This window comes from Somniosus microcephalus, chromosome 12 (genome assembly GCF_052327205.1).
Source record: "Somniosus microcephalus isolate GS21.2 chromosome 12, FLI_Smic_1.0, whole genome shotgun sequence".
NCBI classification, from domain to species: domain Eukaryota; kingdom Metazoa; phylum Chordata; class Chondrichthyes; order Squaliformes; family Somniosidae; genus Somniosus; species Somniosus microcephalus.
The window spans coordinates 81,667,997-81,740,085 of NC_140998.1; the positions used below are offsets into that span (position 1 = coordinate 81,667,997).

General features: G+C 46.0%; 1 protein-coding gene across 1 annotated transcript; it reads left to right on the forward strand.

Annotated features, from left to right (window-relative positions):
• Positions 1 to 7,015: 7,015 nt before the first annotated feature.
• Positions 7,016 to 45,014, forward strand: LOC147109356 (uncharacterized). The gene is made up of 7 exons (XM_086002308.1): positions 7,016 to 7,156; positions 14,162 to 14,194; positions 16,173 to 16,184; positions 18,473 to 18,880; positions 27,303 to 27,391; positions 34,008 to 34,176; positions 43,640 to 45,014. Exons 1-7 carry the CDS (start codon positions 7,016 to 7,018, stop codon positions 43,787 to 43,789), a joined length of 1,002 nt encoding a protein of 333 aa, XP_085858434.1. The 3' UTR covers positions 43,790 to 45,014.
• Positions 45,015 to 72,089: the final 27,075 nt, after the last annotated feature.

Consider the following 72,089-nt stretch of genomic DNA (forward strand, 5'->3'; position numbering starts at 1 on the left):
ACATGGGGTGAGAGGGGAGTAGAATCACATGGGGTGAGAGGGAGAGCAGAAACACATGGGGTGAGAGGGGGAGCAGAATCACATGGGGTGAGAGGGGGAGCAGAAACACATGGGGTGAGAGTGGGAGCAGAAAAACATGGGGTGAGAGGGGGAGCAGAATCACATGGGGTGAGAGGGGGAGCAGAATCACATGGGGTGAGAGTGGGAGCAGAAGCACATGGGGTGAGAGGGGGAGCAGAAACACGGGGTGAGAGGGGGAGCAGAATCATATGGGGTGAGAGGGGGAGCAGAATCACATGGGGTGAGAGGGAGAGCAGAAACACATGGGGTGAGAGGGGGAGCAGGATCACATGGGGTGAGAGGGAGAGCAGAAACACATGGGGTGAGAGTGGGAGCAGAATCACATGGGGTGAGAGTGGGAGCAGAAACACATGGGGTGAGAGGGGGAGCAGAAACACATGCGGTAAGAGGGGGAGCAGAATCACATGGGGTGAGAGTGGGAGCAGAACACATGGGGTGAGAGTGGGAGCAGAATCACATGGGGTGAGAGGGGGAGCAGAAACACGGGGTGAGAGTGGGAGCAGAAACACATGGGGTGAGAGGGGGAGCAGAATCACATGGGGTGAGAGGGGGAGCAGAATCACATGGGGTGAGAGTGGGAGCAGAAGCACATGGGGTGAGAGGGGGAGCAGAAACACGGGGTGAGAGGGGGAGCAGAATCATATGGGGTGAGAGGGGGAGCAGAATCACATGGGGTGAGAGGGAGAGCAGAAACACATGGGGTGAGAGGGGGAGCAGGATCACATGGGGTGAGAGGGAGAGCAGAAACACATGGGGTGAGAGTGGGAGCAGAACACATGGGGTGAGAGTGGGAGCAGAATCACATGGGGTGAGAGGGGGAGCAGAAACACGGGGTGAGAGTGGGAGCAGAAACACATGGGGTGAGAGGGGGAGCAGAATCACATGGGGTGAGAGGGGGAGCAGAAACACATGGGGTGAGAGTGGGAGCAGAGTCACATGGGGTGAGAGGGGGAGCAGAATCACATGGGGTGAGAGTGGGAGCAGAATCACATGGGGTGAGAGGGGGAACAGAAACACATGGGGTGAGAGGGGGAGCAGAAACACATGGGGTGAGAGGGGGAGCAGAAACACATGGGGTGAGAGGGGGAGCAGAAACACATGGGTTGAGAGGGGGAGCAGAAGCACATGGGGTGAGAGGGGGAGCAGAAACACATGGGGTGAGAGGGGGAGCAGAAACACATGGGGTGAGAGGGGGAGCAGAAACACATGGGGTGAGAGGGGGAGCAGCAACACGTGGTGAGAGTGGGAGCAGAAACACATGGGGTGAGAGGGGGAGCAGAATCACATGGGGTGAGAGGGGGAGCAGAAACACATGGGGTGAGAGGGGGAGGAGAAACACATGGGGTGAGGGGGGAGCAGAATCACATGAGGTGAGAGGGGGAGCAGAATCACATGGGGTGAGAGGGGGAGCAGAAACACATGGGGTGAGAGTGGGAGCAGAGTCACATGGGGTGAGAGGGGGAGCAGAATCACATGGGGTGAGAGTGGGAGCAGAATCACATGGGGTGAGAGGGGGAACAGAAACACATGGGGTGAGAGGGGGAGCAGAAACACATGGGGTGAGAGGGGGAGCAGAAACACATGGGGTGAGAGGGGGAGCAGAAACACATGGGGTGAGAGGGGGAGCAGAAACACATGGGGTGAGAGGGGGAGCAGAATCACATGGGGTGAGAGGGGGAGCAGAATCACATGGGGTGAGAGGGGGAGCAAAAACACATGGGGTGAGAGGGGGAGCAGAATCACATGGGGTGAGAGGGAGAGCAGAAACACATGGGGTGAGAGGGGGAGCAGAATCACATGGGGTGAGAGGGGGAGCAGAAACACATGGGGTGAGAGGGGAGTAGAATCACATGGGGTGAGAGGGAGAGCAGAAACACATGGGGTGAGAGGGGGAGCAGAATCACATGGGGTGAGAGGGGGAGCAGAAACACATGGGGTGAGAGTGGGAGCAGAAAAACATGGGGTGAGAGGGGGAGCAGAATCACATGGGGTGAGAGGGGGAGCAGAATCACATGGGGTGAGAGTGGGAGCAGAAGCACATGGGGTGAGAGGGGGAGCAGAAACACGGGGTGAGAGGGGGAGCAGAATCATATGGGGTGAGAGGGGGAGCAGAATCACATGGGGTGAGAGGGAGAGCAGAAACACATGGGGTGAGAGGGGGAGCAGGATCACATGGGGTGAGAGGGAGAGCAGAAACACATGGGGTGAGAGTGGGAGCAGAATCACATGGGGTGAGAGGGGGAGCAGAAACACATGGGGTGAGAGGGGGAGCAGAAACACATGCGGTGAGAGGGGGAGCAGAATCACATGGGGTGAGAGTGGGAGCAGCACACATGGGGTGAGAGTGGGAGCAGAATCACATGGGGTGAGAGGGGGAGCAGAAACACGGGGTGAGAGTGGGAGCAGAAACACATGGGGTGAGAGGGGGAGCAGAATCACATGGGGTGAGAGGGGGAGCAGAATCACATGGGGTGAGAGTGGGAGCAGAAGCACATGGGGTGAGAGGGGGAGCAGAAACACGGGGTTAGAGGGGGAGCAGAATCACATGGGGTGAGAGGGGGAGCAGAATCACATGGGGTGAGAGGGAGAGCAGAAACACATGGGGTGAGAGGGGGAGCAGGATCACATGGGGTGAGAGGGAGAGCAGAAACACATGGGGTGAGAGTGGGAGCAGAACACATGGGGTGAGAGTGGGAGCAGAATCACATGGGGTGAGAGGGGGAGCAGAAACACGGGGTGAGAGTGGGAGCAGAAACACATGGGGTGAGAGGGGGAGCAGAATCACATGGGGTGAGAGGGGGAGCAGAAACACATGGGGTGAGAGTGGGAGCAGAATCACATGGGGTGAGAGGGGTAGCAGAATCACATGGGGTGAGAGTGGGAGCAGAATCACATGGGGTGAGAGGGGGAACAGAAACACATGGGGTGAGAGGGGGAGTAGAAACACATGGGGTGAGAGGGGGAGCAGAAACACATGGGGTGAGAGGGGGAGCAGAAACACATGGGTTGAGAGGGGGAGCAGAAACACATGGGGTGAGAGGGGGAGCAGAAACACATGGGGTGAGAGGGGGAGCAGAAACACATGGGGTGAGAGGGGGAGCAGAAACACATGGGGTGAGAGGGGGAGCAGCAACACGTGGTGAGAGTGGGAGCAGAAACACATGGGGTGAGAGGAGGAGCAGAATCACATGGGGTGAGAGGAGGAGCAGAATCACATGGGGTGAGAGGAGGAGCAGAATCACATGGGTTGAGAGGGGGAACCGAAACACATGGGGTGAGAGGGGGAGCAGAAACACATGGGGTGAGAGGGGGAGCAGAATCACATGGGGTGAGAGGGGGAGCAGAATCACATGGGGTGAGAGGGGGAGGAGAAACACATGGGGTGAGAGGGGGAGGAGAAACACATGGGGTGAGAGGGGGAGCAGAAACACATGGGGTGAGAGGAGGAGCAGAATCACATGGGGTGAGAGGGGGAGCAGAATCACATGGGGTGAGAGGGGGAGCAGAATCACATGGGGTGAGAGGGGGAGCAGAATCACATGGGGTGAGAGTGGGAGCAGAATCACATGGGGTGAGAGGGGGAGCAGAAACACATGGGGTGAGAGGGGGAGCAGAAACACATGGGGTGAGAGGGGGAGCAGAATCACATGGGGTGAGAGGGGGAGCAGAATCACATGGGGTGAGAGGGGGAGCAGAATCACATGGGGTGAGTGTGGAAGCAGAATCACATGGGGTGAGAGGGGGAGCAGAATCACATGGGGTGAGAGGGGGAGCAGAAACACATGGGGTGAGAGGGGGAGCAGAAACACATGGGGTGAGAGGGGGAGCAGAATCACATGGGGTGAGAGTGGGAGCAGAATCACATGGGGTGAGAGGGGGAGCAGGATCACGTGGGGTGAGAGGGGGAGCAGAAACACATGGGGTGAGAGTGGGAGCAGAAACACATGTGGTGAGAGTGGGAGCAGACACACATGGGGTGAGAGTGGGAGCAGAAACACATGGGGTGAGAGTGGGAGCAGAAACACATGGGGTGAGAGTGGGAGCAGAAACACATGGGGTGAGAGGGGGAGCAGAATCACATGGGGTGAGAGTGGGAGCAGAAACACATGGGGTGAGAGGGGGAGCAGCAACACGTGGTGAGAGTGGGAGCAGAAACACATGGGGTGAGAGTGGGAGCAGAAACACATGGGGTGAGAGTGGGAGCAGAAACACATGGGGTGAGAGTGGGAGCAGAAACACATGGGGTGAGAGGGGGAGCAGAATCACATGGGGTGAGAGTGGGAGCAGAAACAAATGGGGTGAGAGGCGGAGCAGAATCACATGGGGTGAGAGGGGGAGCAGGATCACGTGGGGTGAGAGGGGGAGCAGGATCACGTGGGGTGAGAGTGGGAGCAGAAACAAATGGGGTGAGAGTGGGAGCAGAAACACATGGGGTGAGAGGGGGAGCAGAAACAAATGGGGTGAGAGGGGGAGCAGAAACACATGGGGTGAGAGGGGGAGCAGAATCACATGGGGTGAGAGGGGGAGCAGAAACACATGGGGTGAGGGAGGAGCAGAATCACATGGGGTGAGAGTGGGAGCAGAAACACATGGGGTGAGAGGGGGAGCAGAAACACATGGGGTGAGAGGGGGGAGCAGAATCACATGGGGTGAGAGGGGGAGCAGAAACACATGGGGTGAGAGGGGGAGCAGAAACACACGGGGTGAGAGGGGGAGCAGAATCACATGGGGTGAGAGGGGGAGCAGAAACACATGGGGTGAGAGGGGGAGCAGAAACACACGGGGTGAGAGGGGGAGCAGAAACACATGGGGTGAGAGGGGGAGCAGCAACACGTGGTGAGAGTGGGAGCAGAAACACATGGGGTGAGAGAGGGAGCAGAATCATATGGGGTGAGAGGGGGAGCAGAAACACATGGGGTAAGAGTGGGAGCAGAAACACATGGGGTGAGAGGGGGAGCAGAATCACATGGGGTGAGAGCGGGAGCAGAAACACGTGGGGTGAGAGGGGGAGCAGAATCACATGGGGTGAGAGGGGGAGCAGAAACACATGGGAAGATGCCATCTTGGTCCAAGGAGCACCCTGACTGGAAGCGATCATGGGGAGCAGGAAAATAGTGATTAAGAAGCAGCGATCTGGTGCATTAGCAAAATATAAAATTTGCTGCTGTTGAAGAGTGCAATGGCAGCATTGGATCAGCAGCCATGGCACAGAGGCTAGAAAGAAGAGCCTCCCTTGATCTAGGTGGCCAGAGCTCCTGCCGGAAACAGGCTTAATTATTAAATGCAAATCGGGGCCGTAGTTATGGTCCCCGATGATATTTATGTCTTCGCCCACATCGCTAATGCCAGTTCCTGATCCCGCCCACAAACCATGGGAGACAATACACGTCGGGAGATGGCTATTTCCAGTGATATTTAAAGGGATCCTTGGTTATTCTCAGGTAAAACTGTAGAAAGTTTTGGGAAACATTTTGCTTGTATTATTTTGTGAATTTGTTTTTCTACTTAGATGATTTCAGAGTGCTTGTAGTTGTTGTGGAACATTCTGAGCTCTTAAGGGGTTTCTGGTAACGCACTTGTTTTAGCCCATCATGATTCTGCACTCTGGAATTCCTTTCGTAAGCTACTCTGCCTGACTTCTTCTCTCCCTGAAATGTATTATCACATGGTTTGTCACATGGTTTAGTATGAGCATGCTCAGTTCGCTCTGGCCTAGTAAAGCAAGCACATTGACTAACAACTCATTTCTCGGTCCTTCATTTGTTCTACCCACATATGTTACACTCCCTATCACCAAATGCATCTTCAAAGCATATGATTCAATACTCAACTGGAATATGGTGTCCAATTCTGGGCACCGCACTTTTGGAAGGATGTCAAGGCCTTAGAGAGGGTGCAGAAACGATTTACAAGAATGGTTCCAGGGATGAGGGACTTCAGTTATGTGGATAGACTGGAGAAGCTGGGGTTATCCTCCTTGGAGCAGAGAAGGTTGCGAGGAGATTTGATAGAGGTGTTCAAAATCATGATGGATCTGGCCAGAGTAGATGGAGAAAAACTGTTCCCATTGGCGGAAGGGTCGAGAACCAGAGGACACAGATTTAAGGTGATTGGCAGAAGAACCAAAAGCGACATGAGGAAATTTTTTTTATACACAGCGAGTGGTTAGGATCTGGAATGCACTGCTTTGCGAAACACCTCCATTCAGTCTGTAAGGGTGACCCCGAGCTTCCGGTCGCCTGTCATTTTAATTCGCCGCTCCATTCCCACTCGGACCTCACCGTCCTTGGCCTCTTGCATTGTTCCACGAAAGCTCAACGTAAACTCGAGGAACAACACCTCATCTTCCGATTAGGCACTTTGCAGTCTTCCGGACTCAATATCGAGTTCAACAATTTCAGATCATAACCTCGGCCCCTATTACTTTTTTACTTATATTTTTTTCCACCCCTTTGCTTTGGGTCCTCCTTTCCCCCCCCCCCCCCCCCTTTCCTTTTGTTTCTCTCTCCCACCTGGCAGCTGTCTCTTATCCTGCCAGTACACTTCACACCTAATCTCAGCTGCCTTTTGTCTCCACTGGCCTATTACCATCTTGTCTGGTTTTGAATACCTTTTAATGTCTCTTTTACTTCTTTTGTTCGATCGCAGCCCTGCCTTCGATCTATTTTATTTCCTTTCCAGTTTTGAAAAAGGGTTTCGACCCGAAACGTCAACTCAAATTTCTCTCCACGGATGTTGCCTGACCTGCTGAGTTTTTTCAGCGTTTTCTGTTGTTATTTCTGAAAGGGTGATGTGGGATCAGATCGTCAGATGGGCTGCCCGTTTTAACTTTCCAATGACAATGCCTGATTGTGAGAAGTGAGCAACCCTGGGCTGATTGCGGGTGGGCGCCAACACCCGAGCTGCCTTTCCTTCCTTCACTGGAACTAATGTCATGTCTATGCTGAGCAATGTGTGCCTAAGATTGGCAGCTGGTGCCAGTAAGAATGCTGTGTCTGGAACAGATGGAGATCTGTTTTGGAGAAAATCAACAGGAAGCAGCCCCCCCCCAAAAAAATCGCAGAACTACGATATGGCAAGTTGATATCACAACAGTTCCAAAATTTGTCAGTCCCAGTTTCCAGAGAGCCTCTTCCTGCACTCAGCATGGAGGCTGCCCAGTGCCCATTGGATGTGGAGCTGAGCTGCAGAAGACTATGCGGAATTCATTGCGACAGTGATTTGAATAAATTACCATCATTTTGGGGGCTATAATGAAGCTGGTGCACACTCTCAGCTCAGCCTGAAATACTCCTCAAACCTTGTTCAGTCTGTTTGCCTACACTGCCAGTGCTTGGGCCTACCAGCCTGTTTCTACACTGCTCTCTTGTGGCAGGTGTGGTGTTGCACCCACCGTGCAATGTTCGGGAATAGATCCCTAACTCTCCAAGCTTTCAGCCTTCTCCAACTGGCTTATTATCAAACAAAATTATTTCCCTCTAACACATAGGATTTAGGATCTAATTTGTAGATACTAACTGTTTGCAACTTAAACCTGTTGTAATTGAACAGTTTTTCAATAAATCCTACATTTTGAAGGGACTTCCTGACAATATAAGTGGCATGCAAATGAATGGAAGTTATACAAAACTTGAATCTGAAAAGTATTGTGACTCCTAAAACAAAGCAACTGAAAATGACTGGACTCTTCCCAATAGCAAATTTTACAGTAAAAGAAGATATCCTTAATTAGGATCACGAAGGAATGGAATCCAACAGTTACAGAGAGCAAGAATAGTACAATACAAGAGACTGTCAATTACATAATAATTCTCACACACTCATACATTACCAGTATAAGAGATACAGAATCAGTCAAACACTCACAAAGTATAGCAGAACTGACAGCTGCAGAATAAAGCCCACACTCACAAAGCAGAGACAGACAGGTACAAATTAAAATCCACAATCACACCAGAAACTGACAGGTACAGACAAAACACTACATCCATATTCAGGAGTGCGGGAAAGGCGGAGCGAGGCGAGAGCGGACCCTATTGTGATGGCGCCGATGAAGATGGCTGCCGTCCTTGCGGGCTCCGTGCGTACCAGGCAGCTAAGTGTCCTTTGCTGCTTGGTGTGCTCGGCTCGTTAAGAAAAAAGCATTTCACTGACTGGATTTCACTTGTTGTATTTGGTTATGTGACAAATAAAATTGAAATTGAAATTGAGTACAATTGGCATTCCCGGAGCTAAGACTGGATCTGAGGGGTATCATTGTAGGTGTTCCCCCCCACCCGACTCAAAAGAAACAAATTATGTACCACATGCGGTGCTTTACAGGTCTCAGACACATGTGAATCATACCATGCCAGATGATAGTGTCATGACTTGTCAGAATGTTTCCATTGTATAATGTACCGCTGCTGCTTCACCTGAGGCTGTTTCTGCTTACTCTGATCCAAATTAGACATATAAATGAAGATAATTGGCACCTCCACCCTTGGCAAAAATACAACGCCTCTACTTTCACAGTCAGCACATCAGTCCCATGCTGACAACTTCCAGAAATATTGATTTCTTACCAAGTTTTTCTTAAATTCTGTGCCGAATTGTTGCTTCATGCTAAACTGAAAGCATCCTGTCCAGACTACACACGAGCTTTAGTACTGTCAAGTCAAATGCAAAACTCATTTTACTGCACTGCCTGAGTGTGGCAACGAGTATCAATGTTGAACGTGATTAAAAAACAATAATTCCCAGTACAGACTGAAAAGTGATGGATTATAGATAGTAACTGATGAGGGCGAGTAGTGGAATTGAGCTGATAATTAGTGAACAGACACAAAAGGAGACACAAATGGGGGCAATTTGAACTTCACTCGGCAGGCAAGAAACCCACAGGATCGGGTGGAAAGTCGGTTTTACACCCCACCCAATATCACTCTCCATTGACTGCAGTTTCCCGACGGGCGGCTTAGGTTACAATTGCCCCCAATGAGTTTCATGGTATGAGATATCAACTTCAGAGAAATCATCCCATCACCATTTATGAATTTTACCTGAATGTGGTATAAAATGATTAGATAATATGCAGGTTGAAATCATGGAAGATATTTAAAAGCCCTTGTATTTTTTTTTTTAATTCATTTTTGGAATGTGGACATCACTGGCAAGGGCGGCATTTATTGCCCATCCTAGTCGCCCTGAGGAGGTGCTTGTGGGTTGCATGAACCGCTGCAAGTGGTTTAATACAATTGAGTGGCTTGCTAGGCCACTTCAGAAGTCCGTTAAGAATCAGCCACGTTGGTGTGGGACTGGACCTAATTTAGTGCAAACTGATCTTGCATTCTCCTTTAGTTCCCATTGCTATGGTCATCGTCAAAGTCTCAATCGTTATCATTAAAACACTGGCCAAAACATAATTTTTTAACGTATTTGCAATGTGACAACTCCCGCCACACTGTCAAAACTACTAACCTGTTTCTCTGATTAATACTAAAATATCTGTCTCTTTCTGTCCCCATTTCTCCCTTTGTGTCTCTATCTGCACAACTCCTTTCTGCCTGGCATGTCTCCACATACACCTCTTTGTTCACCCCCAGCCAGTATCTGTGGCCTCGCTCCCGATAACTTTATCCTTTGAGACGGCCAGGCCATAACCAGAGGGAGGCCATGGTTTCGGATAGGGGAACTGAAATGGTCTAAGCAATCAGCCGTTAAAAATATTAAATGGCCATTACAACTGAAGAGGAAGAGCCGAGAACAGGTTAAAAAGGAAAGGTGCACTAAAAATGCCGGGGACAAGATAAGTCAAAAAAATTAACTAGATGGGAAGTGAGGCAGACATATAGAAGAAGGGATGACTGTGATGGACCAGTGGACTGGGTCAGAGATGGAGTTAATTTTTTTTCAGTGGTGCCAGCGAATATTTTAAAATATAGATACTGTGAAAAATTCAGGGCATCTGGGAGGTTTGAACATTTTTTGGGGAGTGGTCGGCAATTGCAGCAAAATGTTGAAGCTAAAAAAATGGCAGGCAACCTGGGTCACCAGTGGTGGAAGAACTGAAAAGCAATGGCAGGTAAATATAAAGGTCATTTTAACCGGTGTTACTGCATGCCTATTAAAAGTAACATAACTAGTTACCAAGTATCACAAGTCATAACATAATTATGTTACATAGAAGAAAGATTAATATAGTTCAAAAGGAGCATTAAAGTTCAAATTTAAGAAACAGAAAAGGATTATTTTTCAGTGTTATAATGTCTGAGTTAAAATGCTGTAATAGGACAGATTCACTTTAAGATGGGGCATTTTGTTAATCAGCAGCATCTCACAAACCTTTCAATGGCGTTTGTTCAGCTCAGTACAGTAACTCCAGCTATTATTCATTATTGAATGCTCCTGTTTAATTTTTGCATGCGGTTGCTCTCAGTCGTCCTTAATTCTGCTCCTATCCTGAACGCCATCTCCTGTCCGTTTTTGGGCATGTTGCAACCCTAGTTGTAAGCTGAGAGAGATGTAGGGGGTAATTTTGACATTGTGCAATAGTGTAAACTGGGTGATAGTGAATCAGCAGCCTATTTTACATCACTCCCAATTTTTATTTCCATTGAAGTTAATAGAATTAAAAATCGGGAGAGATGCAGTATGGGTTGCCGATTCACTAATGCCCGTTTTACACTATCGCACAAAGTCACCATAGTGTGTAAAGCCATGCTGTTGATATTCTGTATGTATTTTTTGGATTCATGCCGAATTTTGAGATGCAGCTTTTGTATTCCCAAAGGTCTGGTTTACATATTCGTAGCACATTTCGGAATATTTACCCATTTTTCTAAAGGAAAGAGTTGCATTTAAATGGTGGATTTTTAAAGCACAGTGTATTCACACACAAGTTTTAAAACGAAAGCACTGAGGCAAAAGGTAGTTTGAATGCTAACGAGCTGCCACTGACGTTCTTTCCGCAAACAGCGAGGACCATAAGCAATTCATTAGCTTGTCTCAATAATCGCTAGACACCTCATACCCATTGTGTTGGGAAGTCCCTGGTCTCTGGTGCTCAACAGAATTTGTTTGGGATCAGCCCCATCCTCTGTTAGTGAATGCAGGGAGATAAAATGAGGGCAAAAGCACACACTAACAGTCAGGTTAGGGTGGGCTTTCATCCAGACTCAGAAGGTTAGTTACAGAAGTGTAGTTAGAAGTTACTTTGTTTAAGTCAACCAAGATGACATACTGGTGTGTAGGAGTACAACATGTTCATTATTAGGTATGATTACATGATAAGTAATGATAGATTGTTTCCACTAGTCCACAAGGTGCTAACAAGAAGGCACAAATTTAAAGACATTCACAAAAAGAATTAAAGGGTAAATTAGAAAATAATTATTTGCACAGAGTGCTTTGAATGTGGAATTCCCTGCCACAAACCCTTGTTGAAGCAGAATTCATAAATCCTTTCAAAAGGGGAATTAGGTTTTTACCTGAAAAAGATGAGTATTAAAGGCTATGGGAGTGAGCAGGAGAATGGGATTAGACTAAGTGGCTCATATGGAAAAAACAGTAGCACAAACTTGATGGGCCAAATGGTTTGTTTTCTGTGCTGGAACATTACATGATTCAATGTAGATTCTGGGAGCGAACAATAGTTTTCTCTGCAGTTTTCCAAACAAGGCTACAACATTACTGGTGTTGGCCTTGTTAAAACAATACAAAACAAATATTTCTCAAATATTGATGTTATATCACCAGAATTATTGCTAGTTATTGAGTTTCAAGGGATTTGCTAGACAAGACAAGTTACAAACTGGAACAAATTGTCAGATTCTGGTTGAGCTGCCATACATTCCCAACATTTATTATTTTTATTTCAGATTCCAGGCGTGCTTTTGAGTATCTTTGTTTGAAAAAACAAAGATTTCTGCAATGGTTTCTCTTCCTGTTCCCTCTGGTACCCCCCAAGGATCTATCCTTGGCCCCCTCCTATTTCTCATCTACATGTTGCCCCTTAGCAACATCATCCAAAAACACGTCAGGTTCCACATGTACGCTGATAACACCCAGCTCTACCTCATCACCACTTCTTTCAACCCCTCCATTGTCTCTAATTTGTCACACTGCTTGCCCAACACCAGTACTGGATAAGCAGAAATTTCTTCCAACTAAATATTAGGAAGACTGAAGCCATTGTCTTCAGTTCCTGGCACAAACTACGTTCCCTAGCCACCGACTCCATCCTTCTCCCTGGCAACTGTCTGAGGCTGAACCAGACTGTTCGCAACCTTACTGTTGTATTTGACCCCGAGATGAGCTTCCGATCACATACCCACTCCATCACCAAGGCTAACTATTTCCACCTGCGTAACATCACCCGACTCTGCACCTGCCTCAGCTCATCTGCTGCTGAAACCTGCATCCATGCCTTTGTTATCTCTAGACTTGACTATTCCAACGGTCTCCTGGTCGGCCTCCCATCTTCTACATTCCATAAACTTAAACTCAACCAAAACTGCTGCCCGTATCCAAACTCGCACCAAGTCCCATTCACCCATTATTCCTATGATCTCTAAAATACATAGGCTCCCGGTCCGGCAATGCCTCAATTTTAAAATTCTCATTCTTGTTTTCAAATCGATCCATGGCCTCACCCTTCCCTATCTTTGTAACCTCCTCCAGCCCTACAACCCACCGAGATCTCTGCGCTCCTCCAATTCTGGCCTCTTGCACACCTCCGATTTTAATTGCTCCACCATTGACAGCCATGCCTTCGGCTGCCTAGGCCCTTAGTTCTGGAATTCCCTCCATAAACCTCTCTACCTCTTGTTCCTCCTTTAAGACACTCCTTAAAACCTACCTCTTTAACCAAGCTTTTGGTCATCTGTCCTAATATCTACTTGCGCAGCTTGATGTCAAATTTTGTTTGAGAAGGCTGCTGTGAAGCGCCTTGGGACGTTTTATTACGTTAAAGGCGCTATATAAATATAAGTTGTTGTTGCAGACTGGTAACGGTGTCATTTAAAGCTCTTCTATGAAGATGGCAACCACAGCGGCAGATGTTGTCCACCTCCACCGTTTGACCCCTTCTTTCTGTGCAGTACATAACAGCTTCCCCCTCCCCTCCAGCAGTAATTTTTGCTTGACCAACCTGTTCAATGTTATAATCCTCACAAATTCAAGGTGTATTGACATTTCCAGTCAACATATAACAATGAGACATATGATTACGATTTATCAGGAGGCGATTTCACTTGATCCACTGCTAGCCCCACGATTCAAAGGCGGTTAAGTCACAAGTTTTCCATTTATTTTTGAAACAAGGGCATGTCTAAACTGAGTTCTGCAGCTCCACCCAGATTCTGTGCAGGGAAAGATTACTTTATCAGGGCGTTGGCGGAGTTCAGAAAAACTGTAACAAATGAGGCTGGGCGCAGATCGCAGAGTTTGAAGTAGGACTCAGGCCAGGTATTGAGGTTTGAAGCGGGACTCGGGCCGGGTATTGGGGTTTGATGCGGGACTTGGGCCGGGTATTGAGGTTTGAAGCGGGACTCGGGCCGGGTATTAGGGTTTGAAGCGGGACTCGGGCCGGGTATTGGGGTTTGAAGCGGGACTCGGGCCGGGTATTGGGGTTTGATGCGTGACTCGGGCCGGGTATTAGGGTTTGATGTGGGACTCGGGCCGGGTATTGGGGTTTGAAGCGGGACTCGGGCCGGGTATTGGGGTTTGGTGCGGGACTCGGGCCGGGTATTGGGGTTTGAAGCGGGACTCGGGCCGGGTATTGGGGTTTGGTGCGGGACTCGGGCCGGGTATTAGGGTTTGATGCGGGACTCGGGCCGGGTATTAGGGTTTGATGCGGGACTCGGGCCGGGTATTAGGGTTTGATGCGGGACTCGGGCCGGGTATTGGGGTTTGATGTGGGACTCAGGCCGGGTATTGGGGTTTGAAGCGGGGCTGAGGCCAGCCTGATGATCCGGGAAGCGTTGGTTGCCGTGTGTCCAGTTGTGGGGAAAGTTGTTGCTCCGGTTTTCCTGGTTCTCCGGGGCGGGTTCTTCCTCTTGCTCCGGCACCACTTGATTATTTCGTCCCTTTCTCTTTTCAGATTTCCCTCTCCGTCATCCTCAGCAGAATCATGGTAAGAAATGTCGAAACTTTCCTGCTCTGTTAGAATGGACTGTTTTTCGTATGGCTCAAAAACTATAGCTTCTCAAACATTTTTTCGCGGAGAGCAGTGTGACTGGCCGAGCTTAGCTCGGGTCCTGTCGCCGCTCTCACTCTGTTTCTTGGGCATGCCAGAAGTCTCACTGGAAAAAGATTTGCATTTCTCTAGCGCCTTTCATAACCTCAGGATGTCCTAAAGCGCTTTACAGCTAATAAAGTACTTTTAACGTGTAGTCACTGTTGTAATGTGGGAAATAGAAGGGAGATTTTAGATTGACATTAAAGAATAGGAACGATGTGGACTTCCCTGGAAGGAGGAGGGTGAAGACAACAACAACTTGTATTTATATAGCACCTTTAACATAGTAAAACGTCCCAAAGTGCTTTACAGGGGTGTTAAAAGACACCGAGCCACATAAGGAGAAATTAGGGCAGATGAAAGAGGTTTTTAAGGAGTGTCTTAAAGGGGGAAAGAGAGGCGGAGAGGTTTATGGAGGGAATTCCAGTGCTTAGGGCCAAGGCAACAGAAGGCACGGCTGCCAATGGTGGAGTGATTATAATCAGGGGCATTCAAGTGGGCTTCTTGATTCTCAGTGTGAACATTTACTGGAAATGTGAAATAAAAGCAGAAAATGCTGGAAACACTCAGGGAGCAGCTGTAAGGGAAGAACGGGCAAGTTAGTTCATGTTTCAGGCCTGGGCCCATTGTTAGAACATTTGTTTGAGTGTTTCCAGCAATTTTTTTTGATTTTTTTAAATTACCAGTGTGCCCTAAGCTGAAGCCTATTCTATAATCATTTTAACGTGAAGTGCTAGATCTACAGGGGTGGTCCAGGGCTATAGTTTTATAGGGATTTATCCTACAAGGTACATTTTTAAAATATAAACTCGGAGAAAGGCGCAGATGTACTGAAAATTCTCCCATCAACGGTAACACATCATTTCGGCACATACTTTATTCGGTATACAAGTAACAAAAAAATCTGTATCACATCTACGCATATCGTGTCTGTGCTTGAACAAATGCCACAAAATGTCATCATCTCGCAGCACCATTGGGTCATACTGATGAAGCCATATACAGTAGTGTGGCCTGGTTGTGCATAGCTTGGGGGTGGGGGAGATTTCTTACTTGTATTAAATTTGTTGCATGTTGTAGATAATACTAGCTGCAGTTTCTGTTTGTATAGAAACCACCTAATTATGTTATAGGGTGGTTTCCACAGTTGCTATTATTTTTTTTCTTTAGGCTGTTGCTACCTTTCTGTAATAGATGGGAAAAATAACTACAAACCATCAGGAACAATGCAGTTTTACAGATATGTATGGGTTGACACTTAGCGATGCTTGTTACACACCCATTCTAGGTATCTGGTCCTACCCACATTCCAGTAAAGTTAAAGGCATGCAAAATAAGCCTGAAATACTCCTTTTTTTGGACACTAGTCATGTCCAGCATTCCAAGTCCTATTTGTATTGTTAAATCCAATTTTGTATCATTTTCTGCAGCAGACTTGTACTATTGGCAGTAGAATAGTGTTTTGGAATGCAAAATATTTACTCATCTTCATATTTCCCACAGTTAGCAGTAAATTAGTAGGGCAGAGTTGCAACCTGTGCTGTAATTTACCTGGAGTACTTAATACTTTCCCTCTCTCTCTCCTTTTAACTATATTCAAAACTATGGAGTGCCCCAAGTTTACAAAGATTGTTCATTCCAGTACAGTTTGTCTCCCTTCTCTTTCTACAGTTTCTTCCTCCATCCACATGAGCAGTTGAATTAAATTATGCCCCGCTAACTTCAGCATTCAACCAATGTTTGTGGTGTTGGCTCAATTTTTCTATGCATGTATCCTGCTATTTGTGCTTTAGTTCAATTCTGAATTGTAGAAGTTTGTTTCTTTGTTGCAAACATTCATTTTAACATGTCATCTCTTCTCTTTGTTTTTCAGGATGAATTATCTGTAAGTATGTATGTGTAGAAAACTAGATGCAAGATTCCTGCCGAGTCAAAGTACAAGTAAAACTTAAACAAAGCTTTCTAACAATTGATATTCATGAAGACTATTAAAGTTATATTGTGGAAATTCTATTTTAGCAATGTTGGAATAAAATGTTTGTTATTAACCAATGATTAAATCTGAAGTTATGCACCTTTATTTTTTCCTCCAATTTTTGTGCCCTTTTTCTCTGCCACCCATTTGTGCTCCACAGTGGCCATTCTACCTGTGAGTATTGGCAGGCTACCTCTTGCATGATGCTTTCTCCCCCCACGCTCCCACCCACCACTACTTTGCACTAAAAAACGAGAGCAATCTGTGATCCACAGACAAGATGCCCTATGGCTCAGCATGTGGGAAATTTGACAAAAATTGTTCTGCCAGACCAGAGTGGGAGCTAAAGAGAATCAAGCAGCATTGGATATTCCAGAATAGACAGGATTGTGGGGTGGGGCCAGGAGTAGGCAAGTGTGCTGACCAAAATGAGGTACAGAGGAGTAGTAAGCCAGATCTGTGTTAAATCATGTACAGTTTACTCTCTAATGTAAGTCTTGAGTCAAGAAGAGACCTTATCATAGTCACTGGTTTGTTGTGGCTGATTTTTGTGAATGACGTATGAGGAGAGATTGGGTTGATTGGGCTTATACTCACAGGAGTTTAGAAGAATGAGAGGGGATCTTATTGAAACTTATAAAATTCTAACAGGACTAGACAGACAAGATGCAGGAAGGATGTTCCCAATGGCCGGGGAGTGCAGAACCAGGGGTCACAGTCTAAGGATAAGGGGTAAGCCATTTAGGACAGAGATGAGGAATTTCTTCACCCAGAGAGTGGCGAACCTGTGGAATTCTCTACCACACAAGGCAGTGGAGGCCAATTCATTAAATATATTCAAGAAGGAGTTAGATATATTTCTTAAGGCTAAAGGGATCAAGGGATATGGGGAGAAGGCAGGGACAGGGTACTGAGTTTGGATGATCAGCCATGATCTCATTGAATGGCGGAGCAGGCTCGAGGGGCCGAATGGCCTACTCCTGCTCCTATCTATGTTTCTATGTTGTCAAATTCTGCATTGATTACCTGAGGTTCTGGGGTCTTTACCAGTGTTTCTCTGTTCCCATTGCTGATTCTGTCTCTTTTTCTATGAAAATCACAAACCAATTGCCTTATTTGCAATTCAACACTACATTTAACTCTCAGTATGTTTGGAGTCATTGGACCACTGCATTTCCATCTCTGCTCGCATGTGCACTCTCTTTCTCACACAATTTCTCTTTCTCACTCTCTGTCTGCTTGTCTCTCTCTGTCAATCTATCTCACCCAAGCATTGTGCATCTCTCACATGCACACACGTGCTGTCTTTCGGGTTGCTTCAAGGTTGACTGATCAACCAATCCTTGATGGCAGGCTTCCCACCCCTGCACTCAACTCTGAGAAGTCCATTGTCACTTTCCTCCTCCAATTGGAAACTATCTCAAGAATCCACCAGACCTCAGGTCCACACTGAAGTGAAAGGACAGTGCTGCGGGGTGGTGGTATATGCCAAACCGCTGTGCTCCTGCTCAGAGCTAGCACAAGGAGGTCTTGTTATTTTTTATTCTCTGATAGTGTATCAGCTTTTTCTGATGGGCATTTCTTTAACTGAGAGCTACTCAGTGAAGCTTTTGAAATCATGAAGTGGGCCAGATTCAACCAGGGGTTGTCTAGCCAAAGCTACTGTGACAGCCACAGTTTTTATCCCTCAAACTTTGGTACACAAGCTTATATGGTAATCAACAATGGAAGCTATGAGCAAGCCCTAATCCCATCCTTGCCCAATGTCAACATAAGTGCACATTGCCTCAGCAGTCATGGAAGCAGGAGTCCTGGCTGTTTTTGTTTTTTTCCATCTTAGTCCAGGGCTAACTGTAGTGCCCTATCTGTTGTCCAGATGAGATCACCTAGCTCCCCACAGAAAGTGATTAAACCTAGGATCTTTCTGGTCTGTGGCTCCATGCACTACTGGACAGTGTCCTAAAAACTGAGCTATTGAGTGAGTTTCTTCCTTGACGGGACTTACGGCTCTCGCTGTAGTCATGAATCTGCTCAAATATTAGTGCAACAAAAGTTGATTTTTTTGGGGGGGGGGGGGGGGAAGGAGAAAAAAAGACAAAGCATCAACCTTATGTATTTATATTGCATTAATTATTTATATATACTTATATTTTTCGATCCTATAGTCAGCTTTAAAAACACATATCTCTATCTTTTAGTTGGAAGATGCATTAGATCCTGATCCCCCAAGTCCTGCCAAATTGAATGCTGGTTCTACAAATCCACAGCCTGGACCTTGGCCTTCCTCACAGCCTGGATCTTGGCCTTCCCCACAGCCTGGATCTTGGCCTTCCCCACAGCCTGGACCTTATGGCCCACCTGGACAGCCAGGCCCTTATGGCCCACCTGGACAACCAGGCCCTTATGGCCCACCTGCACAGCCAGGCCCTTATGGCCCACCTGCACAGCCAGGCCCTTATGGCCCACCTGCACAGCCAGGCCCTTATGGCCCACCTGGACAGCCAGGCCCTTATGGCCCACCTGGACAGCCAGGCCCTTATGGCCCACCTGTGCCTGCTCCTTTTGGTTCACCTAAAGCCCCTAATCAACCTGGTCAACAGGTGTTGGTAAGTATTGATCTTCTTTGAAATAAACGAGTAATGTATGTTGTGTATTCAACAAGTTGTAGAACTTGTTTTCAGTGTGAGTTACATGTAACTCTAATTGAGAATCCACAAATCTCAGATGTTTTAGTCTTTTGCACTTTAGTAGCTATGTCTTGTATGTGGATCACATTTCTGTTTCATTCTCTTGGTATGATCAAACATGCATTATAGTAACAACTTGTACTTATATAGTGCCTTTAACATAAAAAACATCACAAGAAACTTCACACAGTGGGCAGGAGTCGGGGTTAAATAGATAAAGGATTAGGTGCCGGCCATGATAAGAGAGTTAGGAAAGGTAACTGAAAGCAGAGTTGAAAATATGTATTTTGAGAAGATTTTAAATGGAGATGGAGAGGCAGGAGGGAGAATTCCAGAATAGGGCTGAGGCAGCACAGGGCTCTGCCGCAAGTGGTGGGGTGAAGAGAGCATGAGTTTCACAAAAGACCAGAGTTGAAGGATGAGAGGGGATATAAGGCTGGTGAAGGTTGCAGAGATAGGGAGGACCAAAGAATGGAATGATTTGAAGACAAGGATTTTAATTTCCGTGTGCTGGGAAGCAGGGAGCTCCTTTAGGTCGCCAAGAACAGGCATGCGGACAGGATAGGGGTGGCTGAGTTTTATAGAAGTTGGAGTTGATGGAGGATGTAAGCCCGCTAAGTTGCACATTGAAGAAATTGTGCCTAGAGGTGACACTAGAGTGGATAAAAGTTTCAGCATCAGGGTAAGGATAGAAGTGGGCAATATTGCACAGATGGGAGTAAGTAGTCTTGGTGATGGATAGGGTGTAGTTTTGGGCTGAATACAATGTCATGGCTTGCAGAGCCTGGCTCAGCCTGAGCATATGGCTGTGGCAAGGTATGATGGAGTCATCGACAAGATAGCAGGGGCTGAATCAAAAGCTTTAGGTTTCCTCATGTTCAGATTGGAGGAAATTTTGACTTGTCCACAGAGGTGGTTACGAGGACAAGTAAAGCTGGGTGTCGTCAGCATACATATGGAAGCTTACCAGGTGCCGGAGGGGCAGCCTGTAGATGAGGAAGAGGAGGGGGCCAAAGGTAGACCCTTGGGGGAATTAGAGGTGACATTACAGAGGTAGGAAGAGAAGTCAGATTGAAAGTATAACTGGGGGGGAGCAATCCTGTGGATCTGGACAGCAGAGGAGAGGCAATAGAGGAGGATGGCATTGTCGCTGTATAAAATGCTGTGGAGAGGTTTCGAGAAGGTCATGCTGTATGATCACAGACTCTGAGGGTGCTATTCATGTCTTTGGCCAGGCCGTCTTATGAACATATGAACAATGACGGACAGGTAAAGACCCTCTGTTCCTCCAAACCTGTCCCACACAATTGCGATAGCTTGTACAGGTTGAGCGTCCAAAATCCAGAGTTCCGGAATCCGGACTCCGGGACGATTGGTGGCAGGGTTGTCCGGAATCCGTAAAATGTTCCGGAATCCGGACACCCTGTCAAACCGTTTCCGCCGCCAGCCGGGCCCAGTGAAAAGTCAAATTTGAAGATGGTAGCAAAAGATACAGGCTGGGAAGCTGACATTAAGTACAGTTAGAGTACTGCATTGCAAAAACAAGAGAGGGAGGCTTACCATGTGTTGCGAAGAAGCGAGGATCACAAGGCCTGCGAGGAGAAGAACTACAAGGTGACGTCCAAAAACCAGAAATATCGCAACCTGGGCCCAGGCATTTCCGGACTCGGAACATGTTTCTGATGTCTGAAATCCGGAAACACCCGAGCCCAGGTTGCGATATTTCCGGACTTCGGACATCAGAAACACGTTCCGAAGTCCAGAAAAACACACAAACTGGCTCAGCCTCGGTCCCGAGGTTGCAGGATTCAGGACGCTCAACCTGTAGTTCACAATATATACTATCCACCCTACTCAAAATCATGTGATATCCTGGGAGTGGCGAAAAACAGAAAAAACCCAGGCCAATTTTGGGGGGAAATCTGGGAAATTCCTCTCCGACCCATCCAGGCAATCGAAACTTGTCCAGATCATCACTCTGGCCCCGAGTTCCCTGCAGTATCTACCTTCTGTAAGAGGTGATCTCCGCCCCAGCCAGAAACAGGTCGAGCGCTCGCTTGAAGAATTCAGTGAATCAGAATCCACTGCATGAAACGGCAGCCTGTTCCAGAGGTCTACTAGTCCCCAACCACCTCCTGACACCTAACTGAGATCTGGCCTTATACAACTTAAATTTGTGATCCCTGGTCCTCCCTAATCTATTTAATTGGAACAAACCATCAACTGGAACACAATCTATTCCCTTCATTATCTTATAAACTTCAATCAACTTTAAAGATGTAAGATGTATGCACCAGAATGTCCAAATATCTTTCTATCTCCACCTTCTTGAATGCTTTTCCCTGAAGGGTGTATGAATGTTGAGCATTTGCCCTGCCCACACGCATAACACTGCACTTATCCAAGTTATATATCATTTGCCAGTCATGATCCCAATTTCCCAACACATTAAGATCTGTCTGAAGCAGACGAGTATTGTCTACAGCCCTAACACAGTCTTGGTGCTGTATGGTTGAAGCTCTGCTGAAGGATTTTGAACAGGAAGTTTTGGAAGAGCTGGTTGTAGAGCTAAGAGGAGACAGCATATTTGAGGACCATCGAGCGAGAGGAAAGTCAGTTTAGACATTGGGTAGTAGTTGACAGGTAGAGTTGGGCTTTTTAACAGCAGTTTTGAAAGGGAAAGGGAGCCAGTAATAATGTTGGTGAGTGTGTTGGCCAGAAGGGGGTACTTGAGTGGGGAGGGTGTTGTGGGAACAGGAGATGGGACTTGGAGTGGTCAAGAAAAAAAATGCAGAGAGAGAGTGATAGGGATGGGAGTAAAGTGTATAGGAGAGTTGGGGCAGTCAGGAGCAAGGAGGAGGTAGAGGAAGGGGAGCTTATAGCAGAGGCAATTACATTTATGGTCATAAGGCTTGTTACAAAAATTCAGCCATATCGAATAAGAGAAAATGTAGCAGCATGGACAGAAAGTTGGCTTACAGAATCAAAGCGTGGGTAGATGGGTGTTGCTCAAATTGGAGCAGGGTTGTAAATGACGTACCCAAGGGTCAGTGCTGGGTTAACTCTTGTTCTCGGTGTGTGTATATATAAATAATTTGGACTTTGGTAGAGGGAACAGTGCAGGAATTTGCTGACGACACAAAAGTAAGGGTTTGGCAAACAGTAGTGTACTTTGGATTAAAAATCTCAGGAAGACAGACAGAGGGTTGATGCAAACTAGTATGGATAAAGTGTAAGGTATTGGCCCAGAAATTCGGGTCGGGGGCTTCCCACAGGTGTAAGCCCCCGATCTGCACTTACCTTGCGTGCGGCCGTTGAGCTGTGGGCCCCCGTGGAATTCAGATCCGGGGCCTGGTCCAGCTGTCGGCGCGCAGTGTTTGCGTATCCCAGGGGCGCAGTTAGTTCGATGCGTTCCCTGGGATCACGTGGGCCATGGGGAGCCAATCGGAGCAGGGAATGCTCCATTCGTAAGTCTGACAGGAAGTGCTGTCAAGACTTATAAATACTACGGCCCCAAAACAACACTGAATCTTCAAATACATTTTTTTTTTTAAATCACATTTTTTAAATAAACTATAAATTACATGAAATAACCATTTTAAACAATAATTTACATTTTTGAAAAAAATAATTTTCTTTTCTAACGGGGCTAAAAATAAACTTACCTTGCTTTAAAGTATTTAAAAATAATAAACCTGTGGAGAAAATGTTTTAATTTTAATTAATTCACCACTTACCTTGTAAAAAGCAGGCCTTACGCCTGCTTTTTAAATTTCTAACTTCTGTAGGCTTACCTTCCCAGGAAAACCTGTTTTTAAAAAAAAAAAAACGAAGTTCGATGCGTAGCCTCTCCTGCGCACGCGTTCGACCTCTAAACTTCTTCGTTCAGAGGAACGGAAGTGCCGGTTTCCCGCGCATGCGCAGTGCATGCAAGAAACCGGCACTTCCATTGGGCCTACAGTTGAGTACCCCGTGCGTACTCACCCGTGGAGACCCGAATTTCTGGGCCAATACATTTTAGGAGGAGGAACAAGACATGGGAGTATACACAATGAAAAGACGCTGAATGATAAATAGCGAGAACTAGGGGTTGAAATACATAATTTCCCAAAGTGCAAGTGCAGGTAGATAAAGCCATTAAAATGGGCAATATAATTTTGGGTTTTATAAATAAGGACATAGAGTATAAGAATAAGTAATGACACAAAACATTTGTTAGACCACAGTTAGAGTACTGTGTGCAGTTTTGGCTATCCAATTATAGAAAGGATATTGAAGGCTATGGGCCGGATTTTGCGATCAGTGGCGAACAAACAACGCTAACCGTTCATTACATTTGCACTTGCCCACAGATGTTCTATGGGATTTTTCACTGGAACTTACTCTAATTAGAGAGCCATTTTAGCACAGCACTCTCTACAGGGGATCTGGGACATGTGTGAACAGGGAAAGAAACAGTGCATCTCCTTAACCAATCAGTTTGAAGAATCGTTAATGAGCAGCGCAGAGTCTGAACCAAGAATTGTCAGTTAGAATATTGTATTCAATGTCAAATCAGGTATAGAAAGTGAAATGAAGAAAGAGAGGGAAAGAAAAATTGAATAAAGAGACAGAAATAAAAAGTAAAAAGTGTGTGTTTTAAAATCCCCCGACAATTAAAATCTGAAGGAATGAGACTCCACACTTGTAAAAGTTAGTTTACGGTGCCAGGTAGGTGGTTTGGCAGTAATTAAAACTTATCACACCATTAAATATTTACTTACACTAGAATGGATAAGTCCTAACTTTAACTTTTTCTGTCGTGTTTAGTGGGTATATCACCACACAAGTAACTTTATGCCATTCCATGTATTTCAATGCCAAGTCTCTCAGCGAGATAGCGGTATGGCGCAGCTTCTGGAGGAGCAGGGTAACTCGGACAGCAACTTCCTGATTTATGCATTTAACTGCGTATGTGCGGACGCCATAAGTTGCAGTTCGATTTACATAGAAACATAGAAGATAGGAGCAGGAGTAGGCCATTCAGCCCCTCGAGCCTGTTCCACCATTTAATGAGATCATGGCTGATCATCCAAATTCAGTACCCTGTCCCTGCTTTCTCCCCATATCCCTTGATCCCTTTAGCCTTAAGAAATATATCTAACTCCTTCTTGAATATATTTAATGAATTGGCCTCCACTGCCTTCTGTGGTAGAGAATTCCACAGGTTCACCACTATCTGGGTGAAGAAATTCCTCCTCATCTCTGTCCTAAATGGCTTACCCCTTATCCTTAGACTGTGACCCCTGGTTCTGGACTCCCCGGCCATCGGGAACATCCTTCCTGCATCTAGTCTGTCTAGTCCTGTTAGAATTTTATAAGTTTCAATGAAATCCCCTCTCATTCTTCTAAACTCCAGCGAGTATAAGCCCATTCGACCCAATCTCTCCTCATACATCATTCCTGCCATCTCCGGTATCAGCCTGGTGAATCTTCGCTGCACTCCCTCCATGGCAAGAGCATCCTTCCTCCGATAAGGTGACCAAAACTGCACACAATACTCAAGGTGTGATCTCACCAAGGCCCTGGACAACTGCAGCAAGACATCCTTGTTCCTGTACTCGAACCCTCTCGCTACGAAGGCCAACATACCATTTGCCTTCTTAACCGCCTGCTGCACCTGCATGCTTACCTTCAGCGACTGGTGCACAAGGACACCCAGGTCTCGTTGCACTTCCCCTTCTCCCAATCTATTGCCATTCAGATAATAATCTGCCCTCCTGTTTTTGACACCAAAGTGGATAACCTCGCATTCATCCACGTTATATTGCATCTGCCGTGCTTCTGCCCAATCACCCAACCTGTCCAAATCATCCTGGAGTTTCTCGGCATCCTCCTCACAGAACACACACCCACCCAGCTTTGAGTCATCTGCAAACTTGGAGATATTACATCTAGTTCCCTCGTCTAGATCATTAATATATATTGTGACTAGCTGGGGTCCTAGTACCGATCCCTGCGGTACCCCACTAGTCACTGCCTGCCACTCAGAAAAAGACCCGTTTATTCCAACTCTTTGCTTTCTGTCTGCCAACCAGTTCTCTATCCAAGTCAATACCTTGCCCCCAATCCCATGTGCCTTAACTTTGCACGCTAATCTCTTATGCGGGACCTTATCGAAAGCCTTCTGAAAGTCCAAATACACCACATCCACTGGCTCTCCCTTATCTATTTTACCAGTTACATCCTCAAAAAATTCCAGTAGATTAGTCAAACTCGATTTATCTTTTGTAAATCCATGTTGACTTTGTCCGATCCTGTCACTGTTTTCCAAGTGCTCTGCTATTACATCTTTTATAATGGACTTTAGCATTTTCCCCACTACCGATGTCAGGCTTACTGGTCTATAATTCCCCGTTTGTCTCTACCACTTTTTTGAATAGTGGGGTAACATTAGCTACCCTGCAATCCATGGGAACTATTCCAGAGTCTATCGAATGTTGGAAGATGACCAGCAATGCGTCCACTATTTCTAGGGCCACTTCCTTAAGTACCCTAGGCTGTAGATTATCAGGCCCTGGGGATTTATCGGCCTTCAATCCCGTCAATTTCCCCAACACCATTTCCCTACAAATACTGATTTCTTTCCGTTCCTCCCTTTCATTAGACCCTATGTTCCCCGACATCCGAGAGGTTATTTGTGTCCTCCTTTGTGAAGGCAGAACCAAAGTATGTATTTAATTGGTCTGCCATTTCTTTGTTCCCCATTATAAATTCCCCTGATTCTGACTGCAAGGGACCTACGCTTGACTTCACCAATCTTTTTCTCTTCACATATCTATAAAAGCTTTTACAGTCAGTTTTTATGTTCCCTGCTAGCTTACTCTCACTCTATTTTCCCCCTCTTAATTAATCGCTTTGTCCTCCTTTGCTGAATCCTAAACTGCTCCCAATCCTCAGGTTTACTGCTTTTTCTGGCCAATTTATATGTCCTCTCCTTGGATCTTATGCTATCCCTAATGTCCCTTGTTAGCCACGGTTGAGTCACCTTTTTGTTTTATTTTTATGCCAAACAGGGATGAACAAATTCTGCAGTTCATCCATGCGATCTTTAAATGTTTGCCATTGCCGATCCACCGTCAACCCTTTAAGTAACGTTCCCCAATCCATCCTAGCCAACTCGTGCCTCATACCATTGTAGTTTCCTTTATTTAAATTCAGGACCCTAGTCTCTGAGTCAACTACTTCACTCTCCATCTTAATGAAGAATTCGATCATATTATGATCACTCCGACCCAAGGGGCCTCGCACAACAAGATTGCTAATTAATTCTTTCTCATTACATAATACCCAGTCTAAGATGGCCTGATCTCTAGTTGGTTCCTCGACATATCGGTCTAGGAAACCATCCCTTATACACTGTAGGAATTCCTCCTCCACAGTATTGTTACTAATTTGGTTAGCCCAAACTATATGTAGATTAAAGTCACCCATGATAACTGCTGTGCCTTTATTGCACGCTTCTCTAATTTCCCTTTTAATGCCATCCCCAACCTCCGCATTACTGTTTGGAGGTCTATAGAACACTCCCAGTAACGTTTTCTGCCCCTTTGTATTTCTCAGCTCTGCCCATACAGATTCCACATCAGAGCTAATATCCTTCCTTACTATTGTGTTAATCTCCTCTTTAACCAGCAATGCTACTCTACTCGTTTTACAGCAAAATCCGGCCCATTGAGTGTACAGCATAGATTCACCCAGGCTGATGCCAGGAATGGATACTACAGTTATGAGAAGTGCCTTGAGGTAGTTAGACTATTTTCACTGGACCTCTGATGTTGGAAGTGCCAGTCTTTGCTGTACAGTGCCCTCCTGCAGTTGAATAGCCCTCTGGCTATCGAGGCTTACACATGAATCACGGTCACAAGGGTGTGGCACTGTAGATTGAGTGGACTGAAGCTATACACTAGGGATGTGTCAGTGTCTTGCTGGGAGGAGAGGAGAGGAATTCTGCTTGCCATTGGAGTTGCCATTTTATTCTGGATGAGCGGCACACTTGTACAGCCAACCCATGCAACATTTTTATTTTTAAACCTAGTCTGTGTGTATGCACCTTCCTTCAATATAAAAGGAAAGTGAGAAGCCAAACTGCTAAAAGCTCCAACATGCATTGTCTTTTGTTGTTGGTGTCTGACTCTATCCTGGAGTAAAAGCAAGATGAATTTGGCACACAAACTAGTCATAATTCAGAACTGTTTTCACTGGATGTTCTACAGTGTAAACGGAATAGTGATGCCACAGCTACTGGCAAATCTTTACATTCCCTATTTATAACATTTAACCTTTGTTTTGATATTTGCAGCCAGTACCTTATGAACTTGCTGTTCCAGGAGGTTGGATTCCACAGAAAATGATCAAGATTAGCGGGACTATCAAAATGAATATTGACAAGTAAATTTTGATGTGGATGAAACTTTTTTTTAAATTCATTGAATATGGTATCATTCATTTATACTTCCAACTTATGCAAGGATATTGGTCAATTGTTTGCTGTCCACATAATATTAAAGAAAATGAAGACTGCATAATCTCATTAAAATGTCATGGGCAGGTACAGAAAATAATCAAAAAGGCTAATGGAATGCTGGCCTTCATATCTAGAGGACTAGAATACAATAAGGTAGAAATTATGCTACAACTATACAAAGCCCTGGTTAGACCACACCTGGAGTACTGTGAGCAGCTCTGGGCACCACACCTTTGGAAGGATATATTGACCTTGGAGGGAGTGCAGCATAGGTTTACCAAAATGAAACCTGGATTCAAAAAGGTTAAATTACAGGGTTCTATTCCCTGGAATTTAGATGGTTGAGGAATGATTTGATCCAAGTTTAAGATATTCAGGGGAGCAGATAGGGTAGATGGAGAGAAACTATTTCCACTGGTTGTGGAATCTGGAACAAGGGGACACAGGCTAAAAGTTAGAGCCAGGCCTTTCAGAAGTGAAGTTAGGAAACACTTCTACACACAAAGGGTGGTAGAAATTTGGAACTCTCTTCCACAAATGGCAATTGATGCTAGGTCAATTGTTAATTTTAAATCTGAGTGATAGATTTTTGTTAACCAAAAGGTATTATGGGATATGGGGTAAAGGCAGGTATATGGAATTGGGTCACAGATCAGCCATGATCTCATTGCATGGCTGAACAGGCTTGAGGGGTTTAATGGCTTACTTCTGTTCCTATATTTTCTCCCCTGATTTTTTTCCCTTGAAGGTGCTCAATTTTGCTGGTCCTCTGGTTCTTCATTCACATGGCCATTCTTAATGTGAGCTTGAACACAACTACTGAAGTTCCAGTTGGGCCCTGGACACAACAGGGATGGATTGGCAGCTGTGGAATTGGAAAATAGTGAGGAACCTGGGTTCTGCCCTGATTTCTGTCCTGCCATTTTCCAGTGAGTGGGCCATGGGTGGCTCTCGAGAGCTGGTGTGAGGTCCCAGGAAAGGCCCCAAAAGTTTTGACTGCCAAAGGCTTTCAATCCTGGAAGGGATCAATTGCCTGCATGGCAGAAGATTGAAAAATGACTTGCATTCCATTGGAGCCCACCTGGGCCTTCTCTCCATGGTTGGTGGCATAGCAACACTCCAACATTCTGAGCTTCCATCGGGGCAAGCCCCACTGAGGCGTGTCTACTGGTGCAATGCATCTGGCCTGATCTTGGAAATAACCCCATCTCTGCAATTTGCAACAGCATCTGCAACTGCAGGCAGCTGGGAGTCTCAATCTGCCACACTTTGGCAGTGGAGCAGGGACCCTGGAATTTATAGCTCCGGATCTGTGTCCCCACTGATCAGTGGAATGGTTGGTCTAATGGTGGCCATCAGACCCTGAAAGCTGAGAGACAGTAGCATGCGTCATGGCTGCCAATGTCTGGAAACCAAAGTGAGTTGTCTACTCTCTCCCCTGTTGCCACCAGAGCTGCAGTCTATACTTCCAAAAGGTGGAGGCACCAACTGATCCCTCGCTACTTAGTTGCAGGTCTGCTGCAATTCCAATGAACCTGCCACGCGCTCCATTGATATCAGCAACAAAGAGGAAGCTTTTCTCATGCTGCCAGAAAGGAGCTGTAGACTCGAGAATGACAGCCGTCAGTTGCTGCAGATCCTTGGAGACTGACCTTGGAGCCTGCACTTAGATACGATGTTCCTCAAACATCTTTCTTTTCAGGCACGTACCCATGAGTTCAGACTCTAAAGCTTTGGGCAGTGTTCTCCTCTGCTAGGAAGATGGCACATTCATGCCCATTTGCCACTCCTCCAACTCCCTTGTGCTCCATGAATCACCTGGTGCCACATCATCACTGATACGATCTAATTCCACCCCCTGCCACACACCCACTCGCCCACGGAGTGAAAGTGTCTGAGCTGGTTTGTGGATGTGCTAAAGCAGCTGATGCAGTGAATGACATTAAGAGGTTGGGAAAATGAGACAGTCGTGCTCCAGGGACTCGTGTAGCCTGGTCCTCCTCTATTCTGTGCCTCATCGTGATCTAACCTTGGTGTCATATTTGACCCCGAAATGGGCTTCTGAACACATATCTGTGCCATCACTAAGACTGCCTATTTCCACCTCCGGAACATCGCATGACTCTGCCCCTGCCTCAGCTAATCTGTGTTGAAACCCTCATCCATGCCTTTGTTACCTCTAGACTTGACTATGCCAACACACTCCCGGCCAGCCTCCCACGTTCTACCCCCTATAAAACTTGAGGTCATCCAAAACTCGGCTGCCTGTGTCCTAACTCGCGTTCCATTCATCCATCACCTTGCTGACCTATATTGGCTCCTGGTTAAGCAACGCCAGATTTAAAAATTCTCATCCTTGTTTTCAAATCCTTCTATGGCCTCGCCCCTCCCTATCTCTAATCTCTTCCAGCCCCACAGCCTTCCGAGATATCTGCGCTCCTCTAATTTTCATCGCTGCACCGTTGGTGGCTGTGCCTTCAGCTGCCAAGACCCTAAGCTCTGGCATTACCTCCCTTCACCTCTCTTTCTTCCTTTTAAGATGCTCCTTAAAACCCACCTCTGACCAAGCTTTTGGTCATCTACCCTAATATCTCCTTCTGTGGCTCGGTGTCAGATTTTGTTTTATAATGCTCCTGTGAAGTGCCTTGGGATGTTTTACTACGTAAAAGGCAAGTTGATTGTCCTCGTCAACAAGGAAGAAATTTATGCCCTATTGCTCCTCTTCCTGTGCCTCTCCTCTCCTGTTGCTGTGGTGTATTTACAGGAAAGGAGGATACAAGCTAAGAATGAATGAATATTGGCTGCTTGGGATTCAGGGGGTGGAAGCTTGTGGCTGTGAGATTCTTCACAGGAATGCTATGGCAATAGTGGAGGTGTTCAGTCATTAACCTGGCACCGGCAATATTTCTCTGACCTCACCATCTCTGATGGCAAGAGCTAAATGCCTCCCCATGATCTCCACGGCCACCCTCCTTGTAGATTATGAGGTTCAGTCAGGTTGGGGATGCCCCCTCTGGTGGCCTGCCTCTCTGGCATTGTGCATTTCCTCCAGCAACAAGAATGAGTACATTAAGTGAAGGCTAACATTTGAGTATGTGCCAAGTGGCCTGGGAGAGCTGATGTAAGAAATGGGGTGGTATAAATCTCTTAAAATGGAGGAAGGTGTTTTAGGGCTGTGCATGCAAGTAATTGGTGTTAGGTGGTGGGGAGTAGTGGGGTGCTTGGGTAGCCATAATGCAAGATCCTCAGTGCCCTGCTAAACCAGAGTGCATTGCAGAGGGTTAGTTGTACAGCTGTTACTTTGAGGGTGAAGAGTGTGCTGGTGCACAAGGAAGAAGTGCAGAGTGACAGGTGTATTAACTTTATAGTCCCTGGTCAGGTGATTGAATTTTTTGTGGCACTGGTCTGCAGTCCTAGGGGTGAGTTGGCACTGTTCCAGTGCTACCTCCCTCCACTTGGCATGAGTTACATTTTTGGAGGTCTCCTGGCATGGACACCCAGAAGTCTGTCTCTAGAGCTCAATTTCATCCAAACAAGGAAATGGCAGAGCAATTAAACAAATACTTCACGGAAGAGGCCACAAATAACTTCCCAGGAATGATAGGGAACCAAGGTCTAGTGAGAAGGAGGAATTAAAGGAAATTAGCATTAGTAAAAAAAGTGTGCTGGAGAAATTAATGGGACTGAAAGCTGATAAATCCCCAGGGCCTGATAATCCACACCCCAGAGTACTAAAAGAGGTAGCCATGGAAATAGTGAATGCATTGGTTGTCATCTTCCAAAATTCTATAGATTATGGAACAGTTTCTGCAGATTGGAGGGTGGCAAATGTAACCCCACTATTTAAAAAAGAAGGGGGAGAGAAAACAGGGAACTACAGACCAGTTAACCTAACATCAGTACGAGGGAAAATGCTAGAGTCTATTATAAAGGATAACAGGACACTTAGAAAATAGCAACAGGATTAGACAAAGTCAACATGGATTTATGAAAGGGAAATAGTGTTTGACAAACCTACTGGAGTTTTGAGGATGTAACTGGTAGAATAAATAAGGGAGAACCAGTGGATGTGGTGTATTTGGATTTTCAGAAGGCCTTTGATAAAGTCCCACATAAGAGGTTAGTGTGCAAAATTAAAGCACATGGGATTGGGGGTAATATACTCTCATGGATTGAAAATTGGTTAACAGACAGGAAACAGAGCAGGAATAAATGGATTTTTTCCGGGTGGCAGGCGGTGACTAGTGGGGTACCGCAGGGATCAGTGCTTGGGCCCCAGCTATTCACAATATATATCAATGATTTGTATGAGGGAACCAAATGTAATATTTCCAAGTTTGCTGTCAACACAAAACTAGGTGGGATTGTGAGTAGGATGCAAAGAGGCTTCAAGGCGATCTAGACAAGTTGAGTGAGTGGGCAAATACATGGCAGATGCAGTATAATGTGGATAAATGTGAAGTTATCCACTTCGGTAGGAAAAGCAGAAAGGCAGAGTATTTTAATGGTGATAGATTGGGAAATGTTGATGTACAAAGGGATCTGGGTGTCCTTGTACACCAGTCACTGAAAGCAAACATGCAGGTGCAGCAAGCAGTTAGGAAGGCAAATGGTATGTTGGCCTTCATTGCAAGAGGATTTGAGTACAGGAGCAAGGATGTCTTATTACAGGAAACTTTGTGCTATCCGGCACCGACCTGTTGCCGTCCCATCAAAACCGCCGGACAAACCAGCACTAATGTTGAAACATACGGAGATTTTGAGCTCCGTATCTGGCAACAAACTCTGTTGCTTAGCAACAGCTTCTAAACAGTCGGCCGTACCTTGCAAGCGTCTCTGTAGCTTAGCAACAGCTTCAGCGAGACCTTGCAGAGCCTGACTGGTGGAAAAAAAAGCAATGAAGAGAAAAAAAACCTAACGAAACGGCTCCTGATTTTTGCCGGTGGCGCGAGCATTCCAGTTAACCTCCGGATAAACCAAAGTTTCCTGTACAGTTATACAGGGCCTTGGTGAGGCCACACCTGGAGTACTGTGTGCAGTTTTGGTCTCCTTACCGAAGAAAAGGATATACTTGCCATAGAGGGAGTGCAGTGAAGTTCACCAGACTGATTCCTGGGATGGCAGGACTATCGTATGAGTAGCAAGAGGGTTTGAGCACAGGAACAAGGATGTCTTGCTACAGTTGTACAGGGCCTTGGTGAGACCGCACCTTGAGTATTGTGCAGTTTTGGTCACCTTAACGGAGGAAGGACGTTCTTGCCATGGAGGGTGTGCAGCGAAGATTCACCAGGCTGATACCTGGGATGGCAGGAATGACGTATGAGGAGAGATTGTGTCGATTGGGCTTATACTCACTGGAGATTAGAAGATTGAGAGGGGATCTCATCGAAACCTATAAAATTCTGTCAGGTCCGGACAGACTAGATGCAGGAAGGATGTTTCTGATGGCTGGGGAGTCCAGAACCAGGGGTCATAGTCTAAGGATAAGGGGTAAGCCATTTAGGACTGAAATGAGGAGGAATTACTTCATCCAGAGTGTTGAACCTGTGGAATTCTCTGCCACAGAGGGCGGTGGAGGCCAGTTCATTAAATTTATTTAAGAAAGAGTTGGATATATTTCTTGAGGCTAAAGGGATCAAGGGATATGGGGAGAAGGCAGGGACAGGGTACTGAATTTGGATGATCAGCCATGATCTCATTGAATGGCGGAGCAGGCTCGAAGGGCCGAATGGCCTACTCCTGCTCCTATCTTCTATGTTTCTATGTAAGAGAGAGATTGGATTGACTAGGCCTGTATTCACTAGAGTTTAGAAGAATGAGGGGATCTCATTGAAATGTATAAAATTCTAAACAGGGCTAAACAGACTGGATGTTTCCCCTGGCTTGGGGGAGGGGGGTCTACAATGAGGGGTCAGTCTCAGGATATGGGGTAGGACATTTAGGACTGAGATTAGGAGAAATTTCTTCACTGAGGGTGGTGAACCTGTGGAATTCTACCACAGAAGGCTGTGGAGGCCAAGTCACTGAATATATTTAAGGAGATAGATAGATTTCTAGACACAAAAGGCATCAAGGGATTTGGGGAAGAGAGCGGGAATATGGTATTGAAATAGAGGATCAGCCATGATCGTGTTGATTGGCCTACTCCTGTTTCTATGTTTCTCTATGTGGCATTCCTGATGCTTGGAGCTTGCCCCAGAGTTTGAAGTTGACCCCTGAAATGATGGCGAAATTGGTGTCCATGATGGTTGGGTGGGAGAGGAGTAGGGTCATGTGCCCTCCTGCCAGGGCAGTGTCTGTAAACTCCAGCAACCTATGCACTCAATACCAATCAGAATATTTGGGCTAGTTTTTTTAGTTTGTTAAATGAAGAATAACAGAAGGTTATGCTGATCGGGTTAGACAAGAGGGGTGTGAGGAGGCTTGTGTCAAGTGTAAACCCTGGCATAGACCTCTTGGGCCAAATGGTCTGTTTCCACGCTGTACATGCCATGTAATAACAGGAAAAAAAATCTATTTGTCTAAATTTTATTTTCACAGGTTTGCCATCGATGTGTACTGCGGCCACGATATTGTTTTTCACTTCAACGCTCGTTTTAATGAGGGTGGCCGTCAAGCACTCGTTCGTAATAGCAGGATCAATAATGTTTGGGGTGGAGAAGAAAGGGCATCAGCAAGGTTTCCATTCAAAAAAGGAGAACGATTTGAAGTAAGTGAAATACTCCTGCTTCAGGTGAAATTCAAACCCAATCCCAGAGAATAGATAACGTGCTAACCATAACCTAGATTCTTTTTCCCCCACTAGTATTGCCAGATAAATAAGTTTAATTTAAGCAAAATCATTTGAAACTCAAGACAGGGATCCATGAGGCTGGGGATTTTCCTGGTCCTGCTGTAGCCCAGCCACGACCCTTGCCCAGTTTTAGTTTGGTATTTGTGGCAGGCTCTTGCAGGATTCCCGCCAGTGGCCCAGAGGAGAATCTAAATATTGCTGTAGCAGGAACACTGCTGAGGCACCTGAAGTGATGGGAGTGACATTGAAAGGGCCACAGGCACCCGGAAAATGGAGCAGCACAAGACAAAGCCTTGGCTGAGATGGAGGCCTTCAGGTAAACGGTCAGAGGTGGCATCTTGTGGGCCTGGTCCCTCCATTCATTGCCACATGTGGGGCCAATCCACCACAACCCTGGAAATGGGCCAGGAATTCAGGGCCCCGATAAGAGGAGCAGCAAACATTACAAGATATTTAATATCTGCTGAAGCAGGCCCAGAACCTAGTGGCCAATTAGACACACAGACTAGCTGAAACCAAGTGAGGTTTATTCACCCTCGGCAGTTACGTCTTTAAGTACAGCAATGAACAAGACAGCAACAGGGATTACTTTCTAGCCTCCACCACCTTCTCCAAACTCAACTGAACTATTTCCCTGCCGTTTATCCTTACGGGCTGGGAGTCGTTCCTGATTAAAGACAATTATTTCTTAAAGCTATACTGCCTTGCCTTGGTCAGTCTGTCATTTTACATAACTTCTTAAAGTTATACCCCTATCTTGGATACAGAGCTCTCAAAAGCCTATGGCTCACATTGTCCCTCTCACTGTTACATATCCCCCCGCCAGCAAAGAGCCAGGGGCTCGAGCGATTTCTGTCATAAAGCACGACATTCAAGAGAGGGCATTCACATTCCCATGTGCCGACCCGGCTCCATACTGAACTGTAAGGGCATATGGTTGGAGGAACAAAAACCAACATGCAACCTGGGCATCCTTTTCCTTTTTTGCCTAGATCCACTCAAGGGGGACATGATCAATTACCAGTCGGAAGGTTCTCCCTAATAAATAGTACTTCAGTGTCTCCACCACCCATTTGATCATGAAACACTCCTTCACTATAGCATAGTTGTGTGCTTGAGGTAGCAACTTTCTACTCTTGTACATTACAGGATATTTGGCCACTTGGATAGTATTGTCCCTAGGCCAACCTTCGACACCTCCGTCTGGAAGATGAACTCTCAGGAGAAATCCAGGACGATCATGGCTGGGTCTGAGCACAAGGCATCCGAGGTCCCCAAATGCTGTTTCTCCTCCAGGGGTCCATCGGACAATATTCAGCTCCAGAGATTTGATTAGACTTGTCAAAGGATACACCGTGGTGAAGTCTGGGATAAAATGTTGATAATATCTGCCAAGGCCCAGAAAATTTCTTTGACTCTGGTCTGGGCCATTTTCCAATGGCCTCTACTTTGTCGCGTTGGACTCAACTAGTCTGCCCTTCACTACATACCCCAATTAACATGCCTCCAACAAACCCAAATAACATTTCCCTGGGTTGGGGTGAAACCTGCCTTTCTTAAGCTATCCAGTAAAGCTTCTAATTTTTGTTGAAGGGCCTCCCAGGTCATTGCTGTAGGTTACAATATCATCCAGGTATGCAGCGGCATACTGAGCATGAGGCCTCAAAATCCGATCCATTAGCCGCTGAAAGGTGGCAGGAGTCTGTGCAGCTCAAATGGCATCACTAGTATAAACCTCCAGATTAACAGATTCTGCCAGAGAAAATGTATCTGCCAATACCCTTTTGTAAGGTCCAGGGTGGACAAGAAATTGGTGTTTCCCAGATGTTCAATTAGCTTGTCCATTCTAGGCATCAAACTTAGATGTGGGGTTTAATTTTCTAAAATTACAGAATCTCCATGACAGATAGGGTTTTGATTCCATAACTATAGGATTTGACCATTCACAGATTCTTCTATTACCCCTAGCTTTAGCATTGTCCTGACCTCTTGGGAGACCTCCTGTCTTTTGGTCTCAGTTTCACAGAGACCATTACAATATCATGTTTAATAACATTAGTTTTCCCAAGTCGTGAGGTAAAAATCCATAACTTTTTACTAATTTTAGCAGGTTTGATCACTGCTGTGCAGTCAGTTCTTCGCCAGGTGAATTTCCCTGGTTTCTCGGCTCTGAATTCCCAAACGAAGCTCTGGCTCTGACACATGGGTCTCCTGATCTCTCCACGGTTTTAGAAAATGATAAATCTGCTCCTTCTGTCTTCTCCCAGGCTGACTAACTGTAGTTTACAGGCCCTACTAGTTCCACAATCTCATATGGGCCCTGCCATTAAGCCACTAATTTGCTCTCGGGCATGGGAACCAGAAGCAAAACTCAGTCGCCCTGACGGAGCTGCCTCACCCCGGCCTGCTTATTTTAGTAGACCCGTTGCCTTTCTTGGGCCATTTCCAGGAGTTCCCATACTATAGGAGTGACCGTCTCCACCCTCTCCCTTATTTTCAGGAGGTGTTCCAGCACAATTCATGAAGAGCTAATCTGTTCCACCCATTCCTCTATTAATATCTAGAAGCCCACGGGGTTGTCTCCCATAGAGAAGCTTGAAAGGTGAAAACCCTATGGAGGGGAACTTTTTCAAATTGCAAATGCCAAGTATGGTAACAGGGCATCCCAGTTCTTGCCCTCCCTGTCTACTACTTCTTTTAACATGCTTTTCAAAGGTTTATTGAAATGCTCCATTAACCCATCAGCCTGGCGATGATTACAGAGGTTTGTAGAGCCTTAATCTTTAACACATAGGTCTCCCACTGGTTTGGATATAAACAGAGCCCCCTGATCTGTCGGAAGCTCCTTTGGAATTCCTACCATGGAAAATACCCTTACCAATTCATTGGCAATATTTTTTGATGCCATGTTCTGTAAGGGAATATCCTCTAGCTACCTGGTCGCATAATCAACTATTACTAGAATATGCTGGTATCCCTTGGCAGACTTTTCCAAAGGCCCCACCAGGTCCACTGCAATTCTTTTGAAGGGTACATGGATTATGGGTAGAGGGACTAACTGCGCATGGAGACAGGGTTTAGATCTTGCCAATTGACATTCTGAACAGACATTACAATACAGCTTCTTTATAAATCCCATGCCAAAAAAAATCTAAGAATTTCTCCTGGGCTGTTCATGGAGAGATGTCCGCTCAACATGTTTATGGGCGAGATCTAATGTTAGACGTCGAAAGGTTTTTGGAACCAATAGTTGTTCTACCTCTATCCAGTGTTCACTGGTCACCCTGTACAACAAATTGTTCTCAATGATATAGTAAGGCCCAGCACTTTTTAATTTTGCATCTACTGGGTGTCCATTGACCGTTAACACATTGGTTTTCAAGTTCTGGAAAGCTGGGTCGTTAGCCTGTCCCCATTTGAAATCTGTCATACTAATGGGAATCTCCTCTAGGGAGTCTTCACTTCTCCAAAGAAGGTCCTCTCAGGAACCTTCTCCCTCTGTCTGACAGGTGCTCTACTCGTGGGAGCACCTAGTTGATCTGCTAAAATTGTAGGGACCTTTTCTCTAACTCCTAGAGATTTATCCCACCTCCATTAGATTTTAGTTTCTGCCCAACCCCTGAAAGAGGTCGGGGTCCAACAAAGGGAAAATTGAACGAACTCCTCATTGATTTTAGTGTCTGACATGGGCCTGTTCTGAACCTAGTTTTTAAACAAGGGCTTCACATTCCAGAAGATCCCTCCTTCCCAGGATCACTGAGGGAGGCCTGGAATTACCCCTACAGTAATTGCCTAACTTCATCATACTCTAAAATGACAATAGTAGTGGGGTAATATTGCACCTCCCCATGTACACAGCGTATCCCTATTTTGGACCCATGAAGTAACTAAAAGGTCAGACCAGATTGTTGGCTACCAAGGTCACGGTGTACCGCAATTAGCACAGTCACCTTTTTACCCTTTAACTTTTTGGGCTTTTAAAAAAAAATGGATGGCCTCCACATGGCTCATGGTTTGCACTTATGTCAATCAAATAATTCTCCCCAGAGGCTGGATTCTGGTTTCCCAGACTATAATCCATAGGTTCCCCAATGTTAGGACGTTGTTTTCCAATATGCCTTAACCCATCACAATCATAACACCTTAACAGCTCATCACATTTTACACTTAGTCATCAAAGAGGTTACAATGTCCTTTCACAGCTTCTTGCTGCACTTCAGCACCTCCTTGCCCCACCTATACAGTTTTACCGGGGTCTCCGCATTTCTTCGGGCTAGGAGGACGCCATAGGGTCCTCGAGGGGACATTTCCTTGATTGCGAGCCAGTTCCTCCACCGCCAGATGCTGCTATATGGACACCAATTCCTGGTCATCCGCCAGCTCTCCTTGTCCGACCTTGTTCCTGGAGCTCGGAGGTAGAGCTTGGATAAATCAGTCCACAATCTTCGCTGGGTGATTTGTCTTCGGCTGCAGCCATTGCCGGGCTAGGTATATCAGGTCATACATCTGTGATCTCAAGAGGTTTCCCCACCTCATAGGCCCAGGCTTGAAACAGTCGAGTTCTCACCATGGGAGTTATTCCAATATGGGTCAGGATTTCAGCTACATCCATTGGTTCCAAGTCAAAGTATGTCTTTTGGGCATCTCCGACCAAAAAAGGTGTTACAATCCCTACCCACTGTTCTTTTGACCACTTCTCGTTCAGCACATCGTTCAAAGGCCAGAAGGTTTGCCTCCACATCAGCCGGAGTCATCTTTTGCAATATCAAGCTAGGCCGGATAGGCTGTGGGTCTGTCACCTTGGATCCTCCCGACACCAGTCTCTGCATCAAATACTGGATTTTGGTCTCAGTTCTTTCCACTTTCCTCATCATGATCCAGTTTGTTTCTTGCTGGAGTTCTAGAATCTTTAGTCAGCTCCTGTCATGTCAATGTTCTTGGCATTTCCTTTTTTTATTAGTTCATGAGATGTGGGCATCACTGGCAAGGCCAGCATTTATTGCCCATCCCCAATTGCCCTCGAGAAAGTGGTGGTGAGCCGCCTTCTTGAACCGCTGCAGTCCGTGTGGTGAAGGTACTCCCACAGTGCTGTTACGGAGGGAGGGAGTGCCAGGATTTTGACCCAGCGACGATGAAGGAACGGCGATATACTTCCAAGTCAGGATGGTGTGCGACTTAGAGGGGAACTTGGAGGTGGTGGTGTTCCCATGCACCTGCTGCCCTTGTCCTTCTAGGTGGAAGAGGTCGTGGGTTTGGGAGGTGCTGCCGAAGAAGCCTTGGCGAGTTGCTGCAGTGCATCTTGTAGATGGTACACACTGCAGCCACGGTACGCTGGTGGAGGGAGTGAATGTTTAAGCTGGTGGATGGGGTGCCAATCAAGCGGGCTGCTTTGTCCTGGATGGTGTCGAGCTTCTTAAGTGGTGTTGGAGCTGCACTCATCCAGGCAAGTGGAGAGTATCCCATCAACACTCCTGACTTGTGTCTTGTAGATGGTGGAAAGGCTTTGGGGAGTCGGGAGGTGAGACACTCGCCGCAGAATACCCAGCCTCTGACCTACTCTTGTTGCCATAGTATTTATGTGGCTGGTCCAGTTAAGTTTCTGGTCAACGGTGACCCCCCAGGATATTGATGGTGGGGATTTTGGCAATGGTAATGCCGTTGAAGGTCAAGGGGCGGTGGCTAGAAGCTTGCTTGTTGGAGATAGTGCCTGGCATTTGTGTGGCGCAAATGTTACCTGCCACTCATCAGCCCAAGCTCGAGTGTCGTCCAAGTCTTGCTACATGCGGGTGTTGACTGCTTCATTTTCTAAGGAGTTGCGAATGGCACTGAACACTGCAATCATCAGCGAACATCCCCACTTCTGACCTTATGATGGTGGGAAGGTCATTGATGAAGCAGCTGAAGATGGTTGGGCCTAGGACATTGCCCTGAGGAACTCCTGCAGCAATGTCCTGGGGCTGTGATAATTGACCTCACTCAGAACCTCACCTCTGGAATTCAGCTCTTTTGTCCATGTTTGAAACCAAGGCTGTAATGAGGTCTGGAGCCAAGTGGTCCTTGCGGAACCCAAACTGGGCATCAGTGAGCTGGTTATTGGTGAATAAGTGCCACTTGATAGCACTGTCAACGACAATCATCAGCAAAGTGATGGAAGGCGAGAGTAGACTGACGTGGCGATAATTGGCCAGATTAGATTTGTCCTGCTTTTTGTGGACAGGACATACCTGGGCAGTTTTCCACATTGTTGGATAGATGCCAGTGTTATAGCTGTACTGGAACAGCTTGGCTAAAGGCACAGCTAGTTCTGGAGTACAAGTCTTCAGCTCGACAGCTGGGATGTGGACAGGGCCCACAGCCTTTGCTGTATCCAGTGCGCTCAACCATTTCTTGATATCACGTGGAGTGAATCAAACTGGCTGAAGACTGGCTTCTGTGATGGTGGAGACCTCAGGAGGAGGCTTATATGGATCATCCACTCGGCATTTCTGGCTGAAGATGGTTGCTTTTGAGCTGCTAGATCTGTTCTGAATCTATTGCATTTAGCACAGTGGACTGTGTCCTCAGTGTGAAGACAGGACTTCATCTCCACAATGATTCTGCGGTGCTCACTGCTACCAATGCTGTCATGGACAGATGCATCTGTAACAAGTAGATTGGCGAGGATGAGGTCAAGTAGGTTTTTCCCCTCATGTTGGTTCTCTCATACCTGTCGCAGGCCCAGACTGGCAGCTATGTCCTTCGGTCAGTAGTGGTGCTACCGAGCCACTCTTGGTGATGGACTTTGAAGTCCCCCACCCAGAGTACGTTCTGTGCCCTTGCTACACTCAGTGCTTCTTCCAAGTGGTGTTCAACATGGAGGAGTACTGACTCATCAGCTGAGGGAGGGTGGTAGGTGGTAATCAGCAGGAGGTTTTCCTTGCCTATGAGACTTCATGGGGTCCAGAGTCAATGTTGAGGACACCCAGGGCCACGCCTTCCCGACAGTATACCACTGTGCCGTCACCCGTGGTGGGTCTGTCCTGCCAGTGGCTCAGGTGATGGAGGAGTTTGAGACATTGGCTGAAAGGTATGATTCTGTAAGACTATTGCTCTCCCAATTTTGGCACAAGTCCTCAGATGTTGGTAAGGAGGACTTTCCAGTGTGGACTGGGCTGGGTGTGCCATTGTCGTGTCTGTAGCCAGTGCCGAGGTCGATGCTGGGTGGTCCATCCAGTTTTATTCTTGTGTTTTGTAGAGGTTTGTTACAACTGAATGTCCTGCTAGGCCATTTCAGAGGGCAGTTAAGAGTCAACCACATTGCTGTGGGTCTGGAGCCACATATATAGGCCAGACCAGGTAAGGATGGCAGATTCCCTTCCCTCAAAAGGACATTCGTGAACCAGATGGGTTTTTACAACAATACGGTTGTTTCATGGTCACCATTACTGATATTCCAGATTTATTTAATTAACTGAATTTCAATTCCCCAGCTGTTGTGCTGGGATTTGAACTCACATCTCTGGATCATTAGTCCAGGCCTCTGGATTACTAGCCCAGTAACAACCACTAAGCTACTGTTCCTCCATGATGGTGGGTCTTGGACTTTCTCAGAGTGCCAAAATCCAACTTCTGACACCACGTGTAATAAGCTGAAGCGGGCCCAGTGGTCAGTTGAATTCTCAGACTAGAGCTGAAAACAAGTGAGGTTTATTCACCCACACCAGTTGTGCCTTTCAGTACAGCGATGAAAAGGCAGCAACAGGATTTACTCACCAGGCTACACCTTCTCACTCTCCGGTTTTTCCTCTCCAAACCCCTCTTTTCAACGGAAGTGTTTCCTTGCCTTTTATCCTTACAGGCTGGGAGTTGTTCCTGATTTAAAGGCAATCAAGGTCAACAATTTCTTAAAGCTGTACTAACTTGCCTTGGTCATTCTGACATTTTATATAACTTCTTAAAGTTGTACCCCTATCGCGAATACGGAGCTCTCGGAAGCCCATGGCTCACATATTGTCCCCTTCTCACTCACTGTTACATTTTAACTTTGGTTAACTTAACTTGTACATTATGCAGAACTCCTTTCTCAATGCTATGTTGTAAGTTTTATAAATAGAACATTTTCTGAACCACTTTGCATTGTGGTAGTTACTGACCTCCATTGCTAACCCTCTTGGGACCCATCCTGTGCTCACTCTTCTTACTGGCAATTGGCAATTTAGAGTTAAGCATGTGCACCCTTTTTAAAGGGGCACAACCAATAAGGACTGCAACTTAACCAAAAATTAAAAGGAAACTTAACAAATTAAATTAAAATACTATACCCCGGGGTGATGATGCACTCCAGTCCCTCCGGTGACCAATGGTCAGGGAAGGCCTCAAGCGTGCCAGTCAACACCACGTGCTCCATCTTCAAGGACACCCAGGCGCGAACGTAGCCACGGAAGAGAGGCAGGCAGTCAGGCCGAACGACCCCCTTGTCCGCCCACTGCTTGGACCTGTTGATGGCCACCTTGGCCAGGCCCAGGAGCAGTTCTGCAAGGCGGCCCTCCAACTTGCCTGCTTTCTCTGCCTCCCCCCCCAGCACCGGGTGACCAAAAATCAAGAGCGTGGGACTGAAGTGCAGCCAAAAATAGAGGAGCCATTAGGAATCCCCTAATGATATTCAATGGAATCCCTAAATAATTATACAATTTACACAATTCTAATAAATATAAATGTACTGAATTTCAATTTTATTCATACGTCCCTTGCACCAACCTCAATAAAAAAATTAATTTTCTGATAAATAATTTTAAACATCTTAATCTGGGCCAATATTTGCATAAACTAATTTAAAGTGTGCGTGCATCATTTTGGATTTAATTTTTTTAAATTTAAGGCATACTGTATATATACACCCTTACGCTGATGAAAGCAGGCTCTATGCCTGCTTTTACCAACCATAAGAGTTTCGTGGGCAATTGCTGGGCAGTTGTTGGGCAAATGGCTCAACTCTGTGCCAGCGAAACTGATTTTTCATGCAGTTCGAATGATCTGTCAAGGCATACCTTGACAGATCACAAGTTCCGGATTTGGCGCATGTGCAAGTGCATGCGGAAACCCTGAAGTTGCGGTTCCTTTCAAATGGATTACGACGGCGTACTAAGAGTACGCTGCAAGGGAGACTGCAAGTTCAAGACCATTATTTTGCCTTCATGACAGCAGTGACTACACTTCAAAATAATTAATCGGCTCTGCAGTATTTTGGGACGTCCTGAGGCTGTGAAAGGTGCTACCTAAATGCAAGTTTGTTTGTTCTTTAATGCAGTAAGTAGAAATAGAATTGAATTCAATAACTGTGGATGTTCAACAAAGCATAATATTTGAAAGGAATAAATCGATTTATTTTTAAATTCTCCAGATGCTGATTCTTGGTGAACCAAACCAGTACAAGTTGGCTGTGAATATGGAACATTTGTTGGAATTCAGACATCGTTTCAAGACTTTAAACGACGTTACCAAGGTTTCCCTCAATGGTGACATTACTCTGCATGAGATGCATTGGATGTAAGCCCACAGAAATTATTTTAATGTGGATACCAGCTCTTCTTGCATGTATGCAAAGATTGTCAATTTTTACTGCACATTCATTGTTTTTATGTGTAAAATACCAGTTGATTTAGATTGATTTGAAGGCTGTAACACAACTGAATATTCTGATGACTTCCCAAACTTAGAATGAAACCTGAAAGGTTTATTCATCCATTTACTTTACAATACTGCTGTCACTGAATCCATCCCAGAATTTACTGAATCATAAAAGCACAGAAAGCGGCCGTTCAGCCCATCAAGTCTGTGGCTGTGTTTTCCCCAAATGAGTTATCTTGTCTAATCCCACTTGCTGCTTGTTTGCCATACCCTTTAATATTCCTCTTTTTCAAGCAACATTTAATTGCTTTTAAAATAATTCATGGACTCTTCTTCGTGGTTGAGAATTCCATATTCTGACCACCCTCTGTTGAGATGTTTTTCCAACCTCCCCTTGTGTGTGATTATGTTAAATTTGTGTCCTCTGGTTGTTTCGCCAACCAGTAGAAACAATTGATTACTGTTTATCTTTATTGTAACCCTTTAAAATCTTGAAAACCTTAATCAGGCCATCCCTTAATCTTTTCAGCTATGAAGGAAAAAAATCCTAATTTCTCAAGTCTCTCTTCATAATTGTAACTTCTTATCCCTAGCACCGTAGTGAATTTATGCAACACATCTTCCATTAGTTTCATATTCTTGCAGTAGAGCCTTTGCAACTACACACAATGATGTAAAAAGACTACTGAGCGTGAGTATAAAACAAGGCTTTAATCAACTGTTTCAAAACCATGAGATTCTAGTTACATCACTAGTTCCTGGTTACAGAAACATCCTGAGCAAGCTGGGCCCACGCCCGAGTATTTATACTCCTTGGACGGCGCCACCAGCTGGCCGCCCAGTGTTACTTCATGTGTCATGATAAGATTCATGACACACAATACTCTAGCTGCAGCCTAAATAAGGATATATTTATTCATCAGAACTCGGATTACTGCAGCTATAGCTCACTCCAACACAACTGTCCTTTGCTATGCAACTTTGTGTAGCCCACCATCGTACCATGACTTTAGTGCCTTCCGAATATGTCGGCTGTGACAGAACACCTGGGTACAATAATATTGTGACTAAAAATTGAGGAACATTATCATGTGTAGCGAGACCAAGCTTTATATTTGCTGATAAAATAAATAAATATGATCAAAATATATTATGTGTGTACAGTGGATCAATTTGTTATGCATTGGAGTAGAAACTCGTTCGCGCCTGAAGGGGTGAGCCCGAGGCACACCTGATGTTGGGCCTCGTGCCTCATTTAACTGACACGAGCTGTAATGATATCAGCAAATAGTGATGTTATTTGCCTGTTTGATTATCATGTCTTACCAGCATGTTTGCCTGGTTGATTGCTTGTGCCTGACCAGCAGAGGTCATGTGAGAGACAAGCAGTTTAGTTTAGTTTCAGTTTCGCTTTAGATGGATTTCGAACATGATGTCTCCTGTAAATGCTGTTAACTGAGTTGAACATACTTTAGATAAAAAGTCATTCTCTTTCATAAATGTCTCGTCATTGAACCCACAAAGAAATCAATACATGGTGTCAGAAGTGATTGAAAGAGATGAAGAGGAAAAATCTGAAGTTAAATCAGCTCTCCACAAATTAGCAAGCCAAAAGAGAACATCGTTGCTTACCATTGGAGAATAGCTAACGAAGTGAAAAAATGGAAGGTTTACACCTACCGGCGACGCTTCAGTTGACAGGTAATGTGGCTGAAAATTGGAGAAGGTTCAAACAACGTGTGGGGTTGTATTTATCAGCAATCGGAGCTGACGAGAAAAGTAATAAAAGGAAATCATCACTTCTTACATGTCGTGGGTGATGAGGCGCTGGAGGTGTATAATAACTTCACATTCGCTGCTAATGGAGACAAAATGAAACTAGATAAAATAATGGAACAGTTTGAAGCCTACTGCATACCTAAACGTAATGTGACGTTTGAGAGGCACAGATTTTTCACGTGTGTACAGAAAACGGGTGAGACTATTGATCAGTATGTGACTGAACTGAAAAACAGAAGCAAATCGTGTGAATTTGGGGGACTGACAGACTCGCTGATAAAAGACAGACTGGTGTGTGGTATTCCAGATAATGGTCTAAGGGAAAGACTGCTAAGAGAGCAAGATCTAGACCTGGGAAAAGCCATAGCACTGTGTAGGGCTACAGAGACTGTGAAGTTGTAGGCAAAGGAGCTGTTCAGTGACAATAGCTGCAACGTGGATGCAGTGAGAATGAACGGACACAAACCGTTTAACAAAAAGCGCCAATGTGAAAAAAGAGGCGTGGCCAGCGAACAAAAATGAAAGGGACAATCGAAAGTCATGTAGTCGATGCGGTACACAGCATACACCAAAAAGTGTCCAGCATATGGTAAAACATGCAATAGTTGCAACAAAAACAACCATTATGCCCGTTGCTGCAAGAACCAAGCGCAACAAAGCAAGGTCCATACAGTAGATGAAAGCGAGATAGAGGAGTTCTATGTAGATGTTGTGTCTGAAAACAAAGAAGAAAAAAGAGACTGGATGTTGACACTAAAAGTGAATGACATACACATTCCATTTAAATTGGATACTGGAGCACAAGTTAATGTGATATCAGAGACTGATTTTAAGAAAATTAGACCCAGACCAAAGATACATGGAATAAAAGTGAAAGTGACAGGATACTCAGGTACTGATATACCAGTGAAAGGAAGATGCATTGTCAAAGTGACACACAAGGACAGAGAGCACACGCTAGCATTAATCGTGGTGCCAAAGGATGTGCAAGCCATACTAGGTTTAAAAGCCTGTGAGAGACTGAACCTGGTAAAGAGAGTCCTCGTTGTGGAAAGCGAAGGAGAAACAGTCTATGATTAACTGAATGTTGCGTACACACCGGGTAAGCTGATGTATACAGCAGACATGTTGTCCAGAGCTGTTGACCCAAGTGAGCCCGCAAACACCACAATGGATGAAAAAGTGAACGCCTACGTGGACATGATCACAAGTGCACTGCCCATAGCAGATGCAAAAATGGAGCTCATAAAGACTGAGACAAACAAAGATGAAACAATGAGACGACTGAGGAAAAGCATCTTGGATGGATGGCCCAACATGAAGCAAGACTGCTCACCTGACATGGCAGAGTACTGGAACTGCAGGGCGGAACTATCAGTGGTCGAAGACATCATCTACAAAGGAAGTAAAATAGTTATCCCAAAGAGTCTGAGAAAAGAGATGCTAAAAAGGATCCATGGAGGACATCTGGGAATCGAAAAGTGTAAGAAAAGAGCACGAGAGGTGATGTACTGGCCACGAATCAACCAAGATGTGACAAATGATGTGTCAAAACTGCACAATATGCCTGAAATATCGAGTAAGCAATCCGGTAGAACCACTAAAGCCACACCCAGCACCAGACAGACCTTACCAGAAGGTAGGCGCTGACCTATTCGTATGTCAAGGGAAGGACTATCTTGTAGTCACAGACTATTACTCCCTGTATCCAGAGGTTTGTAGACTGTACACCACCACTGCAGATGCTGTGATAAGATGTATGAAAGCCATATTCTCCAGACATGGCATGGCAAGCGAGGTCTTCACAGACAACGGACCTCAGTTTTACAATGCAAGTTTCCGACACTTTGCCAAAGAGTGGGACTTTGTCCACACAACGTCAAGTCCTCACTTTCCACAGTCCAATGGTCTAGTGGAAAAATCAGTCCAGACAGTGAAAAGACTGATGTACAAGGCAAAAGACAGTGGAACTGACTTCTACCAGAGCATGCTTGTATACCGCACAACGCCGCTCGAGTGTGGTATGTCACCAGCCCAACTCCTTATGGGACGTCGGCTAAGGTCAAACCTACCCATCCCGGAGAACCTCCTGAAAACAAAAGGGGGAGAAAGTGAGGAAGTTCAAAGAGCAACAGAAAGAAAAGCAAAAGTACTACTATGACAGAGGAACACAAAACCTACCTGAACTCCACACTGGTGACCAAGTAAGGTTCAAAGACAAAACAAACACATGGACTCAGAAGGGAACTGTCCTGAGTGAAGTTCAACCAAGGTCATACACCATTCAGACAGATGAGGGTGCTGTTCTGAGAAGAAATCGTCGAGATCTTCTCATGGGACCAGCCACAGCAAGTCAAAAGACTGATACTGTTGAACAACCTGATCACACAGCAGGTCAAAAGACTGATACTGTTGAACAACCTGATCACACAGCTGAGAAACCATCATCTGAGGCAACAACTCAGATTCAAGGACAATCAATCAGAATATCCTCAAGATGCGCGAAGCCTCCTGAGAGACTCATTGAGCAAATTTAAGGACTATTGTTATAGAAGGAAGTAATGTTATCTTATTCTTTCTTCAAGTTCTAGTGTATTGACAGATTTCATGTGAACACACAAAGCAATGTTAAAAAACCTTGATCATGATAATGATAATGTAAGTTCATTAAGTGTTACAGTTAAAATGCAGATTAATACAAAGAAAACATGTTAGTTAAAAGTAAAATACTTTTGTTTTAAGAAAGGGAGATGTAATATCAGCAAATAGTGATGTTATTTGCCTGTTTGATTATCATGTCTTACCAGCATGTTTACCTGATTGATTGCTTGTGCCTGACCAGCAGAGGTCATGTGAGAGACAAGCAGTTTAGTTTAGTTTCAGTTTCGCTTTAGATGGATTTCGAACATGATGTCTCCTGTAAATGCTGTTAACTGAGTTGAACATACTTTAGATAAAAAGTCATTCTCTTTCATAAATGTCTCGTCATTGAACCCACAAAGAAATCAATACACGAGCGAGCTGCGGACACTTACCTAGATGCCTCGGGCAGCTCGCCAGGGAAAAGCCTTTGAATATCGGGCCGCTGCAACCATCAGCTAAGTGCTTAAAAGGGAAGGCTATTTGGGGGGGGGTGGGCGGGCAGCAGGTGGAGGTCGCGATCAGGGCCGGGTGGTGGGGGGGCTGGTGAAAGGAGGCTCACTTATACTGGTATACAGTCCTACAGGTACTAGCAACCTTCCAGTATCTCGCACATGTGGCCATTCTGCATATATGAGGCAAGATAATGAGATTTGAAGGCAGATCGTGACGGCAATCACGCCAGTGCCGCCATTTTCATCATCATCGCTGAAGCTAACATCCTCTCTTAACCTCGCACAGCTGAACGTGCGTTCTGCAGCAGGAAGGACCCCCCATCAGCGCTATTTAAAGGAATCATCACCAACTTTTAGGTAACTTTTTGATTTCTACTGGCTCTGTAAGTTTGTGGAACTATTTGGAGCCTTCTAGAGTAATTTGAAGTTGGTGAGGTGACAGGGAGTGGTGCTGCAAGTGGAGAAGGCCTTGGTTCTGACTTCAGGGGTTCAGGCCAGACCACTTGCTCCCAGTCATGGGTGCTGTAGTTGTCATCCCCCTTGGCCTGCAGCATGGCAGGGAGATGGAGCAGAGGCAGCAAAGAAGAGGACAAGCTGCTCACAGAGGAAGAGGGAGGAGGGGTCTCAGCACGAGGCCTTACCCACTTAGGGTCTTCCGAGAGCAATTCGCCAGAGCCAGAAGCAGTGTGTGAGGCGTCTGCGCTTTACCAAGGAGATGCTCACAGAACTCTGCCATATTTTGCAACCAGACCTGGAGCCTCACTCCAGGGCAAGGACAGCACTGCCAGTGACTGTGAAGGTGACCATAGTCCTGAGTTTCTTTGCGTCTGGATCCTTCCAGGCTGGAGCAGGTGACATCTGTAACACCTTACAGTTCGCCATCCTCTGCTGAATAAGAGAGGTGCAGACGCTCTTTATGCCAGGAGAGGGGACGTCTACACAGCGTGTACGTGGCTTTGCCAGAACAGCGGGCTTCCCCATGGCGCAGGATGCCATCGACTGCATGCATGTGGGTACTGTATATAAGTGTTAAGATGTACAGCAATCGCTAAAGTTGCCACTTGCTGAATGTACATTTGGTGCGCAACCATGCTCAGCACATCATGATGGTGAATACCCAGTATCCTGGCAGCAGTCATATTGCTTTTATTTTATGCCAGTCCGCTGTTTCCTCAGTCTTTGAGACACCAAGACAAACCAAAGGGTGGCTACTGGGCAACAAGGGCTAACCCTTGACCACCTGGCTCATGACTCCGCCCTGCAACCCAACCACACGTGGCGAGCGTGCGTATAACAAGAGCCATGCTGCCACACGAAACATCATAGAGCAGACCATTGGCGTCCTTAAACAACAGTTCGGCTATCTGGATCACTCTGGAGGAGCCCTACAGTACTCATAAGAACATAAGAGCATAAGAAATAGGAGCAGGAGTAGGCCATTTGGCCCTTCGAGCCTGCTCCGCCATTCAATAAGATCATGACTTGTCCGCACTATCCCCATATCCCTTGATTCCCTTAATATTCAAAAATGTATCAAACTTTCTTGAATATACTCAACGACTGAGCCTTCACAGCCCTCTGGGGTAGAGAATTCCAAAGGTTCACCACCCACTGAGTGAAGAAATTTCTCCTCATTCCAGTCCTAAGTGGCCGACCACCTATTCTGAGATTGTTACCCCTGGTTCTAGACTCCCCAGCTAGGGGAAACATCCTCCCTGCATCTACCCTGTCAAAGTCCTGTAAGAATTTTGTATGTTTCAATGAGATCACCTCTCATTCTTCTAAACGCTAGAGAATATAGGCCTAGTCTACTCAATCTCTCCTCATAGGACAATCCCAGGAACCAGTCTGGTGAACCTTCGTTGCACTCCCTCTATGGCAAGTATATCCTTCCTTAGGTAAGGAGACCAAAACTGTGCACAATACTCCAGGTGTGGTCTCACCAGGGCCCTATATACAGTAATTGCTGTAAGACATCTTTACTCTTATACTCAAATCCTCTTGTAATAAAGGCTAACATACCATTTGCTTTCCTAATTGCTTGCTGTCAGTGATTCGTGTACAAGGAGACCCAGGGCAGCACAGTGGCATAGTGGTTAGCACTGTTGCCGCACAGCGCCAGGGACCCGGGTTCAAATCCGGCCTCGGGTGACTGTGTGGAGTTTGCACATTCTCCCCGTGTTTGCGTGGGTTTTCTCCGGGTGCTCCGGTTTCCTCCCACAGTCCAAAGATGTGCGGGTTAGGTTGATTGGCCATGATAAAAAAAATTGGCCCTTAGTGTTAGGGGGGATTAAATACGTGGGGTTACGGGGATAGGGCTTGGGTGGGATGGCTGTCAGTGTAGGGATCGGGTGCTAGGGTTTGGATGATCAGCCGTGATCTCGTTGAATGGCAGAGCAGGGCCGAATGGCCTACTCCTGCTCCAATCTTCTATGTTTCTATGTCCCACTGAACACCAACATTTCCCAATCTCTCACCATTTAAAAAATACTCTGCTTTTCTATTTTTCCTACCAAAGTGGAATACTTCACATTTCTCCACATTATATTCCATTTGCCATGTTCTTGCCCACTCACTTAGCCTGTCTATATCCCTTTGAAGCCTCCTTGCATCCTCCTCACAACTTACACTCCCACCCAGCTTTGTATCATCAGCAAACTTGGATATATTACATTTGGGCCAATCATTGATGTAGATTGTGAATAGCTGAGGCCCAAGCACTGATCCTTGCGGTACCCCACTAGTTACAGCCTGCCAATCCGAAAATGACCCGTTTATTCCTACTCTCTGTTTTCTGTCCGTTAACCAATCCTCAATCTATGCTAGTATATTACCCCCAATCCCATGAGCCCTCATTTTGTTTAATAACCTCTTGTGTGGCACCTTATCAAATGCCTTCTGAAAATCCAAATACACATCCACTGGATTCCCCCTTATCTATTCGGCTAGTTACAACCTCAAAATACTCCAACAGATTTGTCAAACACGATTTCCCTTTCATAAATCAGTGTTGACTCTGCCCAATCCTATTATTGTTTTCTAAGTGCCCTGTTACCACGTCCTTAATAATAGATTCTAGCATTTTCCCTACTACAGGCAAACTGGTCTGGAGTTCCCCATTTTCCCTCTCCCTCCTTTCTTAAATAGTGGGGTTACATTTGCTACCTTCCAATCTGTGGGAACCGATCCAGCATCTATGGAATTTTGGAAAATGACAACTAATGCATCCACTCTCTCTATAGCCACCTCTTTCAAAACCCTAGGATGTAGGCCATCAGGTCCAGTGGATTTATTAGCTTTCAGTCCCATTCATTTCTCCAGTACTTTTTTTTTACTAATACTAATTTCTTTCAGTTCCTCATTCTTGCTAGAGCCTTGGTTCTGCACTATTTCCGGGAAGTTTTTAGCATTTTCTTCCGTGAAGACAGACACATAGGACTGGATTTTCATTCAGGAGTCGGGTTGGAGACGGGACTACAACTTTTGGGGTTGTAGTCCCGCCTCCATCGAGATGTGGCCAATCCACGCGATTTTAACTTGATTGACCTTGTTGAGCCCGCCCAGTAGGCTCAGCAGGCCAATTAAGGGCCACCCAGCAACAGGTGACATCACAGACTGAAATTTCATCTGTCAAGAGGTTTTGACAGATGAAATATCAGCGTTTCACAGCTGTTTGAAGCTGTCAAACACTGACAGTCTTACTTCTAACATGAATCCTGCTCCACAGACTCAGTTAGAAATCTCTCCTGCACAGAAAGCTGAAGTGTTGTGTCCAGGTATCAATAATACTCGGACTGCAGGAGAACAATAAAACAGGTATTTACTGAACAGAGGGGAACTCAAGACTGAAATACAGAAGCCTGCTATGGCTTTATATACAGGGGTGGTCACTGCCGGTACTGCAGTATAGAATCAGTTCTTCTCTTAAAGGTACATACACAACATGAAGGCTGTCACTTTTGAGATGAGGGACTCCCGAGACCTAAAGGAAGAAAGGCTGAAAAGGTAAGAAAAGGTAATTTAAACTTCTTTAAACACTTTAGACACACCAAACATACTTACCTTTGCACTCATGCACACATCACTCACCTGAACACCGACATCTCGACCCCTCCAAGCCCTTCATCCCGACGGCCCGCCTTCTCTAATTTGGCGTGGTTTGGAGCCGTCGGGAATCCCACACTTCAACCTTAAAAATAGGGTTTAGGCTAAAAACTGCCTGTTAACTACCTGTTAACAAACTCAATATAAAATTCTACCATATTATGGTCACTCTTCCCTAAAGGCCCCTTTACTACAAGGTTATTAATTAACCCTTTCTCATTACACAATACTAGATCTAAAAGAGCCTGTTCCCTAGTTGGTTCCTCAACATACTGATGTAGAAAACTATCTTGCATGCATTCCATGAATTTGTCCTCCACACTATTACTGCAAATTTGGTTTGCCCAGTCTATATGTAGATTAATATCCCCCATGATCACTGTATTACCCTTGTTACATGCATCTCTAATTTCCAGATTTATACTCTGCCCTACATTACAACTACTGTTTGGGGGCCTATAAACAACTCCCACCAATGTTTTCTGCCCCTTGCTGTTTCTTAGCTCCACCCAAACTGATTCTACTTCTTGATTTTCAGAGCCAGGATCCTTTCTCTCTACTGTCTTTATCCCATCCTTTATTATCAGGGCTACCTCTCCTCCTTTTCCATTTTGCCTATCTCTTCTAAAAGTTAAATATCCTGGAATATTTAGTTCCGAACATTGGCCACTTTGCAACCACGTCTCCATTATGGCTATTGGGAACATGGTGGCATAGTGGTTAGCACTGTTGCCTCACAGCACCAGGGACCCGGGTTCGAATCCGGTCTCGGGCGACTGTCTGTGTGGAGTTTGCATATTCTCCCCGTGTTTGCGTGGGTTTTCTCCGGGTGCTCTGGTTTCCTCCCACAGTCCAAAGATGTGTGGGTTAGGTTGATTGGCTATGATAAATTGACCCTTAGTGTTAGGGGGATTAAATATGTGGGGTTACGGGGATAGGGTGGGATATGTGTTGGAGACGGGGATCGGGTGGGATATGTGTCGGTGCAGGCTTGATGGGCCGAAATGGCCTCTATCTGCACTGTGGGGTTTCTGTGATTAGATCAAACCTGTTAATTTCTATCCCCACTATTAATTCATCTATTTTGTTGCGAATGCTTCGCGCATTCAGATGCAGTTCAAACATTGGCTGGGCAGGCTGGATTTCTTGGGTGTCTGAAATGAGAAAGGCATAAGTGTAGGGTTGTGGTGAGGGGAGGGGGGAGAGCAAGAGCTGCATTCTTAAACCATGTGCAGACTGTAAATCAGAAGAGATTGTGGAATGAGGGTGAATGGGATGCGAGAAGGAGGATAATGTATGAGGATACTGGAATCTTGTATTCTTTCAGCCCCACCGCTGGCCATGGGCTCAGCCATGCCCCTGCTTAGAATGGCCAGCACCGTCTCCTCCAAGGGGGTGAAGTGATGCCTGTCCCCCACCGGTTAAGGTCTGCTGGCGCCGGTTATGCACCACCTTTTTCTGCAAGGAAAAGGAAAGTGTGTCGGTGAGTGTGGTGCAATGTGTTTGGGTGATGTGCCTGTCATGGTTGAATAGCTGACAGTGTGTTCAGGCTGTGAGATGTGTAAACTTCTTCCTGCACTGAGTCCAGGTCCTTGCGGCTATACTGCTGGCATTGACCACATCGGCTACCTGCTCCCTCTGCAGTCTTGTCTGTTGACTGGAGGGCCTCCTGGCCCCCTGTGGAAAGAGGACCTCTCTCCTGGAATTGGCGTCCTGCACCAAGGCCTCCAGTGCTGCATCCAAGAACCTAGGTACACGCTCTCTCCCCTGTTGTGGCATCATTAAAACTTTTTTCTCCAAAGTCCTCCCAGCAATGCCAGCAGTATAGCCGCGAGGACCTGGACTCAGTGAAGGAAGAAGTTTAATGACCTCAGACGAGTAGTCAAGGTCAGTGAATTCAACTTCAAATGCAATATCCCACCATTTGCACCACTAGATTCACACACTGCTCAATGTACCACACCCCCATCACTCACCTACCAACAATCTCTATCAAACACAACTCAAACCTCACATTCATAGCTTCAATCACCTGTTACAGGCAGACGGCACCACCCTTTTAAGAGTTGCAGACTGCCTTTAATTATTTTGCTATCGTGCCTTTAAGTAGTGCAGGCTAGCTTTAATTGGAGCTAGCCTTACACAAACTTGGGGGAGTCCGTGTTCCCTGTATATGTTGAATGTGAGAGGTTGCAGCCCCTCTTCCATTCTTTGAAGGGGCTGCTTCTTGATTTTTGGCTGCACTTCAGTCCCATGCTCCTGATCTTTGGTCACCTGGTGCGGAGGGGAGTGCCTCCTCGTAGGACTGCTCCTGGGCCTGGCCAAAGTGGCCATCAACTGGTCCAGGCAGCGGGCGGTCGAGGGGGTCATTCGGCCCGACTGACTGAGATTCCAAAGGAGACTGAACCAATATGGTGTATAGTGAGTATATTTTATTAATAGATTTAAAAGAACACACAGCAGTCACAGAGTTAACAAGCTGACTCACTAGCAAAACACAATTCTTACGCTCAAACGGCCTAGTACTTAATTAAAGCAATTAATACAACAGACACGATATTACCCGGTTCTGCTGGGAGGAGCATTGACACCAAAACTCTCTTCCTTCTCCGCCTCCATATGTGGAACTTCTTGTACTGTTCAATACCTTGCCTTATCTTGTTCTTATTCTTTTTAGTCTAGCTATTGTGGGAGATTGATAGCTGCTAATTGTGGGAGATTAATAGCTTGCTAGATCTAATCAAGCACTTCCCCCTCGTCTTGTTATTCGCAGACTGTTCGGCTGGCTGTTGTGGGAGATTGATAGCGGCATCTCATGGGCTTCTTGGTCTGTTGGAAAAGCATGCTGGGATACTTAGCCTCTCCAATACGTAAACTATCTCAATAAGCATGTATAGGTGTTTTAGGCTGTATCTTACAATGAAAATAGGAATTTCATCTCTAAACATATTATCAAATTATTAATAATATTTCATCAGAATTCTGATGAAGGATTTACACCCAAAATGTTAACTTATCAGTTCTCTCTACAGATGCTGACTGGCTTGCTGAGTGTTTCCAACATTTTCTGTTTTAAATTCAGATTTTCAAAATTTACTGTTTTTTTTGCTGCTTTTTATCTATAAAAGCATTAATTTTGTACTATGAAAACATCCAACTTTAAGTTTAAAAATGTCAATTATATTAATAAATATATAAGTGGAGTTTGTTTTACAATTATTTGAACTCTATTGTATTCACTTTCCCCATCAAAATGTTACCAATGGAGGTGAACTAACTGCAAAATCAGTGGAAGTACAATGGAAATGGAACCACACGATGGCGCCATCAGCATATCAGCACTTGTTTTGAAACTGCTCACGAAAGCAGTCAGATACCTTGTTAAATGATTTCATTCCCAAAGTGTGATTGTTGGCCATACCTGATCTAGCGAGGGGAAACTCAGCCAGGGTCCCTGCAACAGATTAGTATTCAGTGACGGGAGGGCTTGGCTTTTCTGTCTATTTTTGCTGTTCATTTTATCAGAATTTCATTATTTCCATGAAGAGCCGGATTTCAAAATGTCGCTGTAATCACCTGCCAGTATTAACAGAAATGGTGGAGCGGGCTTGATGGACTGAATGGCCTATTCCTGTTCCTGTACATTGCGCGCTGTTGAGGCTCAAGCATGAAGAATAGTCACTTGAGCAAGGTGCCAAAGGATGACCAGTGCTTTTGGGGTGAGGGGAGAAAAATAGACAAAAATGTTATTACTCTCCTGTCTAACACAAAGTACTTCCCACTCGGGAATGGAGCAATTGTCTATTTACAACATGAGTTCAATAGTGCATAGAAAAGAAATGTATTGCAAAGACGTTATGAATCCAACTCTTCAACAACAACAACAACTCATTTATATAGCGCCTTTAACATAGTAAAACCTGCCAAAGTGCTTCACAGCAGCGTTATTAAACAAAATTTGACACCGATCCACAGAAGGAGCTTTTAGAACAGATGACCAAAAGCTTGGTCAAAGAGGTAGGCTTTAAGGAGCATCTTAAAGGAAGTGAGAGAGGTGGAGAGACTTAGGGAGGGTATTCCATAGCTTAGGGCCTTGGCAGTCGAAGGAACGGCCACCAATGGTGGAGCAATTAAAATCAGGGATGTGCAAGAGGCCAGAATTAGAGGAATGCAGATATCTCGGGGGGTAGGGGGCTGGAGGAGATTACAGAGATAGGAAGGGGCGAGGCCATGGAGGGATTTGAAAACAAGGATGCGAATTTTAAAATCAAGGCATTGCTTAACCGGGAGCCAATATAAGTCAGCAAGCACAGGGGTAAGTGGTGAACAGGACTCGGGCAGCAGAGTTTTGGATGACCTCAAGTTTACGTAGGGTAGAATGTGGGAGGCCAGCCAGGAGTGCATTGGAATAGTCAAGTCTAGAGGTAACAAAGGTATGGTTGAGGGTTTCAGCAGCAGATGAGGTGAAGAAGCAGCAGACTCAGGTGATGTTACAGAAGTGGAAGTAGGCGGTCTTAGTGATGGCACTGATATGTGGTCGGAAGCTCATTTCGGGGCCAAATAAGATTGCGAACAGTCTGGATCAGCCTCAGACAGTTGCCAGGGAGAGGGATGGAGTCGGTGGTTAGGGAACGGAGTTTGTGGCAGGGACCGAAGACAATGGCTTCGGTCTTCCCAATATTTAGTTGGAGGAAATTCCTGCTCACCCAGTACTGGATGTCGGACAAGCAGTCTGACAATTTAGAGACGGTGGAGGGGTCGAGAGAAGTGGTGGTGAGGTAGAGCTGGGTGTCATCAGCGTACTTGTGGAAACTGACGCTGTGTTTTTGGATGATGTCACCAAGGGGCAGCATGTAGATGAGAAATAGGAGAGAAACGTTAACTCTGTTTCTCTCTCCATGGATGCTGCCTGACCTGTTGAATATTTCCAGCAGTTTCTGTTTTTATTTCAGATTTCCAGCGTCTGCATTATTTTGCCTTTGTATGTCATATCGCAAACTTGCATGTGTATGCCACCTGTTTTCCACTATGGTGGTTCCCCTTGATTACAGTGCATGTAGTATGTCCTAATCTGGTGCTTTGCCATGCTGCTACTTCAGTGGCAGGCGGGTGGCTGCTAAACGTTAATAGGAGCTTTTTAGGATTGACGTGGCCTCACTTGATGCTGAGGCCTCAGATGGACCTGCTGCTGCTTTGCCATTGTGAGGACAACCAAACCCTGCGTACGTTCTGACACATGTGGAAGATTCAGAGAGGCCTGGCATCTTGAGAGAGGTCATCATCTATGCCAATTCCAGCTATGCTGTTACTATTGGGCTTTGCCTTATTGTGGGCACTGATGTGTGTGAAACGGGACCTATTAGTCTGTCCCAATGAGATCACTGAAGCCCAACTCAGAGTGATCTGTAAACAAACCTCAATCCTGTCAAGGCGAGAAGAGATGAGCTTTCCAATCTGACATCCTAGGCCTCTATGGCAGCAGTCTCTGCATCCATGCAAGAAGCAATGACTGGGCTTAGGGCCTTTGGTATGGGGCCATCCATTGCAGATATCCCTGGAGTTGCCACAGACTCTATGGTGGACAGCAGTGTTGTGAAACGGTCCTGCAAAGTACTGTGCCTGCGGCCAGTGGACTCTGCCAACATTTTTTAAAAGCAGAAATGGTGAGATCCAGATTCCCAGGACCAATAGTTGACGTGCAATGCAACCAACCCCTCCCAACAACAAGTTCCTGTTCCTCGAGTGCCACCACTAGTTGCTCCTGTTTATTCTGTTGTGTCTCTCCCAGTGCATTCCCCTTGGGCACACTCTGTAACTGCACCAGGGTGAATGTCCTCGAGCTTGTCCTTGGGCAGGGTAGAGTGAGTGACAGCACATAATGTGAAGAAGCCATTGCTGCTTCTCAGTGGAAGTGTTCAATCCGGGAATCAGCCCATGAGAGATCACTCCCTGTGCCAATTTCTTCCTGGACTGCACTTCAGTACTCTTCTACATTTAGTGAGCTGGAATGCTTCTGCCCATTTTGTGCGCTAGCCTTTTTAACGCCAAATAAATGAAAAAAATATTGAACACCAAGGTCAATTCAGCAGTATTTTTGCCAGGCTTGCTCTTTTTTTACTTGCTCTTTTTTACCTGTTGAGAACAGAGGAAGGGAAACTCCATGGGTGAATGAGAGTGGAACTCTCAATGGCTCAGTGAGTGAATGAACTGACCGGTGTGATATGCAGAGCAGGAAATACCCACATTCAGTGCCTGATCTGTGCTGAGTTAGTTGATTTTAACCAGTTGGGTGCTGATGGTATTACAAATGGCCCAGGCACCCCTAGACTAGTGCAGGCAAAAAAGTCATGGATACTGCGCCTCATCATTATCCAGACTGTGCTCATTTCTGATCCCCTTCGGTGCTGGCACTCACTGTTTGGACTCACATGAAGGATGGACATATATACAAATGCTGTAGGGCTGCTGATGCCCATGAAACCCTAACCCAGCATGAATTATTGCCTGGAACGGGAAGAAAGTCAGAGGGGGATTAATAAAAAGAGTCATAGTGCCATAGAATGATACAGCACAGAAGGAGGCCAGTCGGCCTATCATGCCTGTGCCGACTCTTTGGTAGAGCTATCCAATTAGTCCCATTTCCTTGCTCTTTCCCCATAGTCCTATAAATATTTTCCCAGAAAATTCCTGGGGCCCCGCACTAAATGCAGCAGAGCAGAACCCCTGCCAACCCTTGCTCAAAGTCACACCCCGTCCCTGGGACAGAGTCATTTGCATAGCCAGAGAGATCTGCAGCAACTGCCTCGGATTGAGCTGATCCGTCCTTGTAAGGTGGAGTGGAGTTCTCCTGAGACCCAAATTGGCCAAAGAAAAAAATTAATGTTCATTCTTCCTCTCCCACTGGAGCGCTCCAACTAGAGACAGTAACCAATCTGCTCTGGGATCCATTAAAAAGGATAGTCTTTCATTTATAAAGCACCTTTCATGACCTCTGAACGTCCCAAAGCACTTTACAGCCAATGAAGTTCTTTTGAAGTGTAGTCACAGTTGTAAAGTAGCGAAAGTTTTGGGCCTTCAGGCCTCAAAGGGACTCATGGGCAGGTCTCAACGCAGAGCGTAAGACAGCAGTTCCATGGAGAAACCTGAGCATTTTCCACCCCCCCCACCCCTCCCCAACATGCCCCCTTGCTGGGATGGGAGGGGGAGGGGAGGGGGGGTGGTGAAAGATCTGTCCACATTTGCCCCACCCAAATATCTAAATGAGATAGACTCTAACAGAAAAGCAAAATACTGCGGATGCTGGAAATCCAAATTAAAAACAACAAATGCTGGAAATACTCAGCAGGCAAGGCAGCATCTGTGGAGAGAGTTAATTGCCCCGATATTTCCTGAGGAGGGGTTTCGGAGTGGGGGGTGAGGGTGGAGTTATGAGTTTTAATTTTGGGGCATGTGTGATTTGTTTCCCCCACCTGAATGCCAGCCCGATTGACAGGCTTGGCTGCCTGTTGGGCAAGGAAGGTTCCGGAAAAGGCCGCAGCCGAGGAGCAGGTGAGTTTAGTGGTGATCGGGGACGGGGCGGGGGGCCAAGATCCCCGGGGGGGGGGGCGGTGCGTAGAGAGAGATGGGGCAGGGGCGGGGAGGTCAGGTTGAATCGGTGATTGCAGGGTGGGTGGGGGTGGTGATGGGGGTTGTTCGGGTGGAGATTATCGAGGTGGGGTGGGATGGGAGGTTTACAGCGTAAAGTCCATAAGGGGGACCCCGAGCTCCTGGTGGCCTGTCACTTTAATTCACCGCTCCATTCCCACTCAGGCCTCACCGTACTCGGGTTCTTGCATTGTTCCACGGAAGCTCAGCGTAAGCTCGAGGAACAGCACCTCATCTTTCGATTAGGCACTCTACAGCCCTCTGGACTCAACATAGAGTTCAACAATTTCAGATCATAACCTCGGCCCCTACCACATATATATATATTTCCTTTTTTTTATCCACACTTTTAGTTTGGCCTTCTTTTCTTCCCTCCCACATGGCAGCTGCCCTTCATTCTGCCAACACAATTCACACTTCATCTAGAGACATCCTTGGTTCCTTAACCTGTCCCATTACCACCTCCTCTTATCTTGAATATCTCTTAATGTCTCTCAATGTCTCTTAATCTCTCCTGCTTTCTATCCTATCACTGACCTTCCCTTTTGTTCTTTCATCCCCTCCCCCATTTCCCAGCCCCTAAACTTGCTTTCCATTTCCTGCTTTTTTCCAGTTCTGACGAAAGGTCTTCGACCTGAAACGTTAACTCTGTTTCTCTCTCCACAGATGCTGCCTGACCTGCTGAGTTTTTCCAGCGTTTTCTGTTGTCATTTCGGATTTCCAGCATCCGCAGTATTTTGCTATTGTGTTACAGCGTAAGCTTGTTGGGCCTGGAGTAAACACTCCTGCTCCCCCTGACCCACAAGTTGTGCTGTAAACGAAAGCGAGAAATACAGGGAGAATAAAGGAGTGAAACAGAGAGAGGAAATTTTAAAAAATTCAAGAGGAAAGAAAGAAGCAGACTGTACTACCTCCTTCAGCTCAAAGAATGTACCCGACTGTTTTATCCAGAAGCTAATCCCCCAAAAAACAATGGAAGGTAACACAAGTTTTTTTGTAACTAATTTTGATAGTGATGTGAAAACATCTTGACCCAGTTGACTGCTTGTCTTTTTAAACTGCTGCTTTGTGTAACATTGAACAAATTGTGTGTTTTAATGAGGGGCATTCACAACCACTAATGTGTTGTTATAGCTTTGGTCCAACTGACAAACATTTGAGACTATGAATGGCTCGCATTAATCATAAAATAAGCAAAACTTTACAAATTAAACATTGATCTTAAAAAAAGATAGGTACTATGGCCTAGAAATTGGAGATGTTAGCACTAGCCATTAAGGCCCATTTTGTGGGAAAAAAATGGTGGCTGCCTCAGTTTCACCCGCTTCAGGCAGGTCCCGCGGTGGCAGCCACTTTTGGCGGGTTGGCAGCGCTGCCGTTGCCTGCGCTCGTGGAAAGTATTTTAATTAGCAGGAGTGTGACATCAATCGGCGTGCAACCCCAAATTGACGTCACACTCATTCATTTTGGAGTTCGCCACTCCTCTTACCGCCCTCTCCAAAACACGCTTGTACGCGCAGTCATTGACAGTGCGGAGAGGCGGGAGAAAGCGACGGTGAGCTAGAACCCATACAGTAAGCAGCTGCTGGGATAACTCTTAACTATGGAGAGCTATTGGAGTGAAAACTGCTTCCAATGAGATGCATCAAATCTCCCCTCCCCGGTTAGTCAAACAGTATAGGAGGTACAATAGCAAAATACTGCGGATGCTGGAAATCTGAAATAACAACAGAAAACGCTGGAAAAACTCAGCAGGCCAGGCAGCATCCATGGAGAGAGAAACAGTTAACGTTTCAGGTCGAAGCGTTTCAGGTCGACCTGAAACGTTAACTCTGTTTCTCTCTCCACGGATGCTGCCTGGCCTGCTGAGTATAGGAGGTAAATACTTTTAAAATAAACTGTACTGTACTACAGTTGTAATAATCTCAGGAAAAATCAAAGCTGCATTTCCTTACATTTTATACATTGAGGTTTTCTAGTTAAGGAACTGATAAAATGATATGCAAAGTTTGGAAGTCTGTTTTTAAAAGGCTTGCCAGCATATTATTCAAAAGACTGCTGTTGTTAAAAAATTAATTGAACTCTCTTCTGCACCATTTACACCAGTAAACTCCTGACCAAGAGTTCATGTTCCTCTTTTTTATAATTCATTTTCATTGATGTCTCATGCTACGGTTTAAGGACATCTGTGCCAGAGTCTTATGTGGTGTTTCCAGTCACAGTCCCTTCAGATCTGAGCCTATGCTAAGAGCCACTTACTCGGGAGTGAATCCCTATGCGATCTGCAGGCTAGTGCACTGTCACTGCTAGCTGCAAGATGGTGCATCCCCATCCCCCTCTCCCTGGAGCACAAACCTCCACACAACAACCATCTGGGTGAAACATCTGTGGAACTATGGCAGCCAGCGAAGGTGGGAGTACCAGGCAGTCTGGCACCCATTTGTGGACTGCACACAAGACCCAGAGAAATGTCCGCAAAAGTAAGAGGGGAGCCGTGGACAAGAAAATGCCTCATGTTGTGCCACAATCCACCATACTCCAACCCTCCAAGGGCCATCAGTGGACTTGATGGCGAAACCCAGGAGCCGTCACCAAATGATCCGACACAGCACATTGCCCGAGAACGCCGCACCGATCCTTCAGACGCGACCTACGCCCTCCTGCTAAGGTTAGCGCTGGAAAGAGCACGTTGCACAACAGATTCTCCACTCCGCTCATGTAATTTAGCAGGCAGCACCAATATACCGGTGCTGCCTTCACTCTTTTTGCAGCAGCCGTTAGCCTTGGCCCACGCTGTTACTGGCAGGTTTACGGCCTACTCGAATTTCTAGGCCTATATTTCAAACAAGGTGTTTTCACATCACTAATTAAAATAAAAAACCTCAAATTAAAATGGGGCATCAATGAAACACTACACAACGCACCAAGTTTTACTCACAATTTGAAGATAAAAAGACTTGCCTGTTCACCTTTTTAAACTCGTGCTTTTATGTTCAGTATGTTTTAATACACTATTTTATAACTAATATTATATTGCAATAGCTGAATAATAAACTCTTGTTAATCATTAATGGTACTTTACATTAGTTAGCAAAACAAAAGTGCAATACTTTTTGGGCCAATTTTACAAATGTGCTGTCACAGGAAACTGCACCCACCGGCCACGTATTGGAAAATCAAGGGCAATCTACCTAGGATAATCTATCCATGATTCATGCAAAATCATGAGCAGTGTACCCACGATTTCCTTAAGTGCAGCTGGTGAGCGAGTCCTTCTAGCAGTGGTGAAAATTTTGGCCTCTTTGTATCTGTGTTCTGGTTTTGATAGTACAGTAAAACTACAAAAACATTTTTCATAAAAGACCATTCAAGAGCTGTGACTAGTGTTTTATTTTCTTATATTTATTACCACTTATATATTATAGTTCTGCCTGCCTCCTGTAATAATATATATAAATGAGGTGGCATGTATGCCTTTGGATGCAGGGAAAATGCTGCTGGAGGTAAGTGTAAATGGCCACCTCTGGTATCACTTATCAGGGGTGCAATATTGTACTGATCCTGAAAGTGGTTCCACAAGATAAAGGTGGTATCAGCCTGTGAAGGAATAAGCCATATAACCTATTCAGAAAAATACACCATTCTATGAAAGAATTCTGGCCGTATTAAAACATGACAAACTGGGTCTAGAAATCTAGAAACCTAACATTGAAAAAGCTGTGATAGCATTCTGGCTATTGAGATAAGATAAGTTGTTGACACTGAATCAATAACCTTATTGAAACAGAAGGTTAAAGGCTCCTGAAGTCTGAACCTTTGGGAACAAGACAATAGTTGCCTGGTACAAGGTGTTCTAATTTACACCTCGTAAAGGAGAACATAAAAGTAACAAACATCTGCCTTCATAAAAATGATACCAAGTAAAGCGCACCTGCTGTTACGCTGTTTTTTATGATAAATTTAGAACACCTAGAGAGGAGACATGGTTCTGTAGTGCTACCAGCTGAGGTGACTGTAAGAACTGCAGGGGTCAGCAGAAAAATGACTAGAGATAATTAGCTTACATCAGCAGAAAACCTTAAAGGAAATACCACTGGAAAAGGGTATAAATATTGAACTCTCAAATGGGATAATAGACTCGCTTAAAGGGGCAAAGCGATTCTCGGCTTCAGAGCTAGCTCTGTAAGTCTATAACTCTTGGTACCTCGGGGATCAAGGTACTGTATTTGATTTTGGTGGATATCCTGAATAAACTTTAAGAACTGTAAAACTGTAGCGAAGTAAAGATTTGAGAGTAAGGATCTCTGATAAGATTGTAAAGCTTTCTTTTTTTAGAACTGTTAATGTTGCGATTGACTCACCAACTGTAAATTATATGTCGGTTCTTTAATAAATCTATATATTTTTAGAATTGTCTCACATAATGCTTCTGTTTCAAACTCGCAAACTCAATCTCTGTAAACTCTTTGGTGAGGAGTTGCAGAATTCTAGGGGGGTTTTCTGGACCCTCATAATATCTGGAATGTTACAGTCTAGCTAAACTTATTAAAAGTACTATCTGGAGGACGGTAACATTTTCAGGTTGTTCCTTTCCTTTAGGGAGAGATAGTCCGGACCTTTAGACCCAATTAAGCGTCTTTAGGATTCGGCTACCTCAAACTTTAGTTGAAAGTAAACGTCTGAGGAATACGCCTGATCCGGGGTAGCCCAAAAGGGGCTAGGACTAGTAATTATCCTTTCAAGCCAACCTGTCAGGAGAGAGGTTTGAGCAATGCAGAGAGGAAGTCCTCGCCAGCAGTCTTCTCTTTCTGTCTCAGATGATGTAAATACCTCTAAAGGAGCATTTCAACATGTTAAAATACTAGTCAATCTCCTGTGATGATGTACACAATGGGTACTTTACAACTTTGCTATCTGCATGGTAACCTGACAGAATGGATCACCCACTCGTTGTAGGACCTGTAAGGTTTTCATCGCATTGAAAACTACAAAGGGCAGAGACTCCACTCCAACAGGTTACTGTGCAGGTGACAATGTTGAAAATGACCCCCAGGGAGTTAAAACTAAGTGCAGTATTTAGGTCCAGCAGAGGTAGAAGCTGAGGAATAATTGAATTGGACCAAGAAAAGGGAGCAGGAATGAAGGCCAATGCAAGGATGGAAGAAGAACAGGTCGCGGATGAGGAGGAGAGTGGTGGGGAGGCAGGATGTGAGGAAGGAGGGTAAACAAGGAAGGTGGAGAGAGTGAGGAACAAAGGAGGTGGGAGAGGGTGGAGAAGATGATGAACAGAGTGAGGAGAGGAAGCAGAGAGGGAAGAGGGAATGGAGCAAGGCGGAGGAGGGAAGAAAAAGTAGGAGTGAAGAAGGGAAGAAGAGAGGAGAGAGGACAGGAGGGAGGAGGTGCTGAGGAGTTTGGAGAAAGGTAGTTGGGGACTTTGGCTTCAATCAACTAAGCGATGCATGGGCTGGATTTTGATACTGGAGGCGTGTAAGAGGCAGGACTACAACTTTTGGGGTTATAGTCCCGCCTCATTGAGTTGTGGCCAACCTACTCGATTTTCACTTGATTGACCTTGTTGAGCCTGCCCAGCAGGCTCAGCAGGCCAAATAAGGGCCACCTGGCAACAGGTGACATCACAGATTGACATTTCATCTGTCAAGAGCTTTTGGCAGATGAAATATCAGCATTTGACAGCTCTTTGAAGCTGTCAAACACTGACAATCTGTACACTAGGTTAATTCCTTCCTCTCAGGCTGATTTAGAGATCTCTCCAGAAAAGAAAGCTGAATGCTACAACTTTTGACAGCTCACGGCCATTCTGCTTTCTGTGCCAGTGAGATGAGGGACTCCCGAGACCTGAAGGAAGGAAGGCTGCAAAGGTAAGTAAAGGTAATTAAACTTCTTTAAACACTTTACACACACCAAACACACTTACCTCTGCACTCATGCACCCATCACTCACCTGAACACCGGATATCTCGAACCCTCCAAGCCCTTCAGCGCGATGGCTCGCCTCGCTAACTTGGCGTGGTTTGGAGCCGTCAGGAATCCCACACTTCAGGAATAAAAATAGGGATTAGGCAAAAAACTGCCTGTTAACTACCTGTTAACAGGCAGTTAATTGGCATTAATCCCCTTCCTGCCTCGGGGAGGCGGCTCCCAGCACAGGGCGGGTATCCACCTCCTTTGAAACTGGCATGGAGGCGGGTTCGTGCCCCCCGATTTCGCGATTTTAACCCCCCAAACGCCTCCAATCCCGCCTCCACGGCCCAATGAAAATCCTGCTCTTAGTTGCGGGGTGGAGGAGAGATGTGCTCAAGCGAGGAGGCTGGGTTGTGGTAACCAAAATGATGCTCAGTGGTTAGGAACCAGCTGTTTGGCTCAGGAGTGTGGGCTCCAATCTCCTGAGTGGGAGTGGGGGGTTGGGGGGGAGGGGGGGCTGGGGAGTGGGTGGAGACAGTGAGACATGAAGCTTGTGGGCTCCGATTACCAAAACGATGGTCATTGTGGGAGGAGGGTGTTGCTTGGCTGAGGGGGGTGAGCACCAATCACTTTAGTAATGCTCAGTGTGGGGGGAGGAGTGGTTGGCTCCAAACATCCAGGTATTGCTCAGTTTGTGGGGTAGGAGGTAATTACAATATTTCAGCTCAGTGTACGGGAGAGCTCAAATACGGATTGCGAGGTTCCTTCCACATATCGCTACCACAAGGAGTAGTTGAGGCGAATAGCATAGATGCATTTAAGGGGAAGCTAGATAAGTACTTGAAGGGGAAAGAAATAGAAGGATGGCTGTGTTCTTTTGCACCACAAGTGGGTTGGACCAGATTTCTGATTGGTCCCCCTTGGAGGACAAGACACACCCAACAGCTTGTCTGGAATCTGTAATTTGATCCTGTCTGCTGGAGAGTAATTCAAGGTCTCTGCAATGTGTAATTTGATCCATTCATTGTCACAGGCAGGCTCCCCGAGCCAAGCTGATCCAGTGCAGCCATGACAGTGGGATCTATCTGTTAATGTGGAGGGTCACCTTAAAAGTAAGATAACTCTCACATGACCACATATGGCCTGCCCTGTCAACCTCCTCCCAATCATCAGTTGAGTGATATAACGCAAAATGCTGGAAATGCTCAGCAAGTCAGGTAGCATCTGTGGAGAGAGAAACACACTTAGCGTTTCAGGTTGATGACCTTTCATCAGAACGGGAAACGTTAACTCTGTTTCTCTTTCCGTAAATGCTGCCTGATTTATTGAGTGAAATCTAGAGCATTGACTAGTTTACATAATTTGAGCAGCAGGGTTGGTTTAGTGAGGCACATTTCATTCAACGAGAACAGGTGAGGGTGAGGTCATTGCAAGTGACATCACTAGCAGAACCGTAGATTTTCAGCATGTGCCACGAATGACGTCATCGAGTGGCCCGGCTCATGCGCAGGATCACATCACGGGTCAATCGAAAGCCAGAAGTACCCACACTGTCGCTAATCACTCCATCAAACTAAACACTCTGGGTGAGAGCTGCGGTGACTGGTGGGGCATTGTGCGTGGGTCACAGATTGTTAACAGGTTTATTGGGTACGAAGTGAATAGTGACAGTGCCATAACTTCCGGATTTCCTCCAGTCTAATGATGTCACTTGCCGCAAATGTGCCGAGCTTGACGAGAAATCAACTCACTGCCGTTCATGGTCAAAAGCATGGTCCAGGTCTAGGGGGGATGAGAGGAAGAACGTGGTGCAGGTGTAAAGAGGGTGGGGGTGGGGTTGGAAGAACGTGATCCACGTCTAACAGAGGGGGGAGAATGTGATCCATCTTACCATCTGAATCATATTCTCGCTTTCATCCCCCCCTTTTAGACCTGGATCATAGAAACATAGAAGATAGGAGCAGGAGTAGGCCATTCGGCCCCTCGAGCCTGCTCCGCTATTCAATGAGATCATGGCTGATCATCCAAATTCAGTACCCTGTCCCTGCCTTCTCCCCATATCCCTTGATCCCTTTAGCCTTAAGAAATATATCCAACTCTTTCTTGAATATATTTAATGAACTGGCCTCCACTGCCCTCTGTGGCAGAGAATTCCACAGGTTCACCACTCTCTGGGTGAAGAAATTCCTCCTCATTTCAGTCCTAAATGGCTTACCCCTTATCCTTAGACTATGACCCCTGGTTCTGGACTCCCCGGCCATCCGAAACGTCCTTCCTGCATCTAGTCTGTCCAGGCCTGACAGAATTTTATAGGTTTCGATGAGATCCCCTCTCAATCTTCTAATCTCCAGTGAGTATAAGCCCAATCGACACAATCTCTCCTCATACGTCATTCCTGCCATCCCAGGTATCAGCCTGGTGAATCTTCGCTGCACTCCTTCCATGGCAAGAACGTCCTTCCTCAGGTAAGGCGACCAAAACTGCACACAATACTCAAGGTGCGGTCTCACCAAGGCCCTGTACAACTGTAGCAAGACATCCTTGTTCCTGTACTCAAACCCTCTTGCTACGAAGGCCAACATACCATTTGCCTTCTTAACCGCCTGCTGCACCTGCATGCTTACCTTCAGCGACTGGTGCACAAGAACACCCAGGTCTCTATGCACTTCCCCTTCTCCCAATCTATTGCCATTCAAATAATAATCTGCCTTCCTGTTTTTGCCACCAAAGTGGATAACCTCACATTTATCCACATTATACTGCATTTGCCATGTTTCTGCCCAGTCACCCAACCTGTCCAAATCGTACTGGAGTTTCACGACATCCTCTTCACAGCATAACCTCCCACCCAGCTTTGTGTCATCTGCAAATTTGGAGATATTACATCCAATTCCCTCGTCCAGATCATTAATATATATTGTGAACAGCTGGGGTCCTAGGACTGATCCTTGCGGTACCCCATTAGTCACTGCCTGCCACTCGGAAAACGACCCATTTATTCCAACTCTTTGCTTTCTGTCCGCCAACCAGTTCTCTATCCAAGTCAATACCTTGCCCCCAATCCCACGTGCCTTAATTTTGCACGCTAATCTCTTATGCGGGACCTTATCGAAAGCCTTCTGAAAGTCCAAATACACCACATCCACTAGTTCTCCCTTATCTATTTTACCAGTTACATCCTCAAAAAATTCCAGTAGATTATCAAGCATGATTTACCTTTTGTAAATCCATGTTGACTTTGTCTGATCCAGTCACTGCTTTCCAAGTGCTCTGCTATTACATCTTTTATAATGGTCTCTAGCATTTTCCCCACTACCGATGTCAGGCTTACCGGTCTATAATTCCCCGCTTTTTCTCTACCACCTTTTTTGAATAGTGGGGTAACATTAGCTACCCTCCAATCCATGGGTACTGTTCCAGAGTCTATCGAGTTCTGGAAGATGACCAGCAATGCATCTACTATTTCTAGAGCCACTTCCTTAAGTACCCTGGGATGTAGATTATCAGGCCCTGGGGATTTATCAGCCTTCAGTCCCATCAATTTTCCTAACACCATTTCCCTACAAATACTGATTTCTTTCAGCTCCACCCTTTCATCAGACCTTATGTTCCCCGGCATCTCTGGGAGGTTATTTGTGTCCTCCTTTGTGAAGACAGAACCAAAGTATGTAATTAGTTGGTCAGCCATTTCTTTGTTCCCCATTATAAATTCCCCTGATTCTGACTGCAAGGGACCTACGCTTGACTTCACCAATCATGTTCTTCCCCCACCCTCACTGTTCTCTCCATGTTCTCCCCCACTCCCGAGTTCCTGACATCACCCCCTGGGTTCCTGACCGTCTCCCCCACCCAGCTCCTGACCTTCTCTCCCCCCAGAGTTCCTGACCGTCATCCCCGCCCCAAGTTTCTGATCTACCACCCCGCCCAAGTTCCTGACCTTCTCTCCCCACCTGAGTTCCTGATCATCTTTCCCCTGAGTTCCTGACCTTCTCTCTCCCCACCAAGTTCCTGACATTGGCTCCCATCCCATCTTCTCCCCCCTTCCGATTCCCTGTCCTCTCCCCTCTGATCCCGTCTCCACCCCTCCTATCCCCTCTCCTCTCCCGCTTCAATCCCCTCTCCTCTTCCCCCCCTCCGATCCCCTCTCCACGCCCTCTCCCGATCCCCTCTCACTCTCCCTCCTTCATTCCCCTCTCCTCTCCCCCCATTCCCCTCTCCCCCAGATCCCCTCTCCTCTCCACCCATCCTGTCCCCTCTCCTCCCCCCCAATCCTCTCCCCTCCCCCCTCTGATCCTCTCTCCTCCCCCCTCTGATCCTCTCTCCTCCCCCTCTGATCCTCTCTCCTCCCCCCTCTGATCCTCCCTCCTCCCCCCTCTGATCCTCTCTCCTCCCCCCCTCCGATCCTCTCTCCTCCCCCCTGATCTACCTCTCCCCCCTCCGAGCTCTTCTCCTCTCCCCCCCTCCGAGCTCCTCTCCTCTCCCCCCCTCCGAGCTCCTCTCCTCTCCCCCCTTCCATTCCCCTCTCCTCTCCCCCCTCCGTTCCCCTCTCCTCTCTCCCCCTCAATTCCCCCCTCCTCTCTCCCCCTCCGTTTCCCTCTCCTCTCCCCCCCTCTGTTTCCCTCTCCTCTCCCCCCCTCTGTTCCCCTCTCCTCTCATGTGCTCATCGGGGACAGGGGGACCAAAGCGCAGGGGAGGGAATCCAATGTGTGGCTGGGGTATGATCACATATAAATGCTGCAACAGCATTCTATTCTTCCCTTCCAGTGGTAGTAACCTCCTGAGGAGCAGTATTACCACTCCTAACCCACCCTTCCTGGATAATGAGGGCCCCGGGAGGAAGGTTCAGCGTGTTAGTGATAGAAATCCTGCCAATGAGAGGAGAATTTAGTCTTTTTTGTCAGAACACAGTACTGGCTGGGGGGTTGGGGTGGGTAGCGGTGTCTGTACCCTTGGTGCAGCCTTGGGTTTTTCCCATCTTTTCAGGACAGGTGGATCCACAGTGTTTTACCATTAATTTCTATTTAAACTTCACAGAGCTGATCTGTGGGTTTTTGTGTTTTCAATCTTTCCCATTTTCTCACCTTTTTTTCTTGGGTGCGCCTCTCATTGCCTTAGCTATTCACACATACTTTTGTTTCTTTAACACTCCTTTCTATTGTCTAACTGAAATGATCTATTATATCATCTAACAATCTGCTTTTCTTTTAAGCAGACTACTACTCTTTGAACCAATACTTCTCTCTGTGCTTGGAGTAATCCTATTTGGTTTTTTCCCCACCCTTTTTTTCTCATTCTATTAAAATGCTTGCTCATCTTTCACTTTTCAGTTCTGAAGAGGGGCCTTGTCTGAAATGTTGACCTGTCTGTGTTCTCCATGATTGGTGACTGTCCTGCTTTGTCTGTTTTTGTTTCAGATTTCCAGCATTTCACTTTTTAATCTCAGTTCTCTGTTGTGTTTGGGAAAGTGTATGACAGGCCTAACAATTAACCCTGAATGGTAAATTGCTCACTGGAGAAAATGTAGGATGCCCGTCATGTTTTCCCAGCACCTCACTTGGCAGAAAAGATCACAAGACCAGATTCCTTCAGCCAGGCTCCCCACTATTGTCTAGTTTATTTTTAAGTAAAATTATACACAGAAACAAAAGGGGCTAAGCAAAATATTATAAAGTATAATAA

Bases quoted from the DNA above. Each gene is read 5' to 3' on its own strand.
- LOC147109356 (XM_086002308.1), top strand. From the start codon at position 7,016: ATGTCTATGCTGAGCAATGTGTGCCTAAGATTGGCAGCTGGTGCCAGT. The intron at 27,392-34,007 runs GTAAATTTTGAT...TTATTTTCACAG, and splicing joins ATCAAAATGAATATTGACAA to GTTTGCCATCGATGTGTACT. The intron at 34,177-43,639 runs GTAAGTGAAATA...TAAATTCTCCAG, and splicing joins AAAAAGGAGAACGATTTGAA to ATGCTGATTCTTGGTGAACC.